The 72,089-nt window shown below is 40.6% G+C and overlaps 1 protein-coding gene and 2 long non-coding RNA genes across 10 annotated transcripts; 1 reads left to right on the top strand and 2 right to left on the bottom strand.

The window, feature by feature from the left end:
- Positions 1-13,681: 13,681 nt before the first annotated feature.
- On the bottom strand, positions 13,682-46,559 carry manea (mannosidase, endo-alpha). Of its 8 annotated transcripts, none has more exons than XM_010906164.5 (7): positions 46,304-46,559; positions 44,992-45,089; positions 37,071-37,188; positions 36,571-36,712; positions 30,591-30,711; positions 16,050-16,126; positions 13,682-14,456 (listed from the first exon to the last, which is right to left on the bottom strand). In XM_010906164.5, the coding sequence occupies exons 5-7, from the start codon at positions 30,666-30,668 to the stop codon at positions 13,823-13,825; spliced, it is 789 nt and encodes a 262-aa protein (XP_010904466.2). In that variant the 5' UTR covers positions 30,669-30,711; positions 36,571-36,712; positions 37,071-37,188; positions 44,992-45,089; positions 46,304-46,559; the 3' UTR covers positions 13,682-13,822. The 8 variants fall into 8 exon arrangements, with proteins under 8 accessions (XP_010904466.2, XP_019900104.2, XP_010904461.2 ...); XM_020044545.3 differs by having other exon boundaries at positions 30,591-30,700; XM_010906159.5 differs by having other exon boundaries at positions 30,591-30,700; positions 37,107-37,188.
- Positions 46,560-48,080: 1,521 nt separating this feature from the next.
- Positions 48,081-66,455, top strand: LOC109615371. Its single transcript, XR_002196362.2, has 2 exons — positions 48,081-48,501; positions 66,122-66,455. It is a non-coding gene; the product is annotated as an uncharacterized LOC109615371 (long non-coding RNA).
- LOC117595621 lies at positions 50,653-51,641 on the bottom strand. The gene is made up of 3 exons (XR_004576876.1): positions 51,526-51,641; positions 51,160-51,375; positions 50,653-50,763 (listed from the first exon to the last, which is right to left on the bottom strand). It is a non-coding gene; the product is annotated as an uncharacterized LOC117595621 (long non-coding RNA).
- Positions 66,456-72,089: the final 5,634 nt, after the last annotated feature.

Here is a 72,089-nt window from a genome sequence, read left to right as displayed (position 1 = left end):
GGGCTGGCGCTGAGGCGGCTAATATTTAAGTCCTGCCGTTGGACTATGCTGCTGCTGTTGGACCCATGAGGTTCTCCGTTGTTCTCCCCAACGTCCATGGTCCAAATAATGGCGGAAAGAGCAATACCGATGATGAAGGCAATGAACGTGAACTTCAGTATGCCCTCCTTGCTAGACCATGGCCATTGTGGTGGTGGTCGTACTTACATCAGCAGTCATCAGGGTCGTCTGGCACCTTCCTGCAACGGCCAACTGGGTGATCAGTAGCACATGGTTTGGTCCCAACCACCTATGCTGATGCCAGTACTTCCTACGGAGGTCCCTCACGACAACCCAGTCACCTGGTTGGCTCTTGCTGAGGGGCCCTCCTTTTGGCTCAGGCAGGGCTGCATTCACCCTAGGAAAAGTAGACTTCAACACATTAAGTGCGATGCAATGACTCAACATCTCGTCAAATCAAAAGTTATGTACAATATTCACAATCCCACCCTTGGAAACATGGTCTTGGCCATGTGCCAACTTAGCAACGCAGGGGTAACAGAAGTGAGGAAGAACAGGGAGGCCATTAGGGCCAACCCAAAGCTTTGGCTTCTGGTCAAATGAGCATTTCAACTGCTTCCCACGAGAGACCTCCACAGTGTCAGCGCGTGATTGAAAGTCAGATACATCATTAAGAGAGAAAACATCAGTTGGAGGCAGAGAACCCATCTGCAAAATTGGGAGACAGGAGACGTGGCTGCAGCTTTAGCAGCCATGTCAGCTACAGTATTACCTTTAGAGACGCGATCAGAGGCTTTAGAATGAGCCTGACATTTGCACACAGCAATTGAGTCTGGTAGTACAATAGTGTCTAGTAGATTAGCAACTAACCTAGAGTGACAGATTGTCTTACTAGATGCTGTTAAGAACCACACCCAAAAGTCATCATTTGGGCTTTGGTTATTGATTTGGGGAGTTCCAGCACTGCTTTAACGCGTTCTGGACCCAACGACCTACCGTTAGGCGTGATGTCATGGCCTAGGTACCTAACAGATTGTTGGACAAGTTGCAATTCTGTTTTGGAAACTTTGTGGCCATTCTCAGCTAAGAATTCCAACAATGCTCTGGTATCAGTTTGACAATCCTTCTGAGTCTCAGAGCACAAGATTAAATCATCAACATATTGTATGAGCTTACTTCCAGCCGGAGGTACAAACCCTTCCAAATTTTGAGCAAGCGCTGCAGAGGAGACTCCCGGAGACTCTTTGCGTACCCTTAAGGGAGGATGGACCAGGTCCTTCGCTTCCCACGGAACGTAAAACAAACCAATATTGAGAGATTCCTTTGCCACAGGAATACTGAAAAATGCAATGTGGGGGAGAATTTAGAACCATCTTTCATGGTAATCCAATCATTCACATCTAGCATAGTTTCCAGCCAGGGGCCAGCATCCTCCCAGTTAACCTGACCAAATTGCACATGAAGTCTCTGCCAACCAAATTGCAGGAACAACATGTAGATAAAATTAATTTGTGCTTATTTGGAATACCATCTACAGATTAAGGCATAGTTAAGGACTCAATCATCTCTACACCAGAAGCACCTACAATGCGCACAGTTTCATTTGACATGGGAAAATTCAACATGGAGTCATGGATGATAACAGATATTGCAGCACCAGTATCTACTAAATAACTTAAGGGCTTACCTTTGATCAGAAGGGTAACACAAGGGGTAAATGGACTTGGTAAATCTCTTAAGGAACTGCTTCTGTGAAAAAATGGAAGCTGTCTCTGCTAAACTTCAGGCATCTTTAGGTTTATTGAGTGTGACATTGTGTGGTGGTCCCATCTGCCATCCGCCACCCACAACTTCCTGTCCCTCTGGATCAGGGCACCCTCTATAAAAGTGACCATATTTACCGCAATTGTAACATGGCTGATCACTTGTCTGGTCCCTGCTCCATCCCGGTCCACCTCTCCCTCAGCCTTGTCCTCCCTTTTGATTTCTTCCACTCTTCAGAAATCCACCAGTTCCTCCCCCGTTTCCAACAAATTGTTGACCTTGTCCCTAATAATACATGAGCTTAGCAGCCTGGAGTTTGGCGTTTTCCTTTTCTTGTTAGGATGTAGCCTTGTTATCAGTGGACTGCTGCTGCCGTTATGCATGTTTACAATGTTCAATCACAGTCTGTTGAGGTAATGTCTCCCACCCAATGCAAGTGAGTTTCACAGTTATGCTCAAAGCAGGCAGGAGGCCATGTACCAGGGCAGCCTTTAGCAGGCTATTATACTGCTGCCAGTCCCCATTGTATCCGCTCCCCCGTCACTTATACTCAAAACAGATAACACACATGCACAAAAACCTTTTAGTACACAAGGGAGCCATCTCTATTTTCACACTAGTCAACAAACCTATACAATTTTGGCAAATCTTCTTTTTATTTATTATTTTTTAATTTATTTTAGGTTTTTTGTATACACCTATGCCATGTCATAGCAGTTCTCTTGTCTATACATGCATCTTATATTAATCCTCGATGAATAACAGTTTCCCAAAAACTAACTAAGGGCCCCACGGGCCCGAACAGGTTTTATTAAAAGGTGTTTAGAACATTAATGTAAGAAGAAAATCAGTCTCACCCTTTCGTTTTTTTCAATCAATCAATCAAATCAATCTGACGCTCCCTGCCAGGTCCAAGGTGGATCCCTTCTGCTCCGGCCTAGATGGAGTGTGAGCTCCCTGAACCACACTTTTGTGGTCCCTGCGCACAGTTAACCTTGGAGTCCCGGGAATGATCAGGGAATGGAGTTAGCTATCCCATCCTTGTCGCCAAATTGTTGTGAAATAATGAAACGGAACAAACACAATAGGGTTTCACCAGTGAACTGCTGAAACCCTAACAATAACAACTAGACAGGTACATTTCCTGAAGAAAATGTGGTGTGCTTGCTAGCTGTTTAAAAAGTATGTCTGTAGCCCCACATTTGCTAGCTCATTGCGCTCACTATGTTTAAAATAAAATCTTGAAGAGGTACATAAGTCCATCTCCTCCAAAGGAACATATTGGGCATTGCAATTGGGACCCATTAAGTGGGGCATAATGTTTTTTCAGCAATTCTGAATTTGTGAAAAATGCTTCAAATGCTACTTCTATAGCATCAAATGACAGATTTAAACCTTTTCATAAGTATATTTTAAAATATCACCGGTAGGCCCCTCGGCGTGATTTCTTAATTCATATTATTTCAATATGCACTGACAATTCCAGAATTGTATAAATTGGCACCACAGCAGCACACAGCATAAACACCATGTTTCTTATTAGATATAGAGCAGTATTCTGATTTGTGGTAAAACATTTATTTTGAAACTAATTAGGGCAGTAGTGCCGTTAAAGAGTATACTGAAAATGTATTGAGCAATCTTCTAAGATGTTATTTTCCTGAGAATCACTCCACTTGTATCAAAAAACATATGCTAACCAGCAGACAATGGTTTGTGTTAATAATGCCTTTATTTACATGATTATTCACTATTTCACTAAAGATGGTGAAAAAGAATGAATTCCGATTCTTATGTTATAAGGTTATGTTGAGCTTGTTTGGCTAATTACCGTTTATGTGAACAGCCATTTTTGTTTTCATTCCACTGAATTCTGGGACCAAATGTCTCTGCTATCAAATATGGTTGAACAAGACGATTCACCAATCTGACCGGTAGTTCAAATCTTGAGTCACTCATCTTGTCATCTGTACCTGACTTAGTTTGATAGTTGCAAATCATGAAATAACACACATGCGAAAGATCAGACATGTAATGTTAAGTTGATCAGTCTTTTTTAATTACCGGAAGGCAAGAAAGGGAGGTCAAACTTTGTAGTCTATAATCTGTCAATTGCAACATCAATAAAAACGAAATATAATACATTTGAAGAAAATAGTAAGATAGACTGGGTTGTATTTTTTTAACTACGTCGGAAACTTCAGAAATGGCCATTAATGACATGCTAGTTAACATTGTATGTAACTAATAATCACAAAACATTGACGACTTTATAAAATGATTATTCGGTACGAGAATATATTTTTCAATACTGCTGCTGACCAGAGGCCTTTTTTTTGCTGGCCTAGTGATGTCAGAATATATATTTTCATTAATGCTGTATGTATTTTACGAAGTTTGTTTTCATCAGTCTACTGAAGTAGTTTCATTGCTTTTCTCTCCCTCCGTTGTGCTGTTTCCAGTGCAGCTGAGATAAATCAGAGCTTTTATGCAATCAGATTTTCCATGTGCTGTCTCCAGGCGATCCTGAGGCCTATAGAATTTTGAGTGAATCCCATCTTCTGTTGAAGCAAATGGAAAGGAAGTTGTTGATTGTCATATTCTTCAACCAATCTGATTTCGAGTTCACCATAATGAGCATGTTCCTTGGTAAGTAGCAGTCTTCTAGCTTGCCTAGTTGCCTACCTGCACATTTTTCAGGTGGTGTGATCAGAGAGCCAGCTACCTAACTGAGGTAAAACTAGTTAGGATGTAATGTAGGAACATAAGATTTTTTGTTTAGATTTGTACTGTTGTCATTTTACCGCACAATGGAGGAGAAGAAATGCATTTGGTAGCAGATTTATTGGCAAACCTATTTTCTAAAAAACATGGAAATTGTGAGGAAGGCTCGACCAAACCCCTAGCTAGCAACCGTTCAGGGTAAAGATGTAGTAGATGCAATGCTGTCTGTTCGATTTTCTGTTTTGATTTGTAATGAGCCCTATGGTTTCTTAAAAGCACAATGGAGGAGAAAAAAATTATTTGTTGGTGGATTTACTGGCAAATACTTTTTCGAGAAAACATGGAAATTGTGAGGAACCATCCCCCACCTTGCAGCCCTGTCCCAGTCAGGGAAAGAATTTGTGTGGCACTTTCAATCGATCAACTACGAAAAGTACACCCAGCTTATAGCATCGAAGGAACAACGTTTTTGAGTACATTCTTGTTTCTTTGATACCTGTAATGTCACTAATTTGGGCTTTGCAATGTATATTTATGTTGCTGTGTCCATGTACTGCATAATGGTACTGTACATCCTTGATGGTTTCATTTGCCATGTATTCATGTTTCTGTAATGACTAGTGTTGTAAGCCTCTAGTTTAAATCGCTTTATTCCACTGTCACTGTGAATATGGGATGGTTACGTCGAATGATAATAGCCCAATAGCCCATAGGATTAGGCAGCCATACATACAAAAACACCCATCCTTAAACCCCAAGGAGCAAACAACAGTAGTGTTAAATTTCGGTGGCTAGGAAAAAATCCCTAAGAAGGCCGAAATTCAGTAAGAAACCTAGAGAGGACCCAGGCTCATAGGGGTGACCAGTCCTCTTCTGGCTGTGCAGGGTGAAATATTTAGAGTCCAATTGGAATAATTAATAAATGCATGTGGGCTAAATCCAGAGTCTATTTAAATTTATACTAGGTCAGAAGCATGACCAAATGAACAAGGACAGGGACAACATGGGGGAGGGAGGAGGTATAAGCACAGTCGCAGCTGAAATCATCAGGTATCGTCTTGATCTGCAACACAACCAGGAGGATTTTGGACAGGGACAGCAATGGGCCCCCCAAACCAGGTACTCAGCAGGTGTGGACCATGACCTCATGGCAAGACAGCAAGGGTGGACAGTATCAAGCCTTCTGGTCACCTTCACACCCCTGGGCCAGGCTACACCTAATCATAAACCGTGCTGTAGAGATGAGTTTTTAGTAGACACTTGAAAGTTTGCACTGAGTTTGCATTTCAAACCTTAATTCACAGATCATTCTATAGTAGTGGAGCTCTATGAGAAAAGGCCCTGCCTCCGGCTGTTTGTTTAGAAATTCTAGGTACAATTAAAAGGCCTGCATATGGCGATCGTAGGTTACGTGTAGGTATGTATTGCTGGATCATTTCAGCAAGGTAAGTAGGAGCAAGTCCATGTATTGATTTATAGGTTTATAATAAAAACATCAGCCCTAACCCTAACAGGCAGCCAGTGTTCTTATTGATTTGTCAGGGTAACTGGAAAGAAGAAATAGTAATCTAGTCTAGAAGTAACGAAAGCATGGATTAGTTTTTCTGCATCAGTTTTTGATAGATGTTTCGAAGATGGAAAATAGGCACGAGACATATTTTATATGTTCATCAAAGGAGAGGTCAGGGTCAAGGGTAACGCCGAGGTTTCTTACAGTTTTCTGGGATATGACCATGCAGCCATCGAGGTTCACAGTGAGATCTGCTAACAACGCTCTTAACTTTTTGGATCCTAAAACAAGCATTTCTGTTTTTCTTGAGTTTAAGAGCAATAAGTTCTCTCTCATCCACTTCCTAATATCTGAAATGCATGCTCCCAGTAGCAAAGTTTGGGGCTCCTCCATGCTTCATTGAAATGTATAACTGTGTGTCATCAGCATAACAGTGAAAATTGACATTCTGATTTCGGATTACATCGCCCAGAGGCAGCATATACAGTGAAAACAATAATGGGCCCAGAACCGAGGGTCTTGAGGAACACCAAAACATACCTTTGACAGAGGATACGCCATCCACACTAACAAACTGATATCTTTCAGATAAATAATATTTAAACCAGGCTAGAACATGTCCACATAGCCCAATATGGGTTTCCAGTCTCTCTAAGAGATGGTAGTGATCAATAGTGTCAAAAGCAGCACCAAGATCAAGAAGCAACAGGACGGATGCGGAACCTTTGTCTGAGGCCATAAGAAGGTAATTTGTTACCTCCACGAGTGCAGTCTGAGTACTATGATGAGGTCTGAAACTGGACAGGAGCATTTCATGAATGTTATTTTTCTTCAGAAAGGCATTGAGTTGTTGGGAAACACATTTTTCTAAGTATTTTGAGAGGAACGGGAGGTTCGATATAGGCCTAGAATTGTTTAATATGTCGGGATCCAGATTAGATTATTTTTAGAAGAGGCTTCATTTCTGCTATTTTTTGTGAGTTTGGTACACATCCGGAGGAAAGGGAGCAATTTATTATGTTCAACATTGGCTGACCTAGCACAGGAAATAGCCCCTTAAGTAATTTGTGGTTTGTTGGTTTAGAACTCATTACAAATTTAGTGAATGTGTCGAGCGATGTGTCCCCATTGACACCAGGTCAGGGAGGTTCAGGACATATTCAGGACAACTGAGATTTTGAGGACCATAACTAATTAAGGAGGAGTAAGTTATTTGTTTTCTAATGGTGATGATCTTTTCATCAAAGTATTTCATGTACTCATTACAGCTTTGCTTTTTTGTTAACTTTGCAACTGTATCGAAGATTTTTTTTCACCTCAATCAGGTTGGAGAAATAAGCAGAACGAGCAGACGTGAGTGATTTTTGGTATTGTAGTGTACTGTCTATCCAGGCTAGTCTGAATACTTCCAACTTGGTGGAGCGCCACTTCAATTTTCTGGAGGCGTGCTCTAGTATATTTCTTTAGTTTTTAGTGGTGCAACCGTATCTAATGTATTTCGCAGTGTTGAGTTCAGATCCTCGATTTGATCGTTCACAGATTTATTTACCCTGTCGTTGATGAGCGAACTTGTAAGAATATCAAGGAATCTATTTGTAGTCTGAGAATTTATAGTACGGCTTTTGAAGCTCATTGTTTGCGGAGTTAGTGGATTTATTGTTTTAACGTTAAATGTAATAAGACAGTGATCCGATAATCCAGGATTTTGGGGGGAAATTATTAGATTTACAATATCTATTTCTCGTGACAGGACTAAATCTAAGGTGTGATTGTGGCAGTGTGTTGGACCTGAGACATGTTGGATAAAACGCATTGAGTTAATTATGGCTTCAAAGGCTTTTTGAAGAGGATCATTGGACTTTTCCATATGAATTTTGAAATCGCCAAAAATTTGAATACTATCTGCCATGACTACAAGATTAGATAAGAATTCTGGAAACTCATTGAGGAACATTTTGTATGGCCCGGGGTGCCTGTAGATAGTAGCTATGTAAAACGATTTATCGGCCTGGTTAACTGTCATGAATAAAACTTCAAAAGAATGAAAATCAGTGATGTGTTTGAGAGTACATTTATATTTACTGTCATAAATATTAGCAACACCCCCTCCTTTTCGGGATGCAAGAGGGATATGATCACTAGGAGGAGAGGCCTCATTTAGGGCAGTGAATTCATCAGGCTTTAGCCACGTTCCACATTAAACAATAACATCTAGTTTATGATCAGAGATTAATTAATTTACTGCAACTGCCGTTGGAGCAAGGGATCTAACATTTAGGAGTCCCATTTTGAGATGTGACGTGATAGTCATTTCTATTTGTGACTGAGGTGGAGGAAGGCTTTATCTTAAGGAGGTAGTTTTTGTTAGGACTACCATGTTTAACTTTTCTCAGCCTGGAACGAGTCACAGTGGCAATAGATAAAGCAGTACTAACTACTCTGACTATGCTAATCGACAGACTCCACTATGCTAGCAGTCGGGCTAACAGCCTGCGGCCTGACCTGCACCCTATCTCATGGTGAGGCTATAGGAGTGAGACTCCTGTCAATGTTTCAAGATAAAAGAAGAGCACCACTCCAGCTAGGATGTTTTGAAGTGGGAAAGCACCACCCTTAGCCTAAGGCTAGCTGGCCATGCCCTGGAGCAGGATTAGCACCGACTTTTCAGGGCTAGCCCCAGAAAAACTGCGACAAAATAACCTGGGTGAAATGGGGTCAAGAACATTTATTGTCCAATCACAAAACCTGCCCTTTCACTTAATTTACATATGCACCGTTACCAACAGCTCCGTCTGATTTGGTCCGTTCACTCTGCAAAGTTTGTAGTTTCATTACACCTGATTTATCTTAGCGAATTAGTTATTGCAGCTTGCTTTGGATGTAAATCCAGCAAATATGTCGATAGAATTAAGGTTGGCTAACGTTTTTCTCTTTCTTTGCGTAGTTTCAAGCAAATACCGACAGGGTGGGCGTCTTGATCAGTCGATGTCATGAAGTTGTTATTTGAATCATGGTAGCATAACAATAATCATGTGACAGTGATGTGGAGTTTGTAAAATTACAAATATAATGTGAAATCATGGGGCACTGTGCTACATCCAGCAAAACTATATATTTTTGTCCCTCTTTAACCCCCAATGAAGCACACTATACTGTACATGTAATTAATATTGCCTCATTAGTTAGCGGCTAGTAGCTTTTATTAGAAGTGTGGCTAGTTACTTCATCTAAAATGATTCTGATGACATGAACATTATAACAGACAGTTTATCTATTCATAGTTAGAATTTTAGAAATGGTGTTATGTTTTCCAGCCTCAGTAGCTAATCTATGCTCAATAGCTAATTAATCCACAGTTTTAATTGTACAATGACGTGCTAATATTTAGTGGAATGCAATGTTGCCATGATTATTTCATTAAAAAAAAAAATTCGCGATAAATGCTATCGAAGTTAGCCAGCTAGTAACGTTAGGTAACAGAAATATATTTAACTAACATCAGTTTAAGCTAACGTTAGTTCATCTAAATTCATTCTGGTGACATGAACATTTGACCATACAGTTTAGCTAATAATAATGTGTCCATTTACAGATGGTATCAAACTTTCAAGCCTCAGTAGATAATCTATGCTCATGTAGCTAAATTAATAATTGCTGGAAGAGCCTCAGTTTAAGCTAGCGTTAGTTTGCTTTATGTCATTCTGTTGACATGAACATTATAACCAATGCTTTAGCTATTAAATATTTGCTTTTGGTAGAGACGGTGTTGTTTCTATTATTCCACTTCTGAGGGCTAAACTTAATTGCACCTTTTGTAATTGTAGAAATGCCGGTTAAATTAAAATGAAATCTGAGTTTAATTTAACAACAACACATGGGCACATAGGCTTTATGACCATACCCTACCAAAGTCAACATCTTTTTTATAACAAGCATAGGGAGGGTATTTTCCAAATAAATAAAAATCTGGAAAGTTTCTGGTTTTATTGTTGCCATCTGTAATAGTCATTTAAACTTCAAAATTAAACAATTCAAAGATACATAGTTTGCTCAATCATTGGTGTTAATATGCACACTTAAGTAAAAATACCTTTGAAAATGATAATGATTATCTGTCCTGACCGCTTCATTATCTTACAACAAAGACTGACAAACATTTAGGCTTCATTTATTACATTCTAAACATTTCAAGCAACTTCCTAGTTACATTGTTTGGTGCTTAAGGTGTTGGACTGCTCCGGTGTGTCAGACATTTGAAGTATCTATATTTATCTGATGCAGAAAAATATAATACCAATTGATGTAAACATGCAATGTAACATGCAAGTAAATTCAGTTTGGCCAGACAGCGGCATAGTAGCATAACACAATATCTGTTGTTCTTTTTCACTCAGTGAGATCACATTTGGTACACATTGTTAAGATTATGATTCTACTTTTTGTCAATTATGTTTCAAGTTGGCCACATGGGGGCACTATAGGAAAAGAAAAACCATAGATGTCTTATTACTTGCCCATTAGATTTTTCTCCATTTAGAATTTTGTGAAAAACTCGTCCCCCGAGACTGCTGAACGGATTTGCATGGCGTTTGGTGTGAAGAACCTTATCTTTAAAAGTTAACCATTATCTTTAAAAGTTATATAAGTAAAGTTGATATCTCAAACAATACTGCCGAAATCAACTACAGCCATGGAGTGATTGGAGTCATTGTTTTCGTTATATGTGAGCTGTATAGCTATTAGCTAGCCATCTACGGTAATCTTTGTACAAGAGTACACTTTAGTTCCGTTAACAATAGTTCTGTTGCCCATGTTATTTCAGCAAAAATGTAATGGCTGGGGTAAAAGTTACATTTGGAGATTATACAGAGCTCTAGTGAGAAGCAGCAGGCCATGTGGTGTTGTGGGAATATCCCTGACCTTCAATATTTTGACCCCAGTTCTACTTTCCTCTCAAACATTCAAATTTTTGTCTCTCAGAAATATTTATCCACTCTGTACTTTTCAGCTGTCGCACAACAATATATATCCCTTCTGTAATACCATGAATCTCATATTTAAAAAAATAATTATTACGTGACCCTTTTTTAAAACTAACCAGCCATGGAGTGATTGGAGTCATTGTTTTCATTATAGGTACTGTATAGCCATTAGCTAGCCATCTACAATAATCTTTGTACAAGAGTACACTTTAGTTCCATTAATAAATGTTCTGTTGTCCATGTTATAAAAATGTAATGGCTGAGGTAAAAGTTGCATTCCCTAATTGGTTCAAGACAGAAAACCGCGGATTGAAAACCGCTGCAACAATATTCATCCCTTCTAATCACTGGCCGGCTGAACTAGGGTTACCTGGTTTCTTTTCTGGTTTCAATTGTTTGGTTTTGATTTCCTCTTCTTTGACTGGGCTTCCTGACTACTAGCAGCAATGGGCATTTTTAAATAGAAAAAACTAATAATCTAGTGAGAGCATGTAGTGAGATGCTTCCTGTGCCCCTCTTGGCCCCATGAAACGCTGCTCGCAGATACATGGTATGGTTCTTTGCATGGTAGACTTTTAACCTGCATTTGTGGATGCAGCGAAGTACTGTGTTCACAGACAATGGTTTTTGGAAGTGTTCCTGAGCCCATGCAGTGATTTCCACTACAGAATCATGTCGGTTTTTAATGCAGTGCCACCTGAGGGCCTGAAGATCAAGGCCATCCGAAAACCTTCCGACTTCCGTAGAGATTGCTCTACATTTTCTCTATATTTTAATGACATTATGTACCGTAGATGATCAAATCCCCAAACTCTTTACAATTTTATGTTGAGAAACTTTATTCCTAAATTGTTGCATTATTTACCCTTAGTCTTTCACAGAGTGGTGAACCCCTCCCCATCCTTGCTTCTGACAGACCCATCCTCTCTGGAATTATCTTTTAATACCCAATTATGTTACTGACCTGTTGCAAATTGGTGTGTTATTCCACCAGTTTCTTTTGCCTTACATAATTTTTCCAGTCATTTGTTGCCTCTCTAACAACTTTCTAAAAACATTTTTCTGTCATCAAAGTGGGCATACAGTGGGGAGAACAAATATTTGATACACTGCCAATTTTGCAGGTTTTCCTAATTACAAAGCATGCAGAGGTCTGTAATTTTTATCATAGGCCAGAGAGCTGTGTAAGGACATCAGGGATAAAATTGTAGACCTGCACAAGGCTGGGATGGGCTACAGGACAATAGGCAAGTAGCTTGTTGAGAAGGCAACAGCTGTTGGCGCAATTATTAGAAAATGGAAACAGTTCAAGATGACGGTCAATCTCCCTCGGTCTGGGGCTCCATGCAAGATCTCACCTTGTTGGGCATCAATGATCATAAGGAAGGTGAGGGATCAGCCCAGAACTACACAGCAGGACCTGGTCAATGACCTGAAGAGAGCTGGGACCACAGTCTCAAAGAAAACCATTAGTAACACACTACGCAGTCATGGATTAAAATCCTGCAGCGCACGCAAGGTCCCCCTGCTCAAGCCAGCGCATGTCCAGGCCCGTCTGAAGTTTGCCAGTGACCATTTGGATGATCCAGAGGAGGAATGGGAGCAGGTCATGTGGTTTGATGAGACGAAAATAGAGCTTTTTGGTCTAAACTCCACTCGCAGTGTTTGGAGGAAGAAGGATGAGTACAACCCCAAGAACACCATCCCAACCGTGAAGCATGGAGGTGGAAACATCATTCTTTGGGGATGCTTTTCTGCAAAGGGGACAGGACGACTGCACCGTATTGATGGGAGGATGGATGGGGCCATGTATCACAAGATCCTTCAGGATCTGGAGAAGGTCTGTATGGAGGAGTGGGCCAAAATCCCTGCTGCAGTGTGTGCAAACCTGGTCAAGAACTATAGCAAACGTATGATCTCTGTAATGGCAAACAAAGTTTTCTGTACCAAATGTTAAGTTCTGCTTTTCTGATGTATCAAATACTTACATCATGCAATAAAATGCAAATTAATTACTTAAAAATCATACAATGTGATTTTCTGGATTTTTTTGATTCCGTCACTCACAGTTGAAGACTGCCTATGATAAAAATTACAGACTACTACATGCTCAAATCGGCAGTGTATCAAATACTTGTTCTCCCCACTGAACATTTTTTAAGAAACAACATCTCAGTTTCAACATTTAAAATATTGTCTTTGTACCATTTTCTTTTATAATATATAGGATTTAAATGATTAGCACATCTTTGCATTCTGTTTTTATTTATATTTTACGCAGCATCCCAACTTTTTTGGAAATGGGGTTGTAAGTGTGAAACAAGACAGTGACCTTGAAATCTCTCAAACATGAGAAAAACCACATAAGAGTCCCGTAGGGTGAAATGCCCCTTAAATTAACTAACGAAGTTGAAAAACCTGCCTGGAAAAGGACCCACATCTATTTTGCCCTAGTGCACTATGACTAGGATGGTTAGAGAGGTATACAATTCTCCAGGCTCAAAACTACAATAAGACGTTACCTCCATGACAACAATCTTCTGTAAGTCTTGTCAGACGAGATTCTACTCTCATGAATACCAATGTCATGTTAAACGTAATTCTGGAGGGGACTTTAGATAATAATATAATATGGGATGAAATCTATTGTAATATGAAGCAGAAACCATACCACACAACTATAATTCTTTACACAACACCATAAAGCAACTTTTTTATTTATTATTCTGTTAAACAATTTTAATGTTACTACACAGGATTAAAAAGTAAATTATTCGGTCACACTGTAAACTCCACAATATCATGCAGTATGTGCAAAGTACTTAGGCATTTTTCTTTTGGCTCATTCTGGCCATCTCTTCCTTTCACGGCTAAATACTGTCGCCCATTTGCGAGTTATCTCTAAATAAACAACAGGCTTGTGGGGTAAGTAGTCCAGGTACACAGTCTGGCTTGTTTTTGGAATGGCCATCTCAATCTGGGTTCCCTCATGCCATTCATTAAATGATGTTATAGACACAATATCTGCATCTGCTTCTAAGGCCGACCTAAATGCCATTTCATAGTATCTCCCATTATTGCGGTTCCGTGTATTCTTAAAATTCCAAGGCCTAATACTGGTGTCAACATAACCTGGCCCCACACTTGGAATGAACAAGAGGTTGTTGTCTTCACAGAATGTTTTAATGGACTTCCATTTGCGGTGGGTGGAGCCATATGAAAACCCATTTGTAGCAAAGTAGGTGTAGACTCCGTCGAAACCTCCAGTGATGATATCTCTTTTGTGTTTCTCTTCAACAAGAAGGGCTATGAAGATGCCATCATAGGGAGTATCTCTAACACTACTGCCTTCGGTGTGTTTCAGGAGTTTTGCCCACTGTTCCGACTTGAGTAGATAGGAATCGTACACGTAAAAAACTGGAAGAAACTTGCCAGTGTTTGTTGTATGTCTGTAGAATGCAGGGTGCTCACCATATCTTTAAATAGAAAAATGTTATTACAGTTCAAGTCGCTTTTTCCAAAGATATACACTCACCTAAAGGATTATTAGGAATACCTTTTCAATTTCTCATTAATGCAATTAACTAATCAACAAATCACATGGCAGTTGCTTCAATGCATTTAGGGGTGTGTTCCTGATCAAGACAATCTCGTGAACTCCAAACTGAATGTCAGAATGGGAAAGAAAAGTGATTTAAGCAATTTTGAGCGTGGCATGGTTGTTGGTGCCAGACGGGCCGGTCTGAGTATTTCACAATCTGACTCAGTTACTGGGATTTTCACGCACAACCATTTCTAGGGTTTACAAAGAATGGTGTGAAAAGGGAAAAACATCCAGTATGCGGCAGTCCTGGGGCAAAAATGCCTTGTTGATCCTAGAGGTCAGAGGAGAATGGGCCGACTGATTCAAGCTGATAGAAGAGCAACTTTGACTGAAATAACCACTCGTTACAACCGAGGTATGCAGCAAAGCATTTGTGAAGCCACAACACGCACAACCTTGAGGCGGATGGGCTACAACAGCAGAAGACCCCACCAGGTACCACTCAAACTTTGACTGAAATAACCACTCGTTACAACCTAGGTATGCAGCAAAGCATTTGTGAAGCCACAACACGCACAACCTTGAGGCGGATGGGCTACAACAGCAGAAGACCCCACCAGGTACCACTCATCTCCACTACAAATAGGAAAAAGAGGCTACAATTTGCACGAGCTCACCAAAATTGGACAGTTGAAGAGTGGAAGAATGTTGCCTGGTCTGATGAGTCTCGATTTCTGTTGAGACATTCAGATGGTAGAGTCAGAATTTGGCGTAAACAGAATGAGAACATGGATCCATCATGCCTTGTTACCACTGTGCAGACTGGTGGTGGTGGTGTGGGGGATGTTTTCTTGGCACACTTTAGTCCCCTTAGTGCCAATTGGGCATCATTTAAATGCCACGGCCTACCTGAGCATTGTTTCTGACCATGTCCATCCCTTTATGACCACCATGTACCCATCCTTTGATGGCTACTTCCAGCAGGATAATGCACCATGTCACAAAGCTCAAATCATTTCAAATTGGTTTCTTGAACATGACAATGAGTTCACTGTACTGAAATGGCCCCCACAGTCACCAGATCTCAACCCAATAGAGCATCTTTGGGATGTGGTGGAACGGGAGCTTCGGGCCCTGGATGTGCATCCCACACATCTCCATCAACTGCAAGATGTTATCCTATCAATATGGGCCAACATTTCTAAAGAATGCTTTCAGCACCTTGTTGAATCAATGCCACATAGAATTAAGGCAGTTCTGAAGGCGAAAGGGGGTCAAACACAGTATTAGTACCGTGTTCCTAATAATCCTTTAGGTGAGTGTAGATGATCTCCTTGAGTTAAGCTTTAGACAGTTCAATCATATACCAATCCTTTTAAACTAAAGAAATATTGCCATCAAATGGTATTGTGGATAAATTAGTTAAGCTCAAGTAAAAACTATGTACAAATAGAAGTGGAAATGCAATGATAATGAAAAGGCAAAAAACCAATAACAAATGTGTGAGTAATGATGTATTACTTACTGCTCTATGATGTACTTGACATTGTTTAACATACTTGTTTCATCTCTTCCTTTATATGGTTCAATGTGAAAAGCAACCTGGGTAGGAAACAAAAATGAATGGTAAGTTGGACACAAGCATAGGATTTGCAGTACTGTGTGCTTGTCACACCCACCTAGGTGTAGGAGCCACATGTGTGCTTGTATGTAGTTACTATTGTATGATTGTAACTACACAGCTGAGAGTCCCATAATGTGCATAGCCAAAACTGCTGCGGCAATGCACTGTGGAAGCGGCGCTCCCATCCATTTTCAATATAGCTTTCGGTGTGCCATAGAGAAAGGTTGCACTGACTAGGGCTCCGCATTCACTACGTAGTTTTTTGCTTACATTTGTTCATGCTGCTCATACAGTATGATCGATAAGCACTTTTGGATATTCGTTCATCATTGAACACAGACTTTTACACTACGCACTGGAGCGATTGCTGCAATTATTTTGTTCTGCTGCCAATCTGTTTACCAATACCCAAATGGAAGAGAAAGAAGAGGGGCAAACATGCCAGTGTCCTATGCAGATTTCGGACGATACTGCAATCCACCATTACCGAGCATTCTACTTGCAAATATTCAATCCCTGGACAATAAAATGGACAAATTACACACACAGATTAACTTTCAATGAGACATTGCAAACTGTTGTGTGCTAGTGTTCGTGGGAACTTGGCTGGATCCTATGGTGCGTTACCCCTGCTGGCATTTCTATCTACCGGCAACAACAGAACATCGGAATCAGGTAAAAGTAAGGGCAGAGGGGTCTGCGTTATTAACTCTCGCTGGGGAACGGATGTTTCAGTGCTATCATCACACTGTTCACCAGACCTGGAGCTACTGTCTGTGAAGTTATGGTCCTTCTGCCTTGCATGGGAATTCAGCTCAGCTATTATCACAGCAGTCTATATACCCCCGCAGGCGAGTAAGTTGGAGTCTAACTACCACAGATCTGACCCCAGATGCACATGGGGAGGACAGCGACATCACAGAATACAAAGTGAGAAATAGCAATGATGCTTGTCCTGCCGCCTCGCTCCCTGACAAGCTCAACACCTTCTATGCGTGGTTTGAGGCGACCAACAATTCCTTCAGTGAGGCATAATGAGGACCAGGACAGCTGAGGATCTGTCCCTAACCACGGGGAGGTAAAGCACTCGTTTTTTGGACAAAAATGAATGGGCCGACATTGTACATAGACGCAATACTCACACAAAGGATTACACTGGACATTTTGTCGCCAAATGCCCAGTATTACTGGCTTCTCGTACAGGCTTCCTGCCTGTACGAGATGCAATTCACAAAAAATGCTTAAGGGGCTCCCTGAGCTCAAATGCTCTTCAGTGGGAGGCAAGTCAGAGGTTTTCCACAGTCAGGCATCAAGTCCTGGGCAGGTGGTGGCTGTGGTTTACATTGCACATGTACAGTTTTACTGCTAAACTGTACACCTAATAGTATCACCCATACTCTTCGGTTCAAACCCCCGGAGTCAGAATTTTGGCGTTTACAAGGCAAATGTACATGTTTTACTGCCCAATTGTATGACCAAAGGGATTACCCACACACTTCGGTCCAAACCAAATGCAATGTGAATGGTCCCCCAATGGCCAAATCTGGTTGAGGGTGAAGAAGGTGTGAAGAGATAGAGGAGGCGCACGGTCATAAAAGGAGGTGCTGAATGATGAAGGAAGCATGGAGAGTGGTAGAGGAGGTGCAGAGTGGTAGAGGATGTGCAGAGTTATAGAGGAGGTGCAGAGTTATAGAGGAAGTGTGGAATGAAGGAGGAGGTGTGGAGTGATATTGGAGGCGCACAGTCATAGAGGAGGTGCAGAATGATGGAGGAGGCGCATGGTCAGAGGAGGCGCAGAATGATGGAGGAGGTGTGGAGTGATATAGGAAGTGCAGGGTCATAGAGGTGGTGTGGAGAGAGAGGAGGTGCAGAGTCATATAGGAGGAGCGGAGTCAAAGAGGAGACGCCGAATGATGGAGGACGAATGGAGTGAGGGAAGAGGCACAGAGGCGAGGACTGATAGAGGAGGCACATGGAGGTAAAAGAGAAATGGGAGGCACAGAGGGATAGAGGAGGTGCGGATTAACACAGGAGACGCGGTATGATGGAAGAGGCGCGGAGCCGTGGAGTGATAAAGGAGGTGCGGGGGGGTAGAGGACGTTTTGAGGCGTGGAGTGATAGAGGAGGTGTGGAGAGATTGAGGAGGTTTGGAGGGAAGAAGTGATAGAGGAGGCAAAGAGACAGCATAAAGGAGCTGCAGAGTAATGAAGCGGTAAAGGACCGGTAGAGGTTGAAGTGTTAGAGGTTTGAAGTGATAGAGGATTTCTATAGGGTTAAAGGAGATATAGAGCAGCGGTAGAGGAGCTATAGAGCAGCAGTAGAGATGAAGAGCAGTGGTAAAATAAATATGAAGCAGTGGTAGAAAGGATGTAGAGCAGCGATAGAGGTGTAGCGGTGGTGTAGACAAGAAGTAAAGTAGATGAAGAGCAGAGTTAGAGCTCCAATCGAAAACAGCTCGTCTCTGAGTGACCTAGGTCACAATAGGTCACCCAATGTATTCCATTGAGAGAAACAGCTTAGGAAGCACACGACTTCCTTTGGATGTAGGACACTAAAAAAAAACTATTGAGGGGCGATCCGTGTAGGATTTTAAGCAGCTCTCTGTTGGTGGAATTGGTTTCTGTGCAAATGTCTGTGTGAAATGCGAGAAGGTTGTCTCGTTTGTTTTTCAACAGTAGGGGAATTGTGCCCCTATGTCTCCCCGTGCTACCTGTTTTAAAGGTAGGGTTGATTCGGTCCTGTAGGGTAACGGTGAGCAGGCCTCGGGTTGATTTCCAACCACGTAGAAAGGGCACTGATGGCTTAGGGGCTATATCTGTTGCGCATCTATGTGGTGGGGAAAGCCAAATGCTGTGCCCGGAGGACCTCGCAGGTTTTTGTCAAGCTCTATGTCCACCAATTTCGGAGACTGTAGGATGGAGCAGGGATTGCTCCTGTAAAATGCCAAAGTTGTCGGTCAGCTTGTGGTTTAAATTAGTAGTTGTACTAATTAAGTTGTATATGCGTGCGCGCCAATTGTGTTTGTTCTGTATGAGATTGGGGCCCGAGTCAGGGTCATTTGTCCATATCTGGTTATGGTTGACCTAGTAAATGCATTTGTCCTTTTTGGTATTCCCTGTGCACGAGAGTTCCGATTGGCTACATTGTGTGTTCCTTGCTGGGATATTTGTGTATTTGTTCGAGATTGTTGTTAGCCTGTAAGTGTTGCCTTTGCCAGGTTTTGCTTTGTTGGGTGTGCACTCGGGTGAACCCATTCATTGCGTTGTTGTTGTGATTCAATTTTGCAGGGCCCACTTTTTCGGCTTTTGCCTTAGTGCCGAATCTGCGAAATTGAAATTTGCCTTCTAGTGTTGTGCTGGTGGCTGGCACACGTGGAGGTGTTCGCCTACTAATTTAAGATTGTATACGAAATGAATGTCCTAAATTTAATTTGAGGGATATATTGGAAATTAGTACAATGCTGCTTCTCTAATTTGGTAAAATATGATCTTGTGGTTTTGTTATGAGGGGTTAAAATATTGTGATGTCTCTCTCTATGTATGGAGTAGAATGCAGAACATGGCATTGGTCTTTCAAGTTGAGGAAAACGCTGTTTCCCATGTTGACTGGATTTGCATACAATATAATCACGGCCTGCAACCGAGGGCGAAATAGCCAAAGCCTGTTTATTTCCCCGAATAAATAAACCCATAATATTAGACGTCCTTTTTTAAATGTTCAATTGGGTTTGGTTGATTAATGTAGTTTCACTTTGTTTTGTATTTACAATGATACCTGGGATAATACTTGCATTTTCAGACCTAGGACTGATGCTCGTTAATTCTAGCCTGGTAAATTCTAGCCTGGTGAACTGACAAATGGGTTAGATTGATGTAACAGTGTTTAAGGCCTACACTGAGTTTCCTTTGGATTACTTATTGTACCTTGATTTTAGTGACGTCATACATCTGTTTTCTGTCTACATTGACATTCTTAAGAGTTTTCTTAATCTCCACCCTAATGTTGAATTGTTGTGTAGATAATGATAAGGAATTTTTTTTTTAAACTGCAAAAATATAAGATGGGTTGGACACCAAATCTAAATCTTCAGTTAACTATTATTGTCGGTTAAATTGATAGGTTAGTCTGAGGACCATAAACAAACATTTGGCCTTTTTAATGGCTCACTGTAAATGTGTGGAGCTCAGAGCTTCAGGAAGGGGGGCAGATCCAGAACCTTTACCATTAAATCAAAGTAACCTATTACTAAGGGTTGAATTTGAGTGTTCAGACTGGTCTCATCTATGGTAAATGTTACCAACACAAGCATATTCAGTTTTGGGATAATCAAACATTAAGTGAAAGCTAAATACATTTTTCTCTCAATAGCTTTAATGTTGAAATTTATGATTTTGAAACCAACTGTAGTAAGGGTGGAGACCTAAAGTCATCCAACATTGTTAATTGCTAGAACAATCTTGATGTCGTTGCATGACATATGCATGAAAGTAGCGCTTTTGGCTGACCGCCACTATTTTGAATAACATAGACATACATCTAAGTTGAGAAAATTCCCTAGACTTTAGGAGGTAAATTGAGTCATGATGTTTGTTTAGTCTCAACTTAGTTTGGCCAAAATTGCCTGGTATTTAGAACTGTTCATAATTCCCTCCACCCTGACTAAGGCTCAAAGCATGATGCTGCCACCACCAGGCTTCAATGTGGGTATGGTGTTCTTTGGGTGATGTGCAGTGTTGTTTTTGTGCCAAACATACCTTATGGAATTATGGCCAAAAAGTTAAACCTTGGTTTCATCAGACCATAACACATTTTCCCACGTGCTTTGGGGAGACTTGATGTTTGTTTTTGCAAACTTCAGCCAGGCTTGGATGTTTTTCTTTGTAAGAAAAGTATTCCGTCTTGCCACCCTACCCCATTCATATGAAGAATATGGGAGATTGTTGTCACATGTAGCACACAGCCAGTACTTGCCAGAAATTCCTGCAATTCCTTTAATGTTACTGTAGGCATCTTGGAAGCCTCCTTGACCAGTTTTCCTCTTGTCTTTTCATAAATTTCGGACGGACATCCAGTTCTTGGTGATGTCTCTGTTGTGACATATTTTCTCCACTTGATGATGACTGTCTTCACTGGGTTCCATTGTATAACAAATGCTTTGGAAATTATTTTGTACCCTTCTCCTGACTGATATCTTTCAACAGTAAGAACCCTCTGATGCTTTGGAAGCTCTCTGCGGACCATGGCTTTTGCTCTGAGATGCAACTAAGAACATTTCAGAAAAATACTGCTAGAACAGCTGAACTTTACTTGTGATTAATCAGAGTCACTTTAAATGATGGTATGTGTGAAACGACTTCTATTTAACATGAGTTTGAATGTGATTGGTTAATTCTGAACACAGCCACATCCCCAGTTATAAGAGGGTATGCACACTTATGCAACCAGGTTATTGTAAGGCTATTAGACTCCTACCCAAAAAGACAGAGTGCTTTAATAAAATCAAAATGTGCTTCCACAAATTATTAGTTCAAGGGTTTGCACACTTATGCAACTAGGTTATTGTGAGTTTTTTAAATTTTCCCCCTCGAAGCTTTCAATTTGTTTTTCAGTTGAATTGTTCATATTATAGGTCACATTAAAAGTGGAAAAAGTTCTGACATGATTTATCTTTGTCTCATTCTTTTACACCACAAAAACCTGGCATTTTAACAGGGTTGTGTATACATATATCCACTGTACATTGATAATCTACATGAGTCACCTCACTAGACTTGTGCCATTTGCAATCTAAATGAATGGGTAAGAAATACCACCCAATTGTCCAACTTATAAAAGGCTTAAAATGCTTAATTTAAAAGCCTATTGATAGGGCCTCTTGATGTACGCTTGAAAATTCCAACTCCTATGTTTCTAAGAGGTCTAATCATTTTGTACAATTGGGCAGTATTTCCTACCTATTCATACACATTGCTATGTGCCTCTTGACCTATTCATGCACATTGCTATGGGCCTCTTGACGTATGCTTGAATTATTAAACTCACCATCTTCTGAACAATTGGGCAGTGTTTCCTACAATGTAATACACTTCAACTGTACACCATCCAATTGCAATGTTTATGAAAAAGTAGGAAATTCTGTCTATATTTACAAGTTAGAAAAGTCTTAATGCTTAATTTTAAGGACTATTGAAGGGTCTTCTTGATGTAGGCTTTAAGAGTTCTTCTCCTTTTGTACAATTGGGCTGAATTTCCTACCCATTCATATACACTCACCTAAAGGATTATTAGGAACACCATACTCAGGGGGTTGCGGTTGGTGGGTGTCCCTTTGGTTGATGCCTGGCAATGTGGGTGGATTGATTTCCTGCCTGTTGGGCCCTGTCCGGGGCCTCCCCCAGGTAGGGCCACAGTGTCACCGGACCCCCCCGTCTCAGTTCTAAGGTGTTACGCTGCTATATTATTGTGCTGGGGGATATGAGAAATGCACTACTAACTTTTCTCAGTCTCCTCCAGTTTTACATTTTAGGAGGAGATGAGGTCCTGGTCCACACCTGCGGATTACCTGGTTTGGGGGGCCCGTTGATGTCCCTGTCCTTGTCCACCTGGTCATACTTCTGACCTAGTCTAAAATCAAATAGACTCTGGATTTAGCCCAGAGAAATGTATTTATTATTCCAATTGGACTCTTAATATCTCACCCGGCACAGCCAGAAGAGGACTGGTCACCCCTCTGAGCCTGGGTCCTCTCTTGGTTTCTTCCTAAAATTCGACCTTCCTAGCCACTGAAATTCAACACTACTGTTGTTTGCTCCTTGGGGTTTAAGGCTGGGTGTCTCTGTAAAGCACTTTGTGACAACTGCTGTTGTAAAAAGGGCTTTATAAATAAATTTGATTGATAATAATGTGTTTGACCCCCTTTCGCCTTCAGAACTGCCTTAATTCTACGTGGCATTGATTCAACAAGATGCTGAAAGCATTCTTTAGAAATGTTGGCCCATATTGATAGGATAGCATCTTGCAGTTGATAGAGATTTGTGGGATGCACATCCAGGGCACGAAGCTCCTGTTCCACCACATCCCAAAGATGCTCTATTGGGTTGAGATCTGGTGACTGTGGGGGCCATTTCCGTACAGTGAACTCATTGTCATGTTCAAGAAACCAATTTGAAATGATTCGAGCTTTGTGACATGGTGCATTATCCTGCTGGAAGTAGCCATCAGAGGATGGATACATGGTGGTCATAAAGGGATGGACATGGTCCGAAACAGGCCGTGGCATTTAAACGATGCCCAATTGGCACTAAGGGGCCTAAAGTGTGCCAAGAAAACATCCCCCACACCATTACACCACCACCACCAGGCTGCACAGTCGTAACAAGGCATGATGGATCCATGTTCTCATTCTGTTTACGCCAAATTCTGACTCTACCATCTGAATGTCTCAACAGAAATCGAGACTCATCAGACCAGGCAACATTCTTCCAGTCTTCAACTGTCCAATTTTGGTGAGCTCGTGCAAATTGTAGCCTCTTTTTCCTATTTGTAGCGGAGATGAGTGGTACCCGGTGGGGTCTTCTGCTGTTGTAGCCCATCCGCCTCAAGGTTGTGCGTTTTGTGGCTTCACAAATGCTTTACTGCATACCTCGGTTGTAACGAGTGGTTATTTCAGTCAAAGTTGGTTTTCTATCAGCTTGAAGTCGGCCCATTCTCCTCTGACCTCTAGCATCAACAAGGCATTTTTGCCCCAGGACTGCCACATACTGGATGTTTTTCCATTTTCACACCATTCTTTGTAAACCCTAGAAATGGTTGTGCGTGAAAATCCAAGTAACTGAGCAGATTGTGAAATACTCAGACCGGCCCGTCTGGCACCAACAACCATGCCACGCTCAAAATTGCTTAAATCACCTTACTTTCCCATTCTGACATTCGGTTTGGAGTTCACGAGATTGTCTTGACCAGGACCACACCCCTAAATGCATTGAAGCAACTGCCATGTGACTGGTTGATTAGATAATTGCATTAATGAGAAATTGAACAGGTGTTCCTAATAATCCTTTAGGTGAGTGTACATTGGGGATGTACACGAATGTGGTAAGGTCGCTCATGTACATGAGCAATGTATATGAATGGGTAGGAAATACTGCACAATTGTTCAATGTTGCTGTGTATTTCATTGCCAGTTTATTATATCGCCAGTGTTCAGTGTATTACATTGCCAGAGGCAGTGTATTACATTGCTAGACCATCACATTGCCTCTCGACAGGGAACATTTTCTATTCTCCCCAAAGAGTAGGGGCGGTCGCCCCAGAGCTCATGGATTTTGGCGAAGACGGGACCCGTGTACATTTGCCTGGTATTCCGGCATTAGGCTAGTATGGTCGCTTGCCACCTGGTGGAATGTTTCAGAACTGTGTTTTTTGTCACTTTCTCAAACAAAAATCGTATCTCGTGGGTCCCACTGACCCCCCGCCTTGAATTTGTCGAACGGGAAGACCGTCATTTCGGCCCCGTGTCGACAAAATATTAAGACGAAAAAAGTGGGAGGTTAGAGGTTATACTGGAGGCCAGTTTTCCGTCCAACGTTTCACGTTGGTTTAAGTGTTAATGTAGGCATGAGGAGAGTTACATTTATTTTTTTTACCAGGAATTGACCAGGGCCAGATGGCATTCCAGGTGTGCACACTTATGCAACCAGGTTATTGTAAGGCTAATAGACTCCTACCCTAAAAGACAGAGTGCTTTAATAAAATCAAAAGGTGTTTCAACAAAGTATTAGAGGGTGTGCTGACCAATTAGGTTTTCACTTCCATATTCAACCTCTCCCTGTCTCTGTCTGTAGTTCCCCACTGCTTCAAACAGACCACTATCGTCCATGTACTGAAGTAATCTTCCATCACCTGGCTGAACAACTACCGCCCTGTAGCAATGAACTCCACCATCATGAAGTGCTTCAAGCGGCTGGGCAGAACTCACATCTGCTCCATTCTTCATGACACCTTGGACCCTTTTGAATTTGCATACCGCCCCAATAGATCTACGGGCGATGCCATCGCCCTGACGACACACACCACCCTCTCCCTCCTGGAAAAAGGCAACACATACGTCAGGATATTGTTTTTGGACTACAGCTCTGCATTCAACACTATTGTGCCAGCCAAGCTTGTTCTTAAGCTCAAGAACCTGGGACTTAACACATCCCTCTGCAATTGGATTCTGGACTTTCTGACGGGCAGACCCCAGGTGGTGAATGAGCAACCACACCTCCTCTGCACTGACCCTGAGAAGGTCAGGGAGTACAGACCCTGTATGCCTCACTTATGGTGGCCTCATCCCATCCTGGTTATGTGCATATGTCCTCCATACATCGTACAGCGGGTGGCCTTGGAACAGGTCTCTGTGTTGCCTCAGCAAGTGCCACAACACGTTTTGGAGCGCCAGAGAAAAAGGTGGCAAAAGCAGTTCAATCTGCAAAAAAACACCTTCATGATGCTCATCCTTGCTGAACAAAGTTGCTGCAAGTTCAGGTTCAGCTGGTGTGGGTGGGTTCATAAGCGTCTTTACCACTCTGACGTTTCCACTCATTACATCCGCACACTATCATAAGTCTGATCAATCAGCTTTTCTCCCAGCTTCAGTGGTTCCAGCACACCCTTGTTGTTATTAGAGAGGCCGAGTCCAGTTTCATCTTTGACTTCCACCAACTCCAAAAACTCTCTGTCACTGTATTGTCAGGGAACATGTATCGCAACAAAACAACTATTTGTGATTCACTGGAGTTATCAGTTGTCTCATCTGCCTGTATTGCAACAAATTATGTCTCGTCCACTTGCTTGGCTATCTCCTCCCTGTACATTTCATACATACAGTCTAAAAGTTGTTTTGTACAGTGCTGGATGTCCCTTTGAATATGGACTGAGCATCATAGTGCCTCTGAAGTCTCGAATCACCTTCACAAAGTCTCGAAAATGCATCTGAATACGCCAGGATTCAAGGAGTCCATTGATTAATTGTGCCCCCGCAGTGCGGTTTCACATTTTCCATGCAGTTTAATACATGTTATGATCTGACTGAGAAAGTCCACCTGTTTGTTATGGTGCTCAATGGAGTGCCTGTATGTCCTGTCAACTTGGGCTGCAAAATGTACCCTTCCAAGTAAGCCCAATTTCACAGCATTGTCCAGATGACACCCGCTGCTCTCATGTTTTGCCATCCTCTCAGAAAGATGTTTCAAATCATTGTAACCGGTCCTTGACAAAGTACCATCTCCACCAAACAGCAGACATGGAAAGCAGAAGTGCCTTCTTTTGTATATGCTAACTGTTAGCCACTTTTTCTTCAAAAACCACCCCACATTAAACCCGCGGTTACTTTTGCCAGCAGTTTGAGTGATGAAAATATCTCGTTGCTGATGGGCAACAAGTCGCTTTTACTTCAAGTTTCTCCTCCGAATTAAGGGTTTCAAACCGGTGCTCAAGTATAAAATCCACTTTATCCATTTTCTCAAGTTCTTGTGTTTGTGAAGCTAACAAACTAGCTAGGAAAATCTACCCTCCTCGCTCTTCTTGCCGACTAATGTTGGAGCCAGACACACAGCCAATCAGGTCTGAAATACGAAAAGACGCTGTAGTTGGCCTACCCGCTGTCAGCCCCACTTGGCATCAAATTTGTGTGATCTACATTGATCACACTAACATTCAGAGCATGCATATTAATATTTTCACATGTACAATGTACATTGCATTGTGAAAGACGGGCTAACCCCACATTCACGCCTATGGCCTAGTACTGCGAACTCAAATCAGAAGAACCAATGAACATGAAATAAAATCCTAACACAAAAGATATGCAATTTAGGAAGATGCTGTATTCATAGATAATAAATTATAGGAAGTAATCTTCAAGATTTTTTGTTGTTGTTGCAGTTCTTTCTGTTGACAACAGGTGGGGCTGTGCCATTTTGTGGGTAGAGCTAAACAGGTGATTGTAACATATAGGAATATGGGTCATCTGGAGGCCTTCTCCAATTATTTTGAAAAGTAAATGTCATATCGCAGATATAATATTACCATATATCCCATTCATTCATTAAGTGCTTGCATAAATACTTATGAGCAAAAATAAATATGAGCAATTTGGTTTGTTAACATTGTGAAATAGCCTACTGAGAATGCCAGCTTTGTGGTTGCTGCTGTTGCTAATTTATTGTTGTTAGTATTATAACTACATCATTGATTTTGCCTGTGTGATAAACAGTGGACAAAACCTTGCCTGATATGAAATGAGCACTGTAGAGATTAGCATTCCGGATGATTTCATCAGTCCAATCTGTCTGTTTAATGGCTTGCAACCATAAACGTCTGCATTTCGCTTCAAAGGGTGGCTTCGACAAAGGCACTATATTAAAATGAAGGCTATCTTTTTTGCATTCCAATTCTGACATCCAACAGCATAAGATTTTTTTTTCCCTTTAGTCTGAGGATCTTGCCCATTTCCCTACACTTCCTGCAGTATTCTGCCACCACCAAACTTCAGTGATATCCATATGAGGTCTTAACTCTCACTACGTAGTTGTCGGGTGCCATGTCATAAGAATTTCATTGTGCAGGATGACGCTGTGTTGTTTGGTGCATTTGACAAACAAACCTTTGACAAACAAACCTTAACGTAGCATCAACAAGTGATCTGTGCAGCTTGAAGTTAAGCTGCGCGATTCAGGCTTGGGAAGCAGTAAACATTTTGCATAACATAGTTATGCAAACCACCAGTTGTGAATGCTCTGCAATAACCAGTCACTGGGGCTATGGCTAGTGTTTAGCTGGGATCTCTTCACTGTGGTGAAACCATAGTTTGATCCCAAATCACCCTCTACCACTTCCAGGCAAACAATTCTTCAATCCCAAACCAACACAGCTGCTCCTTTAAAGCTACTTTAACAACACATTTCCACGGAAGACACACCAATAATGTGAATAGGGCTAGGGTATAATTTGCTTTTGAAGCTATACAGAAAAAAATCCTGATATTATGGAGATTATGGAGTATAGTAGTACCTCTCCCGAAATTAATTTGACATTTTGATCCCGATTCAATCCCCCCTCCGAATTTCCAGTTTCTCAGCTAACTCTGTCATGTCAAACTTAACTGTATAAATTGACCCTTTTTAAAATATAATTTGTGGTGACCACTGTAGAAATTGCATTTGTGGGCCAACATGCCCTCAAGCGTTCCCATTGGAGCAGCCAAGGTGCCTCACATCAGTTTATGGCTCGTAGATGTATCATGGGCATAAATCCCAGCACCAGGGCCACCCAGCATGTGAGTAACGTGCAATCAATCACAGTCCAAAGCACCTGTGGGGGTAATAATGTATCTTCTGGTCTGCTTTAAAACTGGTGTTTCTTCTCAGTTAGAGGAGGCCATCCTAAACTAAGGAGGTACCTCCATGCTATGGGGAATCAAGGGCTTTATTCCTCTGCAAACCTGCATACCTTCCCAAATTACTACAAACCCATGTATCACTGATATAGGACAGAAAGAGAAACGTCACCGGTGATCCACAAATATTCAGCTTTCTCCCAAGGGTTCTGAAATTCCTGAACACTATTACCGTCCGGGTTTAGGTATTCAGTCACTAGGGCATTGGTCATCACAAATCAGATTTTGAGTAATGGTACCTGAATCTTTGTTTCACTGTACAAATCCATAAGCTTGAATGGTGTATAATTATGAAAAAATAAATTAAGATCTGGGGCCTCATGTATCAATCTAGCATACATAAAAAAAATAATCTGTGCATAAAATTATTGGGATTTATTAAACTGGTGTACGAAACACATACACATGCTTCTGTTGATAAATCAGAGCCATACTAAACTTACACTTGTTCATAAGTCCACTGAGTGGAATAGTCCTAGATAGGGACACCAAAATGCAGCCGTGGGAGGGTTTTAGTAATTGATAATTTACCATTAGGCTAGTCATAACATTTCAGCTTCACATTCAAGAAACATCGACATCAATAAAGCCATAAAATCAAAGTGAACTGGTCAAGCCCAGCTCAAGTCAAGTGCGCCTAGGATCTAGTGTTAAAATTATTGTTCCATTTTAGTGAAATGCTTTTTTTGTTTAGTGCTACATATCTCTAGCCTATAACTTTTATTTTGAGTGGGCCTACTGGCAGTTGTATTTGATTTGTGGTGAATAAGTTCACCTATTTTGTTCTATTCATTTTAATTCTGTGAGAAATAAAAAAAAGTTATTTCTGTAGTAACAGTAAGCCAATTTGCGTGATAAGGCAATAGCTAATTCAAAAACAAAAAGGACCTCTACGAGGTCGTAAAAGTAAGCATTCTTAATTTAATCTTAAAACATATTGCAGTTTATGGTAAAACATGCAATCTCGAATGGGTTGCTTTATGTACATGGGCCTATTGTTCATCTTGTTTTCAAATTGTATAGAAATGCCCACTGAAAGGGCTACGTTGTACAACCTATTAGTCCTAACAGTTTTTGGATCAGATACAGGCCAACGGATTTTGATGCTTGCTACATTCGTAGCCTATAGGCCTACGATGTTGCAGGAAACTGTTTGCGCATTCCAGTAGGCTATTCTTATTTCTTTTGATTAGAATTTTCCTATGTGTTTCAGTAGACATTCCTCTACCACCATTTCCTAAATAGCATGGTATTTCTCCAATATAACGACTAGGATGTGTATATGCATGGGCTGAAATTTGCGCAGAGATACGCACACTTTCCTGTCAAGTTTAAAGTTGATTAATGCCAAACTTTGCGTCAAAACTGTTGTGTGGTTTACGCACAGATCTGTGCGTACACACAGTTGATACGAGGCCCCTGTTCATTATGCCACTCAAGAGTTTGGTGAGGTGTTTAAAAGAAAAAGTGATATAAAGAAAGACTTTTGCAACACATTACTGTTCTCTGCTCATATTTTTTTTTTTTCACATGCCCCGCTTCAGTTTGTGCATCATCACTGCATTTTGCCTTTCCCCTGCATGCAGGGCATGTCCATAAAAGCAGCAGGTGCCTAGGCCTCACGGTGGGAGAGGCTAGCAGAGCATACAATCATTTGACCATGTGCCACCGGTTCATATGTATACTTAATTGTTTGTTAATTTTTAAATCAGTTGCTTACATATTTTGGTTTATTTAGTTTAGAACGGTTCGTCTGTGCAATAAATCTTTTGCAAATGAGTCAGCATCAAATTGCCGATTAATCTCCATCGTGGCTATAGTTATAATGAAAAATATGTGGTAACCAAAACACTACCTATCTAAAGATTAATTGAACTACCTGTAAGTCACTCTTGGAAAAAAACATATGCTAAATGACTCAAAATATAAATATTTTCTTGGCTTTATTATAAGATTTGGGGTTTTGACCTAAGCTTTCTTTTTTGCATAATCAAAATACACACCTTTACATCATATTTATGTGCCACTTCCAGTATTGAAGGCACAATGTCATCTGTTGGCTCCCCATTTTCATCATTCATGCCTGGTGGATACCAGGAAACTGCAAGAACACCTAGAATTGCACTGAGTTATGAATGAGATGACAAATGTAACTCAATCTTACAAGGGTGAATTGTTGAGAGCTGATGAACCCCTAGGAAAAATACAACTCTGTTTCCAAAAAAGTTGGGACACTGCGTAAAATGCAGAATGCAATGATGTGCAAATCATTTATCCCTAGACTTAATTGAAAATAGTACAAAGACAACATATCAAATGTTGAAACTGAGATATGTTACTGTTTTTGGAAAAATACATGCCCATTTTGAATTTGATGCCAGCAACATATTTCAGAAAATTTGGGACAGGGGCATGTTTACCACTGTGTTGCAGCATCTCAACTTTATACAATACTCTTTCAGTGCTGCAGTTTTGAAAGTGAAATGTACCTAACCCATTCTTGCTAGATATAGGATTTCAGCTGCTCAAAGGGTCTCCTTTGTCATATGTTGCGTTTCATAATGTGCAAAATGGTTTCAATGGGTGGTCTGGATTGCAGGCAGGCCAGTTTAGCACACAGACTATTTTACTACGGAGCCATCTAGTTGTAGTATGTGCAGAATATAGTTTGGCATTGTCTTGCAGAAAAAAGCAATAAACTAGACGTAATCTGGATGGCAGCATACAGTTGTGCTCAAAGGTTTGCATACCCTGGCAGAAATTGAAAAGATAAACTACAAAAATGTGAGGGGTGTACTCACTTATGTGAGGTACTGTATATGCCAGTAATCTAGGAGACTAGATCTATCCATTGGTGTTGAAATCATCGATAGCCTCACTACAACCCCCAGGAAAAAACATTCACAGCCAATTCATTTTGGACCTCGTCTTTTTCTAATAACTCCTTTCGGTTTTTGGATAACTTGCTCGTGTCACCTATAGTCTAATCCTATATGCCAATAATCTAGGAGACAAACAATGGGTTTGGAATCAACTCGATAGCCCCACAATAAACCCCTGGGAGAGACCTGCAAAGACGCACCATTCACAGCCTATTAATTTCAGACCTCGTCTTTTTCTATGTATTCTTTTTTGGTCATTTTTTCATATGATGAGACCTTCAACACACACACATTCTTGTATTTCTCAAATTCATTAACCATCTAAAACAAATGTTGTAATTCATAATTTTTTAGACCTCTATATAGTTTGATGATGACCCAATAGATGAAATGATGCTCTGGCTGGATGGTGATGCGGCGAAAGAGAATGTCCATGCTAATAGGGACGATTCATATGCTAATGATGCCAAACGGCGTTCGGCTCTGGTGTATACTGGGGGTCAGAAAGGCCTGCCGGTTCTAGTGTTAAGAAGTGGAACATTTGGGGATGTCTTGATTCCAAGCCAAGGTCAGGTTGACCAAGAAATATTTCAGCCAAAACTGACAGAAGAATTGTTCAGGATACGAAGAAAACCCCACAGATAACCTCAGGAGAAATAAAGGCTGCTCTGGAAAAAGACGGTGTGGTTGTTTCAAAGAGCACAATACGATAATACTTGAACAAAATTTAGCTGCATGGTTGAGTTGCCAGAAAGAAGCTTTTACTGCGCCAATGCCACAAAAAAGCCTGGCACACTAATTTGGAGTGAGAAGACCAAAACAGAGCTTCAGGGTCACAACCATAAGCGCAGTGTTTGGAAAGGGGTCAACAGGGCCTATATTGAAAAGAATACCATCCGCACTGTGAAGCATGGTGGTGGCTCACTGATATTTTGGGGGTGTGTGAGCTCTAAAATCACAGGGAATCTTGTGAAAGATTCAACAAGCAAGATGAACGCAGCATGTTATCAGAAAATACTGGCAGATGATTTGCATTATTCTGCACGAAAGCTGCTCATGGGACGCTCTTGGACTTTCCAGCATGACAATGACCCTAAGCACGAGGCCAAGTTGACCCTCCAGTGGATACAGCAGAAAAAGGTGAAGGTTCTGGAGTGGCCATCACAGTCTAATGACCTTAATATCATCGAGCCACTCTGGGGAGATCTCAAACGTGTGGTTCATGCAAGACGACCAAAGACTTTGCATGAGCTTGGAGGCATTTTGCCAAGACGGTGGGGCAGCTATACCACCTGCAAGAATTTGCGGCCTCATAGATTTATATTACAAAAGACTGCACACCGTCATTAATGCTTAAGGGGGAAATACACAGTATTAAGAACAAAGGATATGCAGACTTTTGAAAAAATCTTTGTTGCAATATTTTGTATTGCCTGCTCACTCATGTTCTCTTCACAAATTATACATACAGGTGCACTGGTCATAAAATGTGAATATCTTCAAAAGTTGATTTATTTCAGTAATTTCATTCAAAAAGTGAAACTTGTATATTATATTCATTCATTACACACAGACTGATATATTTCAAATGTTTATTACTTTTAATTGTGATGATTATAACTGACAACTAATAAATTCCAAATTCGGTATCTCTGAAAATTTGAATATTACTTAAGACCAATACAAAAAAAGGATTTTTAGAAATGTTGGCCAACTGAGTTTCTGCAGCAATGCGGCGTGGCATGGAGTCGATCAGTCTGTGGCACTGCTCAGGTTTTATGAGAGCCCAGGTTGCTCTAATAGTGGCCTTCAGCTATTGCTGAATTGTTGGGTCTGGCATATCGCATCTTCATCTTCACAGCACCACATAGATTTTCTATAGGTTTAAGGTCAGGCGAGGCCAATTAAGAATAGGGATACCATGGTCCTTAAACCAGGTACTGGTAGCTTTGGCACCGTATGCAGGTGCCAAGTTCTGTTGGAAAATGAAATCTGCATCTCCATAAAGTTGGTCAGCAGCAGGAAGCATGAAGTGCTCTAAAACTTCCTGGTAGATGGCTGCGTTGACCTTGGACCACAGTGGACCAACACCAGCAGATGACATGTCACCCCAAACCATCACTGACTGTGAAAACTTTACACTGGACTTCAAGCAACATGGATTCTGTGCCTCTCCTCTCTTCCTCCAGACTCTGGGACCTTGATTTCCAAAGGAAATGCAAAATGTACTTTCATCAGAGAACATAACTCAGCAGCAGTTCAGTCCTTTTTGTCTTTAGCCCAGGCGAGGCGCTTCTGACGCTGTGTCTTGTTCAAGAGTGGCTTGACACAAGGAATGCGACAGCTGAAACCCATGTCTTGCATAAGTCTGTGCGTGGTGGTTCTTGAAGCACTGACTCCAGCTGCAGTCCACTCTTTGTGAATCTCCCCCACATTTTTGAATGGGTTTGTTTCACAATCATCTCCAAGGTGCGGTTATCCCCATTTCTTGTACACCATTTTCTACCAAATCTTTTCCTTCCCTTCGCCTCTCTATAAATGTGCTTAGACACAGAGCTCTGTGAACCACCAGCCTCTAGCTATGACCTATTGTGTCTTGCCCTCCTTGTGCAAGGTATCAACGGTCGTCTTTTGGACTGCTGTCAAGTCAGCAGTCTTCCCCATGATTGTGTTGCCTACAGAACTAGACTGAGAGACCATTTAAAGGCCTTTGCAGGTGTTTTGGGTTGATTAGCTGATTAGAGTGTGGCACCAGGTGTCTTCAATATTGAACCTTTTCACAATGTTCTAATTTTCTGAGATACTGAATTTGGGGTTTTCATTAGTTGTCAGTTATGATCATCAAAATTAAAAGAAATAAACACTTGAAATATATCAGTCTGTGTGGAATGAATGTATACATTATACAAGTTTCAGTTTTTGAATGGAATAACTGAAATAAATCAACTTTTTGATGATATTCAAATTTTATGACTAGCACCTTATATATTACCAATTCTCCAAGGGAATGCAAACTTTTGAGCACAACTGTATGTTGCTCCAAAACCTGTGTATATTGATCAGCAGTAATGGGGCTTTCACAGATGTACTAGTAATCCATGCCATTTGAACTAATGCACCCCCATACCCTCAGAGAATGCAGCGGTGGTTCTGGATCATGTTAATATGTTTTTTACTTTGCATGTTAGAATCATGTTACAGATTTGTTGGCAATTAACCTACTTAGTTGAGATGTTCCACCAAGTAAATGTTTTTAAAATATATTAACATATACAATGGGGAGAACAAGAATTTGATAAACTGCCGAATTTGCGGGTTTTCCTACTTACAAAGCATGTAGAGTTCTGTATTGTTTATCATAGGTACACTTCAACTGTGAGACACGGAATCTAAAACAAAAATCCAGAAAATCACATTGTATGATTTTGAAATAATTAATTGACATTTTATTGCATGACATATTTCATCACCTACCAACCAGTAAGAATTCCAGCTCTCACAGACCTGTTAGTTTTTCCTTAAGAAGCCCTCCTGGTCTCCACTCATTACCTGTATTAACTGCACCTGTTTAAACTCGTTACCTGTATAAAAGACACCTGTCCACATACTCAAACCTCCCCACCATGGCCAAGACCAGAGAGCTGTGTAAGGACATCAGGGATAAAATTGTAGACTTGCACAAGGCTGGGATGGGCTACAGGACAATAGGCAAGCAGCTTGGTGAGAAGGCAACAACTGTTGGCGCAATTATTAGAAAATGGAAGAGGTTCAAGATGACAGCCAATCTCCCTCGGTCTGGGGCTCCATACAAGATCTCACCTCGTGGGGCATCAATGATCATGAGGAAGGTGAGGGATCAGCCCAGAACTACACGGCAGGACCTGGTCAATGACCTGAAGAGAGCTGGGACCACAATCTCAAAGAAAACCATTAGTAACACACTACGCCATCATGGATTAAAATCCTGCAGCGCACGCAAGGTCCTCCTGCAAAAGCCAGCGCATGCCCGTCTGCAGTTTGCCAATGACCATCTAAATGATCCAGAGGAGGAATGGGAGATGGTCATGTGGTCTGATGAGACAAAAATAAAACTCCACTTGTTGTGTTTGGAGGAAGAAGAAGGATGAGTACAATCCCAAGAACACCATCCCAACCGTGAAGAATGGAGGTGAATAACATCATTCTTTGGGGATGCTTTTCTGCAAAGGGGACAGGACAACTGCACCGTATTGAGGGGAGGATGGAGGGGGCTATGTATCGCGAGATTTTGGCCAAAAACCTCCTTCCCTCAGTAAGAGCATTGAAGATGGGTCGTGGCTGGGTCTTCCAGCATGATCACGACCCGAAACACACAGCCAGGGCAACTAAGGATTGGCCTAGCCAGTCTCCAGACCGGAACCCAATAGAAAATCTTTGGAGGGAGCTAAAAGACTGTATTGCCTAGCGACAGCCCCAAAACCTGAAGGATCTGGAGAAGGTCTGTATGGAGGAGTGGGCCAAAATCCCTGCTGCAGTGTGTGCAAACCTGGTCAAGAACTACAGGAAACGTATGATCTCTGTAATTGCAAACAAAGGTTTCTGTACCAAATATTAAATTCTGCTTTTCTGATGTATCAAATACTTATGTCATGCAATAAAATGCAAATTAATTACTTAAAAATCATACAATGTGATTTTCTGGATTTTTGTTTTAGATTTCGTCACTCACAGTTGAAGAGTACCATGATAAAAATTATTAAATTCTACATGCTATGTAAGTGGGAAAACCTGCAAATTCGGCAGTGTATCAAATACTTGTTCTCCCCACTGTATATCACATATTTTCCAGTCTTTTGTTGCCCTTGTCCCAGCTTTTTTTGCTGGCATCAAATTCTAAGTGGGCCTATATTTTTCAAAGAACAATAAAATGTTTCAGTATCAACATTTGATATGTTGTATTTGTACATATTTTCTATTGAATATAGGGTTCAAATGATTTGCACATCATTGCATTCTGTTTTTCTTTACATTTTACACAGCGCCCCATATTTTTTGAAACAGGGAGATGGTCCTCTAACCCTCCCAAAAAAGTGACATTTATTTTCCAAAATTAGAACCTTACCAATTGCTGCCTTTCGCAGTTGCTTCATGTGAGATTCAATAACAGAGGGATCCCTGGAACTATAAGCTCCTAAAGCAGGATAGAAGTTGGCCCCAATGTCATCTGGTGGGCTGTGTTTCCCCTTCGGATATCTTGCTGCAACCTTTGAGTCCCAGTGTGGAAGAAGAGGGTGGTCCCAGTGAATGTACTTTCCATCAAAGTGCGTGTTGCCATACCATGTGTAGTAAAAGGCATGCACATTGTAGTTTGGAACAGGATATTGCCAGAAGTTATCCTCCATGTTCTTGATCCCCTTGGAGTATGGGTACTTTTCTTTAATCAGTGCCGTTTTATTGAAAACAATTTCATTTTTTCTAGGTCCCTTGATACTAGAGAACAATTCAAAACTAAATGGATGTCCAAATGGAGAACCTTCTGGCACAAAGGACTTAAGAAATATGGTTATTATGAGTAGGAGTAACACCAAACCAATAAATGTAATGCAAGATTTTTGTCTAAACCTTGCCATTCTTCAGTTAATCCTAGTTTTGATTCACCATTCATTCTTGTGAACCATGTCTGAAGTTCTTGGGTTACAGCTGTCCTCTAAACTTGTTGCTTGTTGGTTCATCCTATGGACTGAAAGAAAGAAAGAAGAAAAAAACAGGTTGGCTGCTTATCCATTTCTTACAGGGATGGATTACTGGCAAGTGATATTAGGTGACAGAATATGAAAAGTGTACCCCAAAGATGACTGCAATTTTTTTTTTTATCATTTTTTTTTTCTAAAAATTTTCAAAAGGCTGCCTGAACATGTGAGATTTGCTATGCCTTGTGTGTGTAAAGGCTGCAAATATCAATACAAATGTAAAATTATGAGCGTTGTTTAAATACTAGGGATGTGCATGACAAATATTTTCACTATTGGTAATTGCTCAGCTTTTGTCGTCGAATATGCGACCCCACTCACTCAGGCCAAATAGAGGTACTAAATGAAAAACTTTTATTTCAATTGTAATGTTATTCAATAAATTCAAAGTAAAAAAAGGTTTTGTTAACCTCAATATTGTTTCAGTATAAACAATTAGGCTAGATATACTTTTACTCAGGAGATATTCAGATTCGGAAACTCCATAACAGCAGCAAATAACCTAATGCATAGGCCTTTCAAGTCATTAGAATTTTATGACAAATTATTTCAAATTTGTGTTTCCATTAATAAAAAATTGCAAATGAACCATAAACTTTGTCAGACAACTTGCAGTGTCTCCCATGAATTAGCGCAGAGAATAGTATGAATTACCTTACATTAGCTAAAGTCTCTGTGTCAGTGTTTTCTGGCCATAACAACAAAATACAAAATGTATTAAACCATCTAGCCAACCAATTTGTTATATACAGTTCCTTAGAACTATACTTTCAATATGAAACTACACTTAATATACGGTGGATGTAAAATGTATACACATCCCATTAGAAAGGTCAGGTTCTTGTGATGTAAAAGAATGAGACAAAGATAAATCTTGTCAGAACTATTTCCACCTTAAATGTGACCTATAACGTGAACAATTCAACAAATCTGTGGGGAAAATGTAAAAACTCCAATAACCTGGTTGCATAAGTGTGCACACCCTTAAACAAATACTTTGTTGAAGCACCTTTTGATTTTATTACAGTAGTCTGTCTTTTTGGGTATGAGTCTATAAGAATGGCACATTTTGATGTGGCAATATTTGCCCACTCTTCTTTGCAAAATCATTTCAAATCTGTCAGATTGCGAGGAAATCTCCTGTGCATAGCCCTCTTCAGATCACCCCACAGATGTTACATTGGATTCAGGTCTGGGCTCTAGCTGGACCATTCCAAAGCGTTAATCTTCTTCTGGTGAAGACATGCTTTTGTGGATCATCTTCAGCTTTCTAATGTACGCCTGAAGGTTTTGTGCCAAAATTGCCTGGTATTTGGAACTGTTCATAATTCCCTCTAACTTAACAGTGAATCGTAAAACTACACCATAGAAAGAACTGTCAAGATTGCAAAAAGCATTAGGTAGTCGAACAAGCCCTATGACGACCCATCTAGGCTACGGTTTTTACCGTGCGGAATCTGTCTGCGGGTGGGGACAGTCTGTCTCAATTAAGTGGGGTGTTTAGCGGTGTGTTTCAGTGCTGAACTGTATTTCGTGTCGCCATAGTATGATGACACTGGATTTTCCTTTTGAGAATTGGAGTGTGATATTGTATTTTTCGGCGATTATACAGTGACTTGTACAAGTAAAAATATAATGCCGTCCAGTTGTACAAATACAACAAGAGAATTGCAGCTTCTGACGCGCATGATGTGTTCATGTTTAAAATCATGGTGCGAATAGGACACCATCAACAAAGAAAAGGATCATTCACAACGATGCCTGGAGTCGAAATTAACAGAAAGAAATTCAGGCTAAACAATATGGATTCCAAGGAAGTTGTATATGGACAGATGGAGAGTGTGGTACATATGAATAGAGAAGACAAAGGAAAGTTAAGATGGCCGAGAAAGGACAACAGTCGAAAGGCGGGAAATGAGACAAAAGAGACAATCATTGTGGACGAAGATTAATTCTGTTTGACCACCTGGAGACCAAGATGGAGTCACTCTTATGGATTCCTGGAATCATGGACGATACTAGAAACTGACGTGAGCTTTCATAATCATTGATTCAGAGTTCTTAAATGTTTATTTCCTAAAATGTATCGTACCCAACCATTATATGAAACTGGAACTTATCAAGGAAACCTGATCACCTTCTCGGTAACAGCCAAGCTTATTTAATTGAATATTACATGTAGTTTGAAAAGCACGTTGATGGTATATAGCATGTTTTAATAGGCATTCGAAATATCCTGTTTTGTTCTGTCATGCTTGAACATGTTTTAATAGGTATTCAAGAAATAACCAGTTTTGTTGTGCTTTGTCATGTGTACTTATGTAATTTTGAGTCAAACGTATTTATTGCGTTGATGATAATGTTTAAAACGGTAAGGCCTCAAGGGGGGTCTCACGAAAATGTAAGTAGGCCTTAACCAAGGCCCACCATGTGGTACCGGTCTGTTGCTTGCAGCGCTGCTAGCTAGCGCAAGTGGGTACGTCTGAAACCTAGTGATGAATTGGATATTTGTACAATGATTTTCTAATCTGGTAAAATAGTCTCATGGTTTTCTTACAAAAGGTTAAAATATTGTGTTTTCTCTCTCCTTATATATTGTATAAGTGGTAGAATGAAGAATCCACATGGTGATAGTCTAACGTTAAAGAGACACGGTGTGTTCCATGAGGACTGCATTTTGAATCCAAAATAGTCCTAGCCTATGAAGAGGGTTAAACAGCCAAAGCGAATTTATTCCCCACAAAATTAGATGACCTATTTTTTAAATGGTAAATTTAGTTTGGTTACGTAATATACTTTCTTTTATTTGTATTTACCAATGATAAGACTTGTGTTTTTAAAACCAACGCCTGATACTCGTTAATTGAGTTTAAATTGAATAATGAACAAACAGGGTATTGATGTAACATTGTTTAAGGCCTACATTGAATGTCCTTTGGATTACTTATTGTACCTTGATTTTAGTGACAACATACACCTGTTTTCTGTCTACATTGCCATTCTTAAGAGTTTTTGTGTAGATGAAGATAAGCTAATTTTTACAAGCAGCTAAAATATTAGATGAGTTGGACACCAAATCAAAATCTTCAGTTAACCAGGGATGTCAGCTAAATTGGAAGGATAGTCTGAGGACCATGTCAGTTTTTTATGTGTGGGAATTTAAATCTCATACTTTAAACAAACATTTGGCCTTTTTAATGGCTCACCATATGTGGGTGGAGCTCAGAGCTTCAGAAAGGGGGGCAGACCCACTGGGATAGCCCCTACAAACATTTCCCATTAAATCAAAGTAGCCTATTACTAAGGGTTACATTTGAGTGTTCAGTCTGGTCTTATCTGTGGTAATTTTACCAACACAAGCATATTCAGTTTTGGGATAATCAAACATTAATTGAAAGCTAAATATATTTTCCTCTCAATAGCTTTAATGTTGAAATTTATGATTTTGAAACCAACTGAAGTGAGGGTAGAGACCTAAAGTTATCCCCCATTTTTGCTGATAGAACAATCAATAGAACCACAGATGTGGTCAAAGAAAAAGCATAAACGTTATGATTTCACGCTTGGCTGACCGCCACTATTTGGAATAAAAATGAATCTAAGTTTGTGAATTCCCTACATTTAGGAGGTTAATCAAGACAATGTTTGTGTTGGCCATGAGGTAGTTTGGCCGTTGCCTGTAAACATTCTAAATTATTATGCTGTAGCTATGCTAACACAATCGCCCTGGTGGTTGCAACAGGTAAACCACTGCACATGGGCTGGGGTTTTTCACTCCTACAAGTCAAATTTGAGAGCTGTTTAGCTATGTTGTAAAATTAGTTAATAGGTTATATGGTTTATAATTCCTTCGCACAAGTGACCGTGTTGCACATTGATGTCTTTGATGGTGTTAGTGAATGTTTGTGTTTTTTTATTCACTTGTTCACTTTGTTTCGATGAATATACAGGATGCAACTCCTTATCAAATGGATTATAGATCCATCCCTATTACCAATTCTCTAGTTTTCATGTCCGTGCTGAAAAGATGGCCAGTGCGGGTTCAGGATGGCGCAACCTGTGGCCGTATTTGTCATTGTTCTGCATTCACTCATGGTGTCACTTTCCATTGACTTAATGAAGTGAAAGCAGGGGGGATGTATGATATGATAATTGATTATGATTGGAAAGAGTTGAGCTTAGGGCTCGAAGCAAATCAAATTGGTGTTCATAAGGAGTTACGTAACAAATTATAGTTTTTCCTGTTTGCATAGTTATAACGGAGCATTGGCATCTGTTATGTTTAACATTTTCCATTTACAGGATGTTTTTAATTGATTTATTTGGAAATTGTTTTGTTTGATGTAATGTCTAACATTTTAATGGTTGAATAGCATAAATCTAACCATTTCTGATTTGGCTAAGAAAAGTCAAGTCTGACCATCTTACTCCAGAAAGTGGAGTGCCACTTTCTGGAGGCTTGCTTGAGTGCTCTTGTATTGTCTGTGTACCAGGGAGCAAATTTCTTGTTGCGTATTTCTTTTGTTTTTAGTGGTGCAACCATATCTAAAGTTTTTCGCAGTGTTGAATTAAGAATTTACTCTGTCATCAATGACTGAGTCTGAAAGAATATAAAGAAATGTACAGGTACTAATTTATATTAGGGCAAATATTTGTTTGGTGTTCTAGTGGGTTTATTGTTGTAATGATAAATGTAATAAGACAGTGGTCCGATATTCCAGGATTATGGGAAAAGGGTCATTGGACATTTCCATATGAATATTGAAATCACCATGGCCCAGGGGGGGCCCTGTAACTAGTAGCTATGAAAAATGATTTATCAGCCTGGTTAGCTTTCATGAGTAAAACTTCAAAAGAATTAAAACCAGTGACATGTTTAAGAGAAAATGTATATTTAGTGTCATATTTTTGCAACACTCCCCCCTACTGTAGCCAGGAGGAGAGGTCTCATTTAGGGCAGTAAATTAATCAGGCTTTAGCCAGGTTTCACACAGGCCAATAACATTCAGTTAATGATCAGTGATTAATTAATTTACTGCTATTGCCTTTGAAGCAAGGATCTAACATTAAGGAGTCCCATTTTAAGATGTGAGACAATACAATCTTTTTTATCCATGACCGAAGGGGAGGAAGACTTTATCTTAATAAGTTTGCTCAGACTTGAGCGAGTCACAGTCTCAATAGGGAAAACTAGGCTAACTGCTCTGGCTATGCTGTTGACAGACCTGCTGCAGGCTGGCTCACAGTCTACAGTCTGACCTGCACCCAATCTCATGGTGAGACTATAGAAGTGAGCCTCCTGTCTATGTTCCTATTGGTGGAACTGGATTTTGACCTACTTCAAGTCATTCCAAATCAAGTCAATTAATTAATTAATGTAACAAATGAATGCAATATACACTCACCTAAAGGATTATTAGGAACACCTGTTCAATTTCTCATTAATGCAATTATCTAATCAACCAACCACATGGCAGTTGCTTCAATGCATTTAGAGGTGTGGTCCTGGTCAAGACAATCTCCTGAACTCCAAACTGAATGTCAGAATGGGAAAGAAAGGTGATTTAAGCAATTTTGAGCGTGGCATGGTTGTTGGTGCCAGACGGGCCTGTCTGAGTATTTCACAATCTGCTCAGTTACTGGGATTTTCACGCACAACCATTTCTAGGGTTTACAAAGAATGGTGTGAAAATGGAAAAACATCCAGTATGCGGCAGTCCTGGGGCAAAAATGCCTTGTTGATGCTAGAGGTCAGAGGAGAATGGGCAGACTGATTCAAGCTGATAGAAGAGCAACTTTGACTGAAATAACCACTCGTTACAACCGAGGTATGCAGCAAAGCATTTGTGAAGCCACAACACCCACAACCTTGAGGCGGATGGGCTACAACAGCAGAAGACCCCACCAGGTACCACTCATCTCCACTACAAATAGGAAAAAGAGGCTACAATTTGCACAAGCTCACCAAAATTGGACAGTTGAAGACTGGAAGAATGTTGCCTGGTCTGATGAGTCTCGATTTCTGTTGAGACATTCAGATGGTAGAGTCAGAATTTGGCGTAAACAGAATGGATCCATCATGCCTTGTTACCATTGTGCAGGCTGGTGGTGGTGGTGGTGTAATGGTGTGGGGGATGTTTTCTTGGCACACTTTAGGCCCCTTAGTGCCAATTGGGCATTGTTTAAATGCCACGGCCTACCTGAGCATTGTTTCTGACCATGTCCATCCCTTTATGACCACCATGTATCCATCCTCTGATGGCTACTTCCAGCAGGATAATGCACCATGTCACAAAGCTGGAATAATTTCAAATTGGTTTCTTGAATATGACAATGAGTTCACTGTACGGAAATGGCCCCCACAGTCACCAGATCTCAACCCAATAGAGCATCTTTGGGATGTGGTGGAACGGGAGCTTCGTGCCCTGGATGTGCATCCCACAAATCTCCATCAAATGCAAGATGCTATCCTATCAATATGGGCCAACATTTCTAAAGAATGCTTTCAGCACCTTGTTGAATCAATGCCATGTAGAATTAAGGCAGTTCTGAAGGCGAAAGGGGGTCAAACAGTATTAGTATGGTGTTCCTAATAATCCTTTAGGTAAATGTGTATATTACCAAATCTCCAAGGGGATGCAAACATTTGAGCACAACTGTATGTATTCCTACTGCAGTCAAAATAGTGGAGGTGGATATTGATATCAGAAGATTTTCCAACTCCTCCTCTTCAGATTGATCGGTCATTTCTTTTTTCCAGCTAAATTAGACAAAGTTCCTAGGGTCCATCATCTCCCATAATATCAAGTGAGTAGACAACATTGCAAGAGATATGGCATCTAAAAACAACGTTGGTTAGTGAGATATTAAAAATCTCACAGTCAATTCTGACTTGACTCTATACATCAATCTCAGAGTCCATTCTCATTTTCCTCCATAAACATCTGGATTGGGTCTGTGTCTTCTCACTGCAGAGGTAAAATGCAACACGTTGTAGTGTCCACAGTAAGTTTCCTCAGATTCCACCTGCCATCCATCAATGCCTCTGCATAACTCTTTGACTAGAAATTGGACAATAAATATAATAAAAACATTTCAACCCTTGTCACCCTCTTTTATGGCAGTACAGTTCGTAACTGGACAAGTATCAGAATGAACAAATAGTATAAAATATGCTAACAAGATTGTTCTGAGTTTCATATATTATTTGTTTTAACTTATTTTACTCCCTTTTTCTCCACCCCCACTGTACAACCATGTGCCACCGCTACAACAGTCCCTGCAGAGTCAGCAGACTCATAGGTCACCACAGGCTGCCTCCGAAACCTGTCCGATCAGCCGGTCTGCTCCTTTACACCCCCTCCCTTAACCATGCAGTCAATGTGAGCCAACAGGTTGGAGGAAATGTTCGCTTACATTGCCTTATAGGCATAGCCAGGTCTGCCAGAGACATTGCTGGAACGCAGTGGCACAAGGAAATCCCCTATGCCGACTACTATCGGGATATTTTCATAAAATGTTGTTATTTCACATTAACCTGATGAAGAGTAGACATAACATCTCATGTGATCTCTTACATATCAATTGGGTGCTAATGAAATATTTAACCAGGGCTCATATAATAACCAGTCCAATTGTCTTAGATGTTTCCACATTTAATTGTTAAGAGAGACTGATGAAGAATAAGGTACACAGTTTGGATTTCTGTGTGTGTCAAGGTCAACAGTTTTTCTTCTTACTATACTGATGTGACTAAGGAGCAACAGTTTATTTCATCTTGATGTCAGAATTACCTGTTGCTTGTCCTTGAATGCCTTGGGAGGATGAGTGAGGCCATAGATAAGGAAATCCTTCCACTTCAGAGAATATGCTGAGTAATGATGAGTAGTGGCTGGAGGAGCGAATCCCAGAGAGTTGTGAAACATTGTTGGAAGATTCGAGAAGGATCCTTTCAGAAATTAGCATAATAGGAGGACCTAATATCATTGTATAACCATACTGTATAAAAATGTGTGTTGAAGGTTTGGAAGTTGGTTGTTCTGCAGACCAACATGGCCTGGTTGCTCTGTGATCAATGGTTTCCAACTAGGCAAATAAATGGATGAAATTAAATAAATGGAAGCGTATTTGAAATACACTGAAGAATAAAAACAATTTACACACAAAAAATGTTAATCCCACAATTTTAAACATTGCACAAATGTTAATATAAACATTAAAAGGTGTACCTTTTGAAAGTAGAGGGAATAGAACACGCCACACTTGTTTGTAGATCTCTAGCTAATATGGATAGTGATCTATTAAAAAAGGACTGTATAGAAGGATGAATTCTGATAAAACCACCTAAATTGAAAATGGCAAATCTAAAGGCTATAGTGTGTTATTTTGTATTTTTTTATTGTTTTCATTCTTTAGTGCAGAGGTGTCAAACTGGTTCCATGGAGGTGTACCTTTCAGAAGAGAGTTACCGAAACACACCACACTTGTTTGTAGATGTCTAGCTCATATGGATAGCTATTACAAAAGGATTGTATAGAAGGATAAAATCAACAAAATGCAAAAGGGCAAATCTAAAGGTCAGTGACCAAAATACAAGTGGTTTTAGATGTATGACATCGCTATAGGAATCTATACAAAAAAACGTATATATGGTAAAGGTTTGTTTAATAAAACAAAGTGTCTGTGTGATTCCTTTACAGGGGCAAGTATTATTTGGTTGACAAGATTTATTTATTTTCATTTTTTTTCATATTAATCAGCGGTATTGCACTTTTATAACGGAACCGACATTCGACAGCTTATTGCAAGATTTTGGGCTCTGCTAAAGGAAATGTTGGATTTGCGATAAAAATCAATTGGCTTAATCTGTATCCTCATCCAATTCGAAATATTTCACTTTTTTAAATATAAATATTTCACTGTACGATTTTTTGGGAACAGTTATTGACGATCAAACTCCGAATATCAAACATAAAACCAAATTTAACCCGGTCTAACATTTCTTTAGGTATCACTCACAGCCATTAGAAACACAATTTGCCATGATATGGAAATTACTAAGATAATTGAAAAATATGAGCATTTAGCTATAAAGGGCAACATTACCTGAATGTGCTCGCTGTTGTTGTCACCGGAGTCCGTATATTGACACGACAGCAAAACACCAAGGCACTCTCACTGGTTAGTTTGGCAGAATGAGTATAATAAGTCTGTGTCATGCTAGATACACAAGACAAAATGTAACACTTTCGTTTTCAGACTTTCATAGAAAGGTTTAATATAATTTCCTTGATGACAGGAATTAGTTCAACTAATCAGCGTATTTTATCACAATCTTGTGATCGACTTCTTGTGCGCAACATTAAAGAAACACTTCCGGGTCACGAAAATTAGGAAGTTTTCAAAATAAAAGAGACCATCGTATTACTTGAAAACTAACATGAATTGAGTTTGTGTGGAAGAAAATGTACCTCTCAAAACAACAATCATATCTGATCATATTTAAGAGTTATTTCAATAAAAATGGGTATTAAAACACGTACCAAGGGTAAAATTCAGACAATGCCAATGACTGAATATGGAATATATTGGATATAAAAAGTATACACTCCCCTGTTAAAATGGCAGGTTTTTGTGATGTAAACAAATAAGCCAAAGAAAAATCATGTCAGAAACTTTTCCACTTTTAATGTGAACAATTCAATTGAAAAACAAACTGAAATCTTCAAGGGGGAAACATTTAAAATAAAAACATTACAATAACCTGGTTTGTTCAGCAAGGATGAGCATCCTGAAGGAGTTTTTTGCAGATTTAACTGCTTTTGCCACCTTTTCCTCTGGCGCTCCAAAATGTGTTGTGGCACTTGCTGAGGCAACACAGAGATGCATTCCAAGGCCACCCGCTGTACGATGGAAGTTTAAAAGTAGAACTGTCAATGTAGTTTGGGAAAACCACGCTGCTCTCCTCCTGTGCCAGAAGTTGATGTTTTATACAACACTGCAAAAACAAAGCATTGATGCATCTGGGATTAGCAGTGCGTTCACCCGTGTCAAGGAGAATGTCCAGAATATGTGGAAGCAATCTGATGAATGGGCTGCCACCGTTCACAATGGAACAGACGATACAGGCCGACCAGTAACCAACACAGCGCCGGTGATGAAGAAGGCATGCGACACAGTCATCACTCTGGTGGAGCAGAGGTTTACACAAAGTGACCACCTGATCGCTGCCAAGCTGGTTGACAGCTTCCTCTTCCCACAATTTGTCCTGTCATTCCCTATATCTGAGCTGACCACTCTGTACCACCACATTGAGCTTCACACTGGTAAGACAGCCCTGTCTCTGTTAAGATCCATCCATGAGAAAAACCTAGAGGAGTCTTTTTCTGAGATGTCACTCTGCTGAAAATTATCATAACAACACCTATGACGACAACCGAGTCAGAGAGGAACTTTTCCACCTTGAAGAGGGTAAAACCTTCACTCGCAATACCATGGGACAGCCACGACTCAACGCATTGGCCATGTTGTCCATCGAAAGCCAGCTGATTCAGCAGCTACATGACTTCATTCCCAAAGTAATGGAAAAGTTTGTCCAGAGGAAGAACCGCCGTGCCACCTTTCTCTTCAAATGAGCCCTCAGCCTTGGTGAGTGAAAGCATATTTTATCATGCTGCCTTTGTGGTGCTGGTCCGTGCATTGGTCATATTTTTTTAATTCAACACACATTTATTAAGGTTGTTGTCATAGAATGGATGTGCACCTAAAAAGTTGTCTTTCAGCTTCATTGTGGCCTTCAGTGGTGTTGAGCTCATTGCTGTTCACGTATGGCCCTGAAGGCACATTGTAAATGTGACAGTGGTAATTTTACATGTGTGTGAAAGACAAGGAGAGCAATTACACAAGAAGGTCTCTCTCTCTCGGTGCATGCTGGGAGTGTTTGTGGTGTGTGAGGGTTTCACAGGGAGTGCGGGAGTTTGTTTCGGATTGCACATTTCTACTGCAAATTTAAATGTATTAGAAGAGGTATACTTTTTGACTAAGGAAGCAAAGACTTTGTGGCGGCATCGAGATGGCGTCTCACCCCGCGGCCGCGGAGGTGTTGGCGTCACCTGTGTTGCTCCGTCATGGCTTCAGGTGTGTGCCTGCACAAGGCGTGACGGTGGAGGACGTTTTACTGGTGGTTGGAGAAATAATCGGATTTGAAAATATTTCTTCGGCGTCGAGGATGAATAAGGCGTTAGTGGTGTTTGTGAAGGAGGAAGGAAGGACTGGCAAATCGATTGATAGGCGATGGAATTGTGGTAGGTGAAAATGTTCTTATTGTTTCACCGCTGGTTACGCCAACGACCCGTATAACCGTGTCTAACATTCCCCCTTTCATTAATAATGATGAAATTGAAAGAGCTTTGGCGAGATATGGAAAGTTTGCAAGTGGGATTAGAACTATTCCATTGAGATGCAGAAATGAAGCTTTGAAGCACGTTATGTCGTTCAGGAGGCAAGTGTTTATGTTTTTGAACCAGCCAGAGCTGGATGTATCGTTTAGACATGGCCACAAGGGAAAAACGTATGTGGTTTAGGCTAATACTGGTAGCATGAAGCAGAGGTGGGGGACTCGAGTCACATGACTTTTCAGGACTTGTGACTTGCTTGATTAAAGTATGAAAATGACTTGACTTGACTTGAAGTGGAAGACTCGACAATGACTTGAACTTATAATAAACAAACAGCAATAAAATTATTTTATATGTTGTGACATCAGCACCACTAATCAGCGTATGTGCCTTTAACGCTGCACAATTCAAACTGCGCCAAACATGGCAGACAGTAATGTTAGTCGAGCTCCATAAATAGTATCGTTTGGATACAAGGACTTTGGACTGGACCGTGTGAATAAAAAAAAGATTTGCCAGATGCAAAATATGCAACAACGTCAAATTTAATTCGTCATTTTAAGAACCACAATGGAAGGTAAGAAAGTAATCTCTTTATATTCAGTTTCATTAAGATCTATAACGATTAAGTTACTAATGTAATTAATTCATCTTTTGTTTGTCATAATTTGGCCTTGGTTGCTATATTATGTTTTTTTTTACTTGTTAGAAATGTGACCATTATCATTACTGAATATGTCTGGTAAATAGATGTAAGGGCATTTGACTATAACAGTGGCATCCCAGATAGCAATGAGTCGGCGGACCGGAGGCGGTCCTCCAAAGACAGTAGAAGCGTCAGAATGTCTAAATCGCAAACACGTTTGCCAGCTTTCCGCCGGCGGCAGACGCTTTTTAAAAGCGGCAGTCGCACTCCTACCGCCTGTGTTCTGCGGCCGGCCCGTGGTCCAACCGCCTTTCCACCGCCGTTATACAAAAGGTTTTCGAGCGATCTGCCGCTTTTATATATGTATTTAATATTTATAGCATGCAGTTTATCGAAAATAATGATTGATCAAACCAGACAAATTTCCATTTGGTGTTTTAATTCCACATTTCAAAGTACAGTAACTGTCATTCAAACAAGATGTGTCAGATCACTGAAATAAATAATAGGCAGAAAAAAAGAAACATAAATACACACAGAACATGCAGGTTTCCAATAAAATGTTGGTTAAAAAAAAAAGAACAGCCATACAAGCAAATTATAACACAAACACAATCATTGTTAATAATATAGAGGTCAGCTCTGGGATGAAAATAATTACCAGTAAACATAACAAGTAATGAGGATATTTGGTACCAAAGAATGTGCAGGATACCAAATAAAACGAGGTAGAACATCACATTTTCAAGCCATTGAGTAAAGCTCTAGAGTAGAATATTCCATTATAATGGCATTGCTGACCTGGAGCACAATATTTACACCATGCTGCATTAAGATGTGTCTCTTGTATCTGTGATAAACAAAACTTGATATACATATATAAAAATACAGAGGTAAAAACAGTAGTAGAACAGACCATTATAACTGCAATGCTGACCTGTGGCACAAGGATTTACAAGCTATATTTAACAATAGAATAACAGTTAAGCACTGTGATGGAATGAAAAATGCTGATGTTAAAAACAGAGTAAGTAGAATATTTGGTACCAGGTACTGTGCAATATCAAGTATCAGAGGTACGAAATAGTATTTCCAAGCTATAATTAATTGAATAACAGTTAAGCATAGTGATGAAATGAAAGTAGAATGTTGGTACTAGTTAATGCGCAATATCAAGTAACAGGTATGAAATAGGATTTACAAACTATAATAGAATCGTTAAGATGGAATGAAATAAGCCAATACTAAAGTTAATACAAAAAAAACAGGGTGGGTTTGGTGAGTGTAGTCTGGCACTTCTGGCTTCTTGATGTTACTGACTGCAGGATAAAGAAAGTGTTCCAGTTCAGGGATGCTGGGGTGTCAGTAGTCAGCCTAGGTTTAAGGGGTTGGCTGTGGGTCCTTCTCAGCTGGGCGGCTTTTTCCTCCTTCACAGTCTGATGCTCCTTTCAGGTAACGTGTAACGTTAACCTGGACCGCCTCATCAGTGGCATCCTGGGTTGCCGGGTTCTTCCGGAGGGCCCCTGTAGAAAATACAGATCTGTCATTACATTTGAATGGCATAAGGCATAAGGGCATCTACTTAAAAAAATGACTTTGAACAATGGTCTTCAGGAACAGGTCTCTAAAACAGGTTTTATCCCCTATACCAGTCCAGGTTGTATTAACGGCAAGGTTATTAGAGAAAATACTCTGAGGCATTCTCCACACTGTTGTCTTCAGGTCCCTCCCACATTTGATAGCCAAAAACCGAAGCTGAAAATCCAAAAATGTGTTAAATTACATTTCTCGCAAGCTTCTCATACATAAATATAAAATGTGACAGGCTGTGGATTTAGACTGTAGAATATACAGTGTACAAACTTAATTTGACTTTTTAGATTACCCTACGGCCTTATAAACGAAAGCAACACACTTACAAATCGTTCCTGGAGCTCTTTATCCTCCCTCAAAATGCTGTCAAGAAACACCAAATCTTCCTGGGTGTCTAGGGGGAGTAACATCCCCTGGCAGGGATAGCTCTCCAACAGACACATTGACACTGAAATGTTGCAGCATAGTGTCCATTTTGTTTTCCATGCTACGCACATCGCCAAACTCTCCAAGACGTCGCAGCACTAGGGTCTGATCTGCACCTACAGGGGTTCCCAGAATAAAAGAATAAAGTAGTCAGTCCTGGTCCCTCAATTACTAAACAATGACATTTATACCTAGGTCTAATACACGTACATGTGGACCCAGTGGGAATTAAATCAACAACCACAGGTGTTGTTTGCAAGTTGTACCTGATTGCCCAGTGCGAGCAAACATCTTCAGCATTGTCCCAAATAGCTTCACCTGCTCTTGAAGCGAGCCGCTGTCACCCGAAGCTACAAAATGAAAGGCATATGGTCATTCTGAACCTACATTACACACAAAAAAGTAAAATTAAAGAAAGAGTGCATGTTCTCACCTGCTCTTGCATGGCTCCCCTCCCTCAGGGCATGGCTCCCCTCCCTCAGGGCATGGCTCCCCTCCCTCAGGGCATGGCTCCCCTCCCTCAGGGCTTGGTTCCCCTCCCTCAGGGCTTGGTTCTCCTCCCTCAGGGCTTGGTTCTCCTCCCTCAGGGCTTGGTTCTCCTCCCTCAGGGCTTGGTTCTCGTTCTGGAAAACTAAAGGCACTATTTTCAAAACTGTTAAAAAACTGGACATTAGGACATAGGCATAGAATATACCTTCATTGCTGAAAACTTCATGCTGTACATGCGATGCCAGGGGAGTCCAAGGGACAAAAACGGAGCGATGACTTTCTCCTATTGATAATCATTGACGTAAAAATATGTTTGAAGTTATTGCATACATGTAATGAATTGGACTTAAATGCAACAGTTTAGCGCAACGTATTACATACCTCCAGCCTTTTCACCCATTTGCTGCCAGGGTACATTTTCTGCTGGGGGTGTAAAGTTTAGTACTTGACGAACTGGGGGAAAAAACATAACAGCTTTAATTTCACTGCAGAGATTGCATATTCAGTAATGACACAATAATTGAACTGTGCAAAGCTAATGATATGTACAACACACCTCCACACCTTTTATCCAGAAAGTCAAGTGCCCTAAAGAAAAACAGATTATGGATAAAAGGATTCCTAATCTTAAATAGAAGCAATAGTTTCCAAGACAAAAAACATCACTTACTTGTACTCAAACTCTTGGCTCTGAAGTGGAGTCTGGATTACTGGGGAGAAACCTGGTTCTGAGAAAGAGGGAACAGAAATTTGAAAATCTAACAAAGTATACAGTTTAGTTACAGGATCACAAATTAAGCATCACAGCAATACATTTTACATACCAACTCTGAAGTCTACAGATGGCTCAACATTTTCCTGGTTTTCTGGAATCAATGCAACTTCTGTAGAATGTAGTGATTCAAGTGAATGTCCTGTTTGTCCCTCTCAACTCTTTTCATTATTATTTTCCTTTTGGCCCAGTAACTAAACATTGTGACTAACAGTGTATTTACCTTTAAAACCAAAACGATTGACCAACAGTAGGTCTCTTGGGTGAAGATAATCGGTTATGCTCTGGCCAAGGTATCTGCAACAAAACCGGATTGTTAACGTTAGGAATATACAGTAGCTATGCTGTGGGGGGGAAACATTATCAGCCAAATGTGGAACAGTGAAATTGTTAAAAATAAAATGTATTCATTGGGTGTTGTGATTCAAGTGAACACAGAATGTTCCTCAAACATAAAACGTACAGCAGTTCAGAGAATTAGAAATCACTATCGCCTTAAATCCAGTACAGTAGCAACACAGCACAAAACATGCTAGCCACAGTGTGTACTGTAACAAAGGCAAAACAGCATGTGCTAGCTAACACTTACTCTAGCTACTGGACTAGCAGCATACTTGTTCAGGCAAACAAAATAATTTAAACAACATATATACATCGTTATTTTTGTAAGAAAGACTAAGTTAAAATTTTAGTGTTTTCTAGATGTAAAGCTTTTGCTACCTATTATAGCTCGTTAAAATTCAACATGTACTAACAACATTGCGTTAACAAGGCTACTTTAGCTAGTTAGGCCAGAACAAAGATGACTACACATTTTAAATATATAAACTAAAAACAATGTCAACATAATATTGCGTAACACAAAAAGGAAACATGTACTTACTTAAACGATGGTAGTCGATGACTTTGCTAGCTAGCAGACTGTAACTCGCGATTGAGCGACGAACTGATGCGAATGTGTCCAAACCATCATGGCCGGTCGATTTTGAGAGTAGCCTATTTAAAAGCGTCTTGCCGCCGAAGGCCCGTGGTCCTTTAGACCCAGGCAACCGCCAGAGAAAATGAAGCAGTCAAAAAATCTCGCAAGAAATGGGAGTGACGTATTCGGCGGCAAACGTTTCATCCCCGCCAGCAGGACGCACCTATAGCCGACAGCTAAGGGCCGGCGGCAAAAAGAAGCCTTGCGGATATTTTTTGCTATCTGGGATAGCCTGAATTTTAATGTTGATGGGCATCTTAAAATGAGCGGGCATGTATATTATTACACGTAGGCTATAATATCTGTATTAAATGTGCGCATTTTCAAGTGTTTGTGGACTGCGTGTGGAAACTAAAAAGCATTGTGCTTACACCATAACAGTTAACTTTACTGCATGAAAGGCTAACATGGAGGCGCCGATGTGATTACTAGCACCTAAACATTTCGAAGAGTTTTTTTTTTTTTACTCATACAGACAAGAATAATTACAGCGTAATTACATATTAGGCAGTTTTTCAGTCACAATAATTAGTTTATAAGGTTGTTATTATTAGCCCTTATTACATGGATTGGCTGAATTCCAGTGCAGAATGCGTGTTATTTCTTGATAACAGACCGTTGCCATGGAAAACAGCGCGTTGCTATGGACGCAGCAGGATTCTAACCAGAGACGGAACAGACTATTTTCTTTAGAGGAAGCAATACAATCGTTTTGAAATCAATAAATTCCTTTTGAAATCAATATTTTGTGTCAAATTATTGATTTATTTGGTAGGTAGCCATGTAATAAGCGGGATAAGGTATAGCAAGGCGGTTATTATAGCGAATACAACCCCTTCAGGCTGATTCAAGATCCCCCCCAAAAAATTGTACCACGGAGGAGAAAAATATTTGATTTTGAAATCGAGCTTTGCACCGAGCGCACGTCAGAAACAGAGGACAGTGTGTGTGTGTTCATCTCTTTAGTACTGTGACTTGACTTGCTTAGGGTGAACCCTTGACTTGACTTGCTTGATTTATCTGAACTGTGACTTGAGACTTGACTCGAGACTTGATGGTTAAGACTTGAGACTTGCTTGGACTTGACCATGTGTGACTTGTCCCCATCTCTGGCATGAAGTGCTTTGAGTGTGGGGATATTAGACATAAGAGGATGGCGTGCCCACATAAGGCCCAGGATAGGCAGGAGGAGGAGGTAGCTGAACATAGTGCTGCTGCTGTTGAGGTTGTTCAGGAAAAAGATGACGATGTCCAGATTAATACTGATGAAACAAATGATAAGAGAGTACCAACTCAGAGTAAAGTGGAAAGGAATGTTGTTCATGCTGATTTGATTGTCAGTAATAACCAGGAAGATGATGTTGATGAAAACGAGATTTCTGGTGGACAAAATGATGTATCTAAAATGGGGGAAAATAGTGTGATGACTGATGATGTCAACAAAGGGAAAATAAATGTTGAAATGGATCAAACTGACGATCCTGAAGTAGCTAACAGTGCTGAATTGGGTACTGATTCTGAAATGGGAGATGATGATAATTTCTCTGAAATTTCAGATATTGGTTCACAAACGATGGAGGACACGTATACATTGCAAGAAATAAATAACTTTCTTGATGTAACTTTTGGAAAGACTGTGGAAGTCAAAGATTTCTTCCCAGACATAAAGAAATGTATAGTGTCGGTGACTTTGTTACAAAGAAATGTTATGAGGTTCTTAGTCAGCAGAAAAGATTTCGGTTAAGGAAAATCTTAACAAAGTTAAGAAAGAATAAGGCAAACGCTTCACAAAATGATTAGAACACACAGGGTGTGGGATAGGCCTATTCTTTGTCTTTTCATTCTATTTCTGTCCTCTTTTTATTTTTGCCTTTTTATGGAGATTTTGAGAGCGGGCTCCTTAAATATAAATGGGGGTAGGGATGGAAATAAGTTACCAATGGTGTCAGAATTATTTAGAATTAAGAAGGTGGATATTGTTTTTTTTACAAGAGACACATTCTAATGCAGAAAATTAGTCAGAATGGGATAGATGGTGGGAAGGAAAATGTGTGCTATGCCATGGGACAAATTTGAGGGCTGGTGTGGCCATATTATTCTCCACAAATATACATGTTAATATTTCAGTTGTAGAAGAAGTTGTAAAGGGAAGAGTATTATTAGTGCATATAGAATTTAAGGGAACTGTGTTTGTGCTTATAAATGTTTATGCACCAAATATTGGGCCTGAGCGGGTGGAGTGTTTTATGAAAAAATAAAAATGCTGTTAAAAAAATTGGAGCTCATGTGTGTGTTATCATTGGAGGTGACTGGAACTGTACTGTTAATTTTATTATGGACAGGAATGAAGAATAACCTCAATGAGTCATGTGTGGTATTATCAAAAATTATAAAAGAGTTTAATTTGATTGATATTTGGAGGACAAGGAATATGGGAATTAGACAATATACATGGATTAAAGCATCTGAGAATAGAGTTAGCGGGGCAAGACTAGATAGATTCTATATTGATAAGACATGGAATAATAAGGTGATGAATGCTGTTATTTTACCTGATTTGAACATGAAGGGTGATTACAAAGCCAAATTATTTTTGGCATTTTAATGTTAAATTATTGCAAGATGCTTTATTTTGTGATAGTTTTAAATTATTCTGGAATAAATGGGAAATGCAGAAAAATTATTTTGAAAACATGTGTCAGTGGTGGGATGTTGGCAAGGTAAATATAAGAATATTTTGTCAAAATTATTATTCATACAATACATCAAGGGTGAAGTTTGTTGTAAAAAGCTTGGAGAAAGACATTCAAAGTAATAGTACTGGAAAGTACTATTTTTGATATTGGAACTGGGCAGAGTGCGCTTTTGAATAAGAAAAAGAAAGAACTTGGTTCGTTATTACAGGAGCAAGTTAAAGGAGCGATTGTAAGGGCGAGAATCTGCTCTATTAAAGACATGGACGCTCCTACATCATTCTTTTTTAACCTTGAAAAGAAAAGTTCCCAACAGAAACAAATGTATCATCTTCAACGGCCTGATGGGACTGTAATGTCAGACCCCGCGGAAATGAAGATGCTGGCAGTTAACTTTTACAAAGAGCTGTATGACGCTGAGGACTGTGACGCTGAGAGTGCTTCTGATTTGCTGAGTGATTTACCTCAGGTGGAGGATGAGGGGAAAAAATCACTAGACAGTCAAATAACTTTTCAGGAGATTACAGAAGCAATGATGCAGTTATCATGGGGACGTTCTCCGGGAATTGATGGACTGCCAGTTGAATTTTCCCAAGCTTTTTGGAATATATTAGGACAAGATCTGTATGAAGTACTCATTCAAAGCATCAAAAGTGGAATACTTCCTATAAGCTGCCGAAGAGCTGTACTGTGTTTGCTTCCAAAGAAAGGGAATCTAGGTCTTCTAAAGAACTGGAGACCAGTTTCTCTATTGTGTTTGGATTATCAAATAATGTCAAAGTGTTTAGCAAATAAGTTGAAGTATTATTTAAATGTATTGGTTCAAAATGACCAGACATATTGCATTCCCAAAAGGTCAATCATGGATAACCTCTTTTTGTTGAGGGGTGTAATTGATTTTAATCAGTTTAATCATTTAGACCTAGGTATTCTGTGTTTGGACCAAGAGAAAGCATTCGATCGGGTTGACCATGTGTATCTTTTGAAGGTTTTGAAACAATTTGGATTTGGAGAGAATTTTATATCTTATATTAAGTTGTTATATTCAAATGTTTTTGTGATGGTTAAAGCTGGTGGAGGATTTAGTGCACCAATATCGGTATCAAGGGGTATTAGGCAGGGTTGCCCACTTTCTGGACAATTGTATAGTCTTGCTATTGAGCCATTGTTGTGTATGATAAGGAGAGATCTGGATGGAATTTTACTTCCAGGTATAAATAGTAGTAGTAGGGGGTAATCTGCTTATGCAGATGATATCACAGTCTTTATCAATGAAAATATATAATCAAATATTTGCAAAAATGTGAGGGGTGTACTCATTTATTTTTCTCCTTGAAGCCACTGAATAACTCAAAGAATCCTTGGTGAAAAGTGATATAAATTGGACCAGTAAAAATATAGACCACATATACCACAAACAAAGAGACCTGACCCGATTCCTCCACAGTGGGCGCCACAGGCCACACCAATATTCCTTTTAGTCACAGTGGTGCCATTTCCACCCCAATTGACCTAGAATGCTGATTCTTTATGTACATGCCTCATTTCTCATGATGAAAAAAAAGCCCCAAGAACCCATGAAGTCTACCATCTTGGATTTTTCTGTACAGCAGAAATTTGGCAAAAGCGTTAAAACTTTACTTAAAATCAACATTAAGTCTGATTGACCTGCCCTTTGGCTTACAGGTGTGTCATACATGCCCCCCTACAGCGTGATAAGGAATAAGCGATACATTGCAAGATGGCCAACAAAATGGCTGACAACTTTAAAAGAAATGCATCCATACACTTCATGTGTGCATTACATTATGGCAAAATGATATAAATTGGACTCCTGAAAATATAGACCATGTCTACCTACTTCAAAGAGACCCGACCCAATTCCTCTACAGGGAGCGCCACAGGCCACACTTAATGCATTTTTTCCAGTTATGCCATTTCCACCCTGACTAACATAGAATGCTGATTCTTTGTGTACATTCTTTGCCTCAGTCCCCAAGGGGTACAAATATGCCTGAAGGACCTATCATGTCTGCCATCTTGAATATTTTGTACAATTAATATTTCTTGAAACCTATAAAAATCTACTTAAATCAACAATAGTCCTGACTGACCTGGCAGTCTGCAACAATGTGTCTTATATATGTCTCCTGAGGATGTTCAAAGTTAAGAGATAAAATACAAGATGTTGGACAAAATGGCTGACCAATTTTAAACAATTGCATGAATACATGTAATGTGTACATTACATTAGGGCGCAATGAAACATAGACCATGTATACATTTCACACAGACACCGGACCTGATTCCTCCAAAGGGTGCACCACAGGCCACGCCCTAATTAACTATTTTAACAATGACACTTTTTTCACCCTGACTGACCTAGAATGCTGATTCTTTGTCTACATGTCTAATTCCTCAGGAGGTGCAACACTTCATCAAGAATATAGAATATACCTTGTGACAACTTCAAAGACACTGTGTCTGATTTATTGCTTTTTTGACCCTTGAGTCCTTAGGCGTGGTTGAATATACACTGAACAAAATTATAAACACAGCACTTTAGTTTTTGCCCCTATTTATCATAAGCTGAATTCAAAGATCTAAGACTTTCTCTATGTACACAAGGCCTATTTCTCTCAAATATGGTTCACAAATCTGTCTAAATCTGTGTTAGTGGGCACTTCTCCTTTGCCGAGATAATCCATCCACCTCAGGTGGTGGCATGTCAAGATGCTGACAGCATGATTATTGCACAAGTGTGCCTTTGGCTGGCCACATTAAAAGGCCACTCTAAAATGTGCAGTTCCATCACACAGCACAAGGGGGGGGGGGATGAGCAGCTGTTACCTTTGGACCATTCTCTGAGAGTTACCAATAAATAACAGCTAGACTTCTCCTGGTTTGCAGTTGAAATCGTTTTTTAATTTGTATAAGAATCAGGAGGGTGTCTGTGCTTCATGATACACCCGTGACAACCCAGACTTACGAAATAGGCAGCAGAACGGAGGAACGAAAAAAAAAGATATGTTCCAGAGATATATGATGCGCCAAAGAAGCGTTTCCTTAATGTTTATAGAACTCAAATACCACAGTTTAAGCAGCTGATGGATCAGCATGACATTGCGGATGTAAACTGGTTGGCATTGCGTTTGATTATCCGGCTTCCAAAGTGAAGTTATACATTTTTGCCATGGGAGCTGGCAAAAATGTATAACTTGGGGTATGTCACTAATACATAAATCTCAACAGGGGTGTGAGTATCCTGTGTCATGTGTAGTGATCTGTTTTGATCATTGGAAGTTCCTGAGATACAAAAGTTAGGATCTCAATATATGGGTGTATGATTTACAAAACTACTAATTCTTCGATTATAGTTGATTGTCTGGTTTATGGTGACGTAATTTTATAGATATTTACAGTGTCTTGCGAAAGTATTCGGCCCCCTTGAACTTTTCGACCTTTTGCCACATTTCAGGCTTCAAAACATAAAGATATAAAACTGTAAATTTTTGTGAAGAATCAACAACAAGTGGGACACAATCATGAAGTGGAACGAAATGTATTGGATATTTCAAACCTTTTTAACAAATAAAAAACGAAAAAATTGGGCATGCAAAATTATTCAGCCCCCTTAAGTTAATACTTTGTAGCGCCACCTTTTGCTGCGATTACAGCTGTAAATCGCTTGGGGTATGTCTCTATCAGTTTTGCACATCGAGAGACTGAAATCTTTGCCCAAAACAGCTCGAGCTCAGTGAGGTTGGATGGAGAGCGTTTGTGTAAAGCAGTTTTCAGTTCTTTCCACAGATTCTCGATTGGATTCAGGTCTGGACTTTGACTTGGCCAGTCTAACACCTGGATATGTTTATTTGTGAACCATTCCATTGTAGATTTTGCTTTATGTTTTGGATCATTGTCTTGTTGGAAGACAAATCTCTGTCCCAGTCTCAGGTCTTTTGCAGACTCCATCAGGTTTTCTTCCAGAATGGTCCTGTATTTGGCTCCATCCATCTTCAATTTTAACCATCTTCCCTGTCCCTGCTGAAGAAAAGCAGGCCCAAACCATGATGCTGCCACCACCATGTTTGACAGTGGGGATGGTGTGTTCAGGGTGATGAGCTGTGTTGCTTTTACGCCAAACATAACGTTTTGCATTGTTGCCAAAAAGTTAGATTTTTGTTTCATCTGACCAGAGCACCTTCTTCCACATGTTTGGTGTGTCTCCCAGGTGTCTTGTGGCAAACTTTAAACGACACTTTTTATGGATATCTTTAAGAAATGGCTTTCTTCTTGCCACTCTTCCATGAAGGCCAGATTTGTGCAGTATACGACTGATTGTTGTCCTATGGACAGAGTCTCCCACCTCAGCTGTAGATCTCTGCAGTTCATCCAGAGTGATCATGGGCCTCTTGGCTGCATCTCTGATCAGTCATCCAAATCTGGCTTTAAACTTCATAACAACAGTATCTCGGACCTGCCTGGTGTGTTCCCTGTTCTTCATGATGCTCTCTGCGCTTTAAACGGACCTCTGAGACTATCACAGAGCAGGTGCATTTATACGGAGACTTGATTACACAGGTGGATTCTATTTATCATCATTAGTCATTTAGGTCAACATTGGATCATTCAGAGATCCTCATTGAACTTCTGGAGAGAGTTTGCTGCACTGAAATTAAAGGGGCTGAATAATTTTGAACGCCCAATTTTTCAGTTTCTTATTTGTTAAAAAGGTTTGAAATATCCAATTAATTTCGTTCCACTTCATAATTGTGTCCCACTTGTTGTTGATATAAAAATTACAGTTTTATATCTTTATGTTTGAGGCCTGAAATGTGGCAAAAGGTCGAAAAGTTCAAGGGGGCCGAATACTTTCGCAAGGCACTGTATCTGGGCCATTATTTATCTTATGCTTTCCAATATTCACAATTTTTTTAGGCAAAGAAATAATTTAAAATGCTGGGGCCATTTGCATAACCGATTAGTTAATTTAAAAGAGTTTCTAAACTCTTAGGATTTTCGACATTTCGTTTGATCAGTTTCTATTGGAAGTCATCGACTTAACGGAATCAAGGCCTGAAGAAGAGGTCGAAGCTCTCCATCAAGATATGTTATAGGTCAGATTTAATTCATTTATTGATTTAATTTCAATATAATGAATTTTTAATTAATGTTGTATAATTAATGTTTTTATAGCTGACACTCCACCAACGGTATCAAGATCGTTGTATAGACCATGGAACCTGCCCTCACATCAAGTTGTTTCCAGGAGTATAGAGGAATTTAATGGCGAAGATGGATATGACAAACGCAAGTAGCAACTAGGGTGTTGTTCAGGTTTACCGGGTTGTTGCTTCTATAAGCCCACCTCGCGAATCATTGTTTGAGAGTTCTAATAGTGAAGACGAAGCAGATCCACATTTGTTTTTCAGAAAAGAGCTTGCACGACTTGTAAAAGCTAGGGAAGATCAGTATACTCGATACTATTAAGCTGTCAACAGCGTCAAGATAAAGCTTTCTGTATTATAAGGCATTGGTAGATCAAATTAGATCATTAAAACCTGTTTCTAACATACCATCACAACGTTTAGATACAGAACCATCAGACATTGATTATTCAACGCTGTTTGAACAAATGAATGAGTTAATCCCAGAGTCACCTGATTCAAGTCCAGAGGCATTACACATAAACCCTGACTATGATGCACTGATTAGTCAAATAAAATAGTTAAATCCTGAACCAGCTTCTCACATGACACCGTCAACTCTTTTAGAACCACAGGCTTCCCATTCAAGTGTTCAAATTACGGATTTAAATATTGAACCAGCTTCTTCCATGACACAGCCAACTCCTTTAGAATCACAGGTTTCCCATTCATGTGTTCAAATTACAAAGTTAAATCCTGAACCATCAAGTCCTTTAGAACCACAAGCCTCCCATGCAGGTGCAAATCAACAGGGTAGAAGTGTTGATAGAAATGTGACTATTGTTTATCGCAATAAATTCAGCAACATTGAAATCCGACACCATTTTAATTTTGCTCACATGAAAGAAATGTATGATTATTCAGCATTCTATGTCAATGTGTTAACCACTTTAACAGAACTGTTAGAAAGTGCTACAGCCTACGCAGAGCCTGGAGATAAATTAGAAATTAGGAGTGATTCTATACGAAAAAATTTATCATATATTATGGAGAATGGTGATGCAAACTTGAATCAATTTCTGGATATGCTTAAAAGGCTTGTACAGTCCAGTGTCCATCCATCCATCTTCTTCCAATTATCCGGGGCCGGGTCACGGGGGCAGCAGTCTAAGCAGAGATGCCCAGACTTCCCTCTCCCTAGAAACTTCCTCTAGCTCTTCCGGGGGTACACCGAGGCGTTCCCAGGCCAGCCGGGTGACATAGTCCCTCCAGCGTGTCCTAGGTCTTCCCCTGGGTCTCCTCCCGGTGGGACTGGCCCGGAACACCTTCCCGGGAAGGCGTCCAGGAGGCAACCGAAACAGATGCCCAAGCCACCTCAGCTGACCCCTCTCGATGTGGAGGAGCAGCAGCTCTACTCTGAGCTCCTCCCGGGTGACCGAGCTTCTCACCCTATCTCTAAGGGATCGCCCAACCGTCCCAGTGCATGCTGAAGGTCCTGGCTGGCCCCTGTCTGCGCCCAGAAATTCTGTCCATAAAAATTACGATTATAACCGGCGACAAAGGGTAGCCCTGCCGGAATCCAACATGCACTGGAAACAAGTCAGACTTACCGCCGGCAATGCGAACCAAGCTCCTGCTTCGGTCGTACAGGGACCTGACAGCCCTTAGCATACTCCTGAAGCACCCTCCACGGACGCCGCGAGGGACACAGTCGAATGCCTTCTCCAAAACTCCCATGAACCCCCCAGCACCCTGTAGAGGGTATAGAGCTGGTCCAGTGTTCCACGGCCCGGACGAAAACCACACTGTTCCTCCTGAATCCGAGGTTCTACTATTGGCCATATTCTCCTCTCCAGTACCCTGGCATAGACTTTCCCGGGGAGGCTGAGAAGTGTGATCCCCGTGTAGTTGGAACACACCCTCCGGTCCCCCTTCTTAAAAAGAGGGACCACCACCCCGGTCTGCCATCCCAGAGGCACTGTCCCTGACCGCCACGCGATGCTGCAGAGGTGTGTCAACCAAGACAGCCCCACAACATCCAGAGACTTGAGGTACTCAGGGCGGATCTCATCCACCCACGGTGCCTTGCCACAGAGGAGTTTCTTGACTACCTCAGTGACTTCAGCCCGGGTGATGGACGAGTCCACCTCTGAGCCCTCAGCCTCGGCTTCCTCAATGGAAGACGTGACGGCGGGATTGAGGAGATCCTCGAAGTACTCCTTCCACCGCCCGACGACATCCTCAGTTGAGGTCAACAGCTGCCCACCTCTACTGTAAACAGCGTTGGTAGGGCACTGTTTCCCTCTCCTGAGGCGCCGGATGGTTTGCCAGAATCTCTTCAAGGCCAGCCGATAGTCCTTCTCCATGGACTCACCGAACTCCTCCCAGGCCCGAGTTTTTGCCGCCGCAACCACCCGGGCTGCAGCCCGCTTGGCCTGCCAGTACCCGTCAGCTGCCTCAGGAGTCCCACAAGCCAACCAGGCCTGATAGGACTCCTTCTTCAGCTTGACGGCATCCCTTACTTCCGGTGTCCACCACCGGGTTTGGGGATTGCCGCCTCGACAGGCACCGGAGACCTTACGGCCACAGCTCCGAGCGGCCGCTTCGACAATGGCGGTGGAGAACATGGTCCACTCGGACTCAATATCTCCAGCCTCCCTCGGGATCCAGTCGAAGCTCTGCCGGAGGTGGGAGTTAAAGATCTCTCTGACAGGAGACTCGGCCAGACGTTCCCAGCAGACCCTTACAGTACGCTTGGGCCTGCCGAGTCTGTCCAACTTCCTCCCCCGCCATCGGATCCAACTCACCACCAGGTGGTGATCAGTTGACAGCTCCGCCCCTCTCTTCACCCGAGTGTCCAAGACATACGGCCGCAGGTCAGACGACAACAAAGTCGATCATCGACCTGCGGCCTAGGGTGTCCTGGTGCCACGTGCACTGATGGACACCCTTATGCATGAACATGGTGTTCGTTATGGACAAACTGTGACTAGCACAGAAGTCCAATAACTGAACACCACTCGGGTTCAGATCAGGGGGGCCGTTCCTCCCAATCACGCCCCTCCAGGTGTCACTGTCGTTGCCCACGTGGGCGTTGAAGTCCCCCAGTAGAACGATAGAGTCCCCAGTCGGAGCACTTTCCAGCACCCCTCCCAGAGACTCCAAGAAGGTCGGGTACTCTGCACTGCCGTTCGGCCCATAGGCACAAACAACAGTGAGAGACCTATCCCCAACCCGTAGGCGCAGGGAAACGACCCTCTCGTTCACCGGGGTAAACTCCAACACATGGCGGCAGAGCTGGGGAGCTATAAGCAAACCCACGCCAGCCCGCCGCCTCTCACCATGGGCAACTCCAGAGTGGTGAAGAGTCCATCCTCTCTCAAGGAGTGTGGTTCCAGAGCCCAAGCCGTGCGTAGAGGTGATCCCTACTACCTCTAATCGGAACCTCTCAACCTCACGCACGATCTCAGGCTCCTTCCCCGCCAGCGAGGTGACATTCCACATCCCTAGAGCTAGTTTCCGTGTCCAGAGATCGGGTTGTCTAGGCCCCTGCCTTCGACTGCCGCCCGATCCACTTCGCACCGGCCCCTTATGGTCCCTCCCGTGGGTGGTGAGCCCACGGGAAGGCGGCCCCACGTCGCCTGTTCGGGCTGAGCCCGGCCGGGCCCCATGGGGAAAGGCCCGGCCACCAGGCGCTCGCTTACGAGCCCCAACCCCGGGCCTGGCTCCAGGGTGGGGCCCCGGCTGCGCCATACCGGGCGACGTCACGGAACTCAAAGTCTTTATCATCATTAAGGGGGTTTTGAACCGCTCTTAGTCTGACCCGTCGCCTAAGACCTGTTTGCCTTGGGAGACCCTACCAGGGGCATATAGCCCCAGACAACATAGCTCCTAGGGTCTCTCGGGTACTCAAACCCCTCCACCGCGTTAAGGTGGCAGTTCATGGAGGGGATACTCTACTCTAACGATATCAAGTTTAACAAATTTTTTGTCATACAGACACGATCCAAGATTTCCTCCCTTTGTTGCACACGTTCAACATTAAAAAACTTTTGGGTTGTATAGAGTGAAGAATAATAATCCTTTCAATAATTTGCATCATTAGATCGGTAACATTTCTGTTTCTTTTTTTTTATTTGTTCTCTCAAATAACCTACATAAACAGTTACCCATCATAGCATTTAAGGGTTTCAGGAAACAGCCTGATTGGGAGACAAATCTTCAGGTATGTTCTGCCAGAAAATAAGAACTTTGTTTACCAGGCCCTAGTGGTCTTTGTTCTTGCTCAGCAGCGATTCAGAGGTCTTGTTCAGGCTCTTACTGATGGATGTTGACTCTTTTAGCTCGTTTAGATAAACCTGTGAAATTCCATGGACTCTAGGTAATTCAACTTTCAGTCCCAAGGATTTCAGGCCTCTTGCCGACGCTGGTATTAAACGGTCAGTCCACAGTCGCTTGACGAGATCATGAAAATGGTTGATATAATAATACTTGGGACAATCATAGAGGCACTGATGCTGCCACTGACTTCCATGATCTGTAAAAATAACTTGGACACAAAGGAAAGTTTGTATTTAGGCACTGATAATTCATATTGTTATTTTATATCTGAATTGATAATTGTTTTACATTTGTTGTGAATTATTTGTCTGACATTTAAGTAATGGTCTCACCATCTCTAATAGTTAAGTACTATTTTAGTATGGCAGTAGCCCAGATGCAAGGGTCCAGGAGAACAGGTAAACTGATGTAGTGTTTTTAACTTCTCTTTTCTCCTATAAGGATGGTGTCATGGACCACTAACTCGATGCATGGAGACGATTTGGGAACAATGATGAAACCACCTGCAACCATTTCCTTCGGCACTTTCTGGGTTCCAGAACCTGATTCATGAACGTTTCTTTGGGGGAGGTGGCGGAAGGCCTGACATTGTTATGTCTGGAACACATCAACGGTGAGACAGAACAGCAACAGATCTGATGCACAGAGTGGCTCACTACAAAAGAAGATGGGTCTGAGTTTCTGTTAAAGTATTTACAACAGCTTCCTATGTAATTCCTCAAAGGTATCACAGTAAATCATTATTATTGAAACAAAATAAAAACCATATCCTTGACCAGAGGCATTGTTAGGATCACAATACATTCAGGGCTTAGCACCCACCCAACCCCCGGGGGACACTTCTTTGCCACACATTTTTCATGGATTTGTTGTGATGTCGTGTGTTGTTCTAACCACCCTCTTACTGGTTTTTAATATGAGGCCTACATTCGTTTGTGACATCTCTCTGGAACCTGAAATATTCCCAAACAACAGGAGATGATTAATTTTCAGCACCAAGTCATCCCTAGTCTCTATCTCATTGTCCTCTGGGTTCATTTTCTTAATTGATCTTCTTCCTCTCCTTTACAGCAAGCCCTACTCCGCATTATTCTTTCGCAGTGCGCTCTACGCCGCATCTTCATGTTTCTTAATTTGATGTTCAGTGTACCAGCGCAGTTAGTACCTTTCCCCGACCCACGCATGTTGTTACTTTATTGGGTTGTGGATATTTCGTTAATTATTGAGCCATCACGGAATTGGGATGTTTTAAAAAAAACTCACGTTAACTCACTTTTAATAAATTGGAATGAGTGAGACATGAACAGAACAATGTGTTGTATAGTTTGATAGACTGATTTGAGACATACAGCTGGACATTTGAATTGTAAATCTTTATTGTCTTAAAATAGCAAAAGGTAGGTGAAGACGTGTTGTAAAAGCACTTGAAGATAGATTGGGTACTGTAGACTGACATGATCTTTTCATTCGCTTGCCAGACTCCAACCTTTATACTAAGAAAATGGAATCACAATTTGAACATGTGCGCAGAAAGCTGCAATTCTGGCTTTTTATTTTTATGCTCAATCAGAATGATCATTTTTACTGGTGCAATATCAGATTTGTATACAATTTATTAGGAGTTGATTTTAGAATCCGTTTGCCTACTCAAAAATAATAATTCAAATTATTTGTATAAAGGTTGGAGTCTGGCAAGCGAACGACACAATTCGCTTGCCATGATTAGGGTTGGATTAGAGTTGATGCAACAAATAAGCGAATGACGCATTTGTCTATTAAATACAGTATTAGAGTAAACTCTGACAGCCTATACGACAACTCTTATAAGATGTTTTTCTACCATGCCATACTTCAAAACTATGATCGTAACAAATAATTCTGCTTTGTATTTTACAAATAGTCTTTATTTCTGTGTAGGCTATTGGTGTATTTCTTTATTATTACATATCAGTGATGAAGTTACAACTAGAAGCATTTCGCTTTTAAAATCATTATAACCTGTTATGTTAGGAGAATATTCTGAACATTGTGTGTACTGTCGTTTAGAAAACTATTTTCGAGAACAAATACCATGTTCAGCGTTCTAGCTCCCCCATGTGTTTGGAATAGTGCAATCAAAGTTTGACGCAATCTATCGTATGTTGACTCAATCTACCTGATCTTACCGTGGTAAGAAAACTGTGGAATTAAATGACTGACATCTGTCGGGTGGGCGAACTGTTACAAAAACAATAGTGTTTCGCCAGTGAACTGCTGAAACACTAATAATAACGAACCAGAATAAATACAATAGGGTTTCATCAGTGAACTGCTGAAACCCTAATGAATTGTTACAAATACAATAGTGTTTCACAGTGAATTACTGAAACACTAATAATAATAATTAACCGGAACAAACACAATATGATTTCACCAGTGAACTGCAGTTTCGATAGGCTGTAATGGACAAACAGTTTTGCAGATCAAAAATCCATCTGATAACTTTGTGAGGATTGGTTTGAAGACCCTCTGTTCCAATTATGGGGAGGATTGTAAAGAAATAGTGTCCAGTGAAATTTTTTACAACTTTTTTTTCCTACATTTTACTACAAAACATCTAGTCATGCGTAAATTAAAACAGCCTCTGTCAAAGTTTAGAGCAATCAGTAAAAGTTATGAGCACGACTTTGAACCGATGGTGGCACTAGAAGCATGGGCACCAAAATTCCTGTGCATAAGTTTTGGACTGCCCTCTATCAGCCTGCCAAGTAAAAAAAACTTAGCCAGGCAGAAGTAGGTCAACTTGCAAAAAACGTATATGAAGAAATAAATTAATAATAATATATTCATAATTTATAATATAATAAATAATCATAATAATAAAAAACTATCAATTTCAATATTGTTCCCAAGCTCGCTGCTTGAACCCTAGAATAATAATAAAAAACGAACAATTACAATTGGGTTCTTCAGCTCGTTGCTTGGACCCCTAATAATCAGAGATTCATCCATCCAGCCACCAGTCCTGCACATTAATAAAGGATTCTGCTTGGCAAGTGCTGTCCAAAAGAGAGTGGTCTACAAATACAGCAACCAGAAGGTGGTGGGTATCTACTGCAAGGAGGGCTGTTGGATGGCAGGGTATGGAGTTATTCCACATCCTTTTCCTCATCCTGCTTCAAATATACTTGGGCCCAATTGAAGTAGCGAATGCTGCTGTGGATCTGTTGAATGCTAACTCCTTGTCTCTCCAGCTGGTATCTCAGGTTCCTGTCTGGGTTCATTAGAGCTGGCCTGTACCACCTACTTAGATATAAGTACACTTGGGTGAGCACATGCTTCAGTATTGTATCAGGGAGTTAATTGCATTATTCATAATAGGAGTCTCAATTAATCAATGTGTCCAATTTATGTTGTCATGTATTGCATCAACATCCATGTCACCACTCTCCTCAGGCCTCAGCCTTGAAAGAAATGCTGAAGGTAATAAGCAAGTGGTTGCACAAGACCTACCAGAAACACTTCACAGAGCCGGAGTTTGCATGTACTCATAGCCAACAGTTCTGGCAAAGAGCACAAACAAAATATTTTTTGTAAAATCTAATAAAGTATCCACTGTGAAAGCGTTTTATTATGTCTTGTCAAATTATAGTTTCATAATGGTCATCTGTAACATTATTTTGAGTGTCCCAAAAGTGTTTCTGTAGATGATCTACTATCAGTAACATTTTAACTAATTGTGTAGTAACCCTAATCCTTACCCTTATTTGAACTTTTATCCTAACCCCAACCTTAACACTTACCCTAAAAAGCATCAACAGATAGTAATTATGTTTTTAGAACAGTGTAACCTGGTCATGAAAAGCAAAAATGCTAAATCATACTGGTTGAGAATCCAAATTAAGGACCATTCACCAGAAACATTCCCTTAGTAACATTAAAACCGTGTGGAGTTAACAGAATTAGAAATTAAATTGAATGACGAAAAACACCATAACTCATAAATAGCAAGCAATGCACATTTCGCTGTGGTATTTCTTAAACATTCCCTTTAAAACTGTAACAATTCCAGCCAAATAGGACCGTTTCCTGTGTCTGTTCTTGTGTTTGTCTTGTTCCTTGTCCTGTCCCGCCCTCTTCTGGCCTTCTGTTGTAGTTCATGTCCTTATTTGGTTTTTCCTGTTTAGTCAGTTTCATCATACTCACCTGTGTTTTCACTCACCTGTGTACTGTTTCCTCTTTTGCTGGTGTATTTAGTTCTGTCCTTGCTGGTTATTGTTTGTTATTAGACATTTTGTGGGTGTGCTGTTTCTCTATATTTGAATTAAACTTGCCTGTTTTGGGAATCTGTTTTGCCTGCGCTTACTTCCTAGACACATTCAAAACATGACATTTAGAATGTTAATCCACACCAAAGATATTGTGGAAGATATTGTACTATATTCAATAATCAGACTAATATTTAGGATTTGAAACTGCTAAGGAACAACCAGCAGACTGAAAGGAATTTTTGCATATTGTCTGTACTGGATGTCTCTCCCCTTAATTTCCACTGTGTACATTTGTGTATATAAACATACAGAATGGTTGGTATGTAAACACCTGTTTTTACCTTTTGATGTCCAGCACATAAGTCAACTATTGTATGTAGCTGAACATTTCTTTATGTTGCAAATGTATACTACAAAATTAACACCTCATTTTGTATGGAAAATGTAATCCAGCATAATACTAAAAGCATTTGTATTTGACTTAAAACATTCCTAATTACATTATAGGATCAGCAAATATACAAATATATGTAAGCCTGTGAATAAACTTCAACATATTCCTTTTAGACATCTACTCTATTTCTATAAAGTGTAATTAGACAAAATCCTAAGTGCCTCAGACAAATAAACATAATACAAAACATAATACAAATTATATCTCTGGCCTGTGTTTTTAATATCTGTCTGTTTTTATACCTTGACATGTTTTGTCATTTGTGTGTGTGTGTGTGCGCGTATGTGTGGGCAGGCGGGCCGGCGACAGCTCCCCTTGAGTTAAAAGAACCAGACCCAGATGGTCATTTCACACATGAGGGAACAGGATGGATGCAAAAATCAACAGTTATGGAGCAAAGGATGGTTAGGACCCAGACATTGGTCTGCCATTATAAATATCCACACCACAGAGAGAGGAAGAACACAAGAACATTTTATTCTCGTGCTTTTCTAAATATAAAGGCAGTTGGGATACAACCTCATTTCCAAAAATGTTGTGATGCTGCATAAAATGCAAATAAAAAAAGAATGCAATGTGCAAATCATTTATCCCTACAGTATATTTAAATGGAAACAGTACAAAAGACAACCTATCAAATGTTGAAACAGGAATGTAATTGTTTTTGGAAACATTTTGAATTTGATGCCAGCAAGTTGGGACAGGGGCATTGACACCTCTTCTTTTAACAATACTCTGTAAGCATTTGGGAGATGAAGAGACCAATTGCAGTAGTTTTGATAGTGAATTGTATTCCAATTTTTGCTTGATATGGGATTTCAGAAGCTCAACATTTTGGGGTCTCCTTTGTCGTATTTTTCGTTTCATAATGCTTCAAATGTTTTCAGTGAGTGACAGGTCTGGACTGCAGTCAGGCCAGTTTAGCACCTGGACTCTTTTACTATGGAGCCATGCTATTGTAAAATGTGCAGAATGTGGTTTGGCATTGCTTTCCCTGAAAAATAAGCAATGCCAAACCACTTAAATAAGCAATGCCTTCCGTGAAAAAGACATCGTCTGGATGGTAGCACGGGTCCAAAACCTGTATATATTGTTCAGCCTTAATCGTGCCTTCACTGATGTCACTGAAGTCACCCATGCCATGTGCTCTAATGCACTTCCATACCACTACTGATGCTGGCTTTTGAACTGTGCGCTGATAACAAGCCGGTGGGTCCCTCTCCTCTTTAGTCCAGAGGATGCGGCATCCATGATTCCCAAAAATAAGAAAAGAGTTTGATTCCTCAGACCACAGGATAGTTTTCCACTTCGCCTCAGTCTTAAATCTTAAATGAGCTGAGACCCAGACAAGGCAGCGTTTCTGGATCTTGTTTATACACGGTTTCTTCTTTGCAAGGTAGAGTTATAACACCTACTGTGTTCACAGACAATGGTTTTCAGAACTGTTCCTGAGCCCATGTAGTGATGTCCACTGCAGAATTGTTTGGTTTTAATGCAGTGCCGTCTGAGCGCCCAAAGATCACAGCCTTCCAATATTGGTTTTCGGCCTTGTCCCTTGCTTACAGAGATTTCTCCTGATTCTCTGAATCTTATAATGATATTATATAGCATCAATCATGAGATCCCCAAACTCTTTGCAATCTTACGTTGAGAAAAGTTATTCTTATATTGTTGCACTATTTGCCTGCCCAGGCTTTCACAGATT

The sequence above is a fragment of the Esox lucius genome, chromosome 15 (assembly GCF_011004845.1).
Source record: "Esox lucius isolate fEsoLuc1 chromosome 15, fEsoLuc1.pri, whole genome shotgun sequence".
Lineage (NCBI taxonomy): Eukaryota > Metazoa > Chordata > Actinopteri > Esociformes > Esocidae > Esox > Esox lucius.
This window is presented reverse-complemented; position numbering and strand designations above follow the sequence as displayed.

Coding starts and splice junctions, on each gene's coding strand:
- manea (XM_020044541.3), bottom strand. CDS start 37,078: ATGGCAAGGTTTAGACAAAAATCTTGCATTACATTTATTGGTTTGGTG. Junction 30,701..36,570: donor ACTGCGAAAGGCAGCAATTG/GTAAGGTTCTAA, acceptor GTGCAATTCTAG/GTGTTCTTGCAGTTTCCTGG. Junction 14,457..16,049: donor GTCAAGTACATCATAGAGCA/GTAAGTAATACA, acceptor TTCTATTTAAAG/ATATGGTGAGCACCCTGCAT.